Below are 72,089 nucleotides of genomic sequence, written 5' to 3'. Positions count from 1 at the left end.
AGGGAGCCGGCGGCTGTACGCGCACGGCGTCCCTGGTTGCTAGGCGCCGGGCCGCACCGACGAGCGGACCCCGGCGCCTAACACTATCCTCTCCTACCCTACTATAGGTTACCTGTTTGCCTATTTTTGCTGCCTCAGATTCCTCAACTTGGGAGAGATAAGTCTACAGAGCTAGCGGACACTCCATACTACTCCCCTGGAATACAGTCCCTCTCTTAGTGCAGCTGCAGCTTTCCCTCACACTCCTGTCTTGGTGTACACCTGGCGCGGAGCACCCCCGTTACTGGGTCACCAGGGGGCAATCTAGTTGTTCCAGCAAGGTTTCTTGAGGTTTTGCTGGTTCATCGACAGATGCTGGACACTGCCGAATAAGTCCATCAGCATGCCTTTAATCACCTCAATTATAAGCTGAACACCAATCTCCTTCACCCCGGTACATCTCCCACTGCTAATTTACTATATGTGCTCCCCCCGCCTTGCACTGTGATTTTTATTTATTTATTTATTAGCAGTTTCTTATATAGCGCAGCATATTCCGTTGCGCTTTACAATTAGAACAACAATTATAGAACAAAACTGGGCAAAGACAGACAGACAGAGGTAGGAAGGCCCTGCTCGCAAGCTTACAATCTATAGGGAAATAGGCATTGATACACAAGGATAGATGCTACCTGTCACATAATGGTTCCCCAGGTTGCTAGGTTCTTAATGGGTTGTATATGATATGATCACCCAGCAATGTTGGAAGACAAAATGTGAGTTTATGTGGACTGTACAGAGGGGATGTAACTTGATAGGGAAACTGTGAAGGTTATGTGTGTGGGTCTGAAATTTGGTAGGCTTGTCTGAAGAGATGAGTTTTCAGAGAACGTTTAAAGGTTTGGAGACTAGAGGAGAGTCTTATTGTGCGTGGGAGTGCATTCCACAGAGTGGGTGAAGCCCGGGTAAAGTCCTGTAATTTTGAGTGGGAACAGGTAATACATGTGGATGAGAGACGCAGATCTTGTGCAGAGCGGAGAGGTCTGGTAGGGAGATATTTTGAGATGAGTGAGGAGATGTATGATGGTGCAGTTTGGTTAATAGCCTTGTATGTAAGTAAAAGTATTTTATATTTGACACGGTAGAATACCGGTAACCAATGGAGGGACTGACAGAGCGGATCAGCAGATGAAGAACATCTGGCGAGGAAGATTAGCCTCGCAGCTGCATTTAAAATGGATTGAAGTGGTGATAGCCTATGTTTGGGAAGACCAGTAAGGAGACTATTACAATAATCAATGCGGGAGATGATGAGTGCATGGATTAGAGTTTTTGCAGTGTCTTGTGTAAGATAAGGGCGTATTTTGGATATGTTTTTAAGGTGCATGTAACATGATTTAGAGACAGATTGAATGTGTGGAACAAAGGACAGTTCAGAGTCAAGGGTGACACCTAGGCAACGAGCTTGTGGGGTGGGGTGGATAGTTGCATTGTCAATAGTTGTGATGCTCACTCCTTGACTCATGAGATGACCTGAGTCTGACCGAGGATCTAACACACACACGTTGCGGTCACTAATGTCTGTTTCTACTACAGTGTTTGTATACATGTAACTGTGACTACTCTATTATTAAGGGAAGCCCCATACTATTTGCTTTGTCTTACTACACTCTGACTTATCTGCTCTGGTGCGTGGTTTGCTTGCACGGTATGCAATAAAAGCGCCAAAATGCTCCTGCCCCATCCAAACCCAGTATCCTCAGAGCGTGGGAAAAAGCCGGTACTCTTCCGAAACAACTGCTTGCTGGCACAGGCACCCCAGATATGACTGGCGTGTCTTCTACCGATGCCCCACTGTCTGCTAACAATGTGATTTCTATAGTCTCCAAAACGATTCAATCAGAAATGAGGTTGGCCCTGGCAGATTTCAAATCCAAATTTGCTGATCTTGGCTCCTGAATGGACACCCTTGAGCAGAAGGTGGATAAAATCTGCCAATACCAGGGCGTCATGGACCAGCAATTTACAGATCTTAGAGCTGACCTGGAGTCCTATAAGGACCATCTTGAGGACATTGAAAATCACAACTGCCAGAACAATATCCGCATACGCCCTCCGTCCCAAACCACCAGCCAATCAGCCTCCACGGGATGTCATCCTCCACTTCCATTATTTTAAAGTAAAAGAGCAGATCATGGCCGCTGTTGGAGGACTTTGGTTACTAGAAATGGCATAACTCACGTTGTTAAGACCCTATCCCAAGGCTTTGAACTGCTGAAGCTGTTTGGTCTCCTGGACGAAATTCTGGAAATATGCCGACAACAAGCTGCTTCTACTCACACGCCTGTAGCACCACCATCTCGGGATTGGACCACGGCTTGACTGTTTTGTTGCTACGAAAAGTTATACCTTGATCTTTATTCAGCGATTCTGAAAGTTATAACTTGACCTTTAATCACTGTTCTATTTGTGAAGTTTTGACGTTCCATACTTTATCATTTTCTCACCACCATGTCTGCTATGTGAGTGTTACTTTTTCTCTTACTGTTAGGTCTTGCCTGACTGACTCCCCTTTTCTTTTCCTCTTTCTCTTTTCTAGTTATCTCATTATGGGATGCATTTAACTTTGTTTCTTCCACACCTGCAGTCGTTTCTGTCTGTCTTTCGCTTCCTCGCTCTGTTCTATTTTTCTAGCTTCCAGTGTATCCTGCAACTCTGATTTACATCTGATATTGCATATTCATTGTCCACACATGTGTATATGCTTCCGCCCTTTTCCTCAGGTCATCTCATCTCATGTCCACACCTACCTAGTATGTTTTTCATACTCCGTACCTTGTGTATTTTGTTGTTCTTTAGAACCCATGCCTCCAGAAGACGGACGTGTCTTAGTGACACTCCCTCTTTTCACTCCAGAGCTAGCCTTGCTATAGGAGCAGGTCGCCTTCCTCCTTTCTCTGCTCTTCCTTCCTCTCTCCATTTCTCTGGCCCCTTTATACCCCTTTCAGCTCTCCAATGCCGGATCCCACCTGGGAAATGAAAATGGGTCCTTCCCGGGTGGAATCCGGCATTGGAGACTCTCCTACCCCTTTCGCTGGATGTCCAACCCGGCAATATGCCGGGTCGGTTGCCATAGCAGCGGGGGCGGAGGCGGCGCTGGGAGATGAGCTCATTTCCGCGCCACCTCTCCCAATCTAGTAAATGGGTCCCGGGTCACATCGATCCGGGAATCCATTTACGCAGCCACTGACCCGGTATTCAACCCGTGAATAACACTGCTTATAACCCGGGTTGAATTACCGGGTCAAGCGGCCCGGGAATTTGGACTTGGCGCTTTCACACCGCACACTGACCCATGTCGACCCGGCATATTGCCGGGTCGATGCCAGGTTATTTGTGCGATGTGAAAGGGGTATTAGTGGCCTTTTCTTTTGTCTTTCTAGCCAGTCGAGGTGTTACTCTGTTTTACTGCTTTTCCCATTGACCCCCCCATAAAGCTATTGGTTTTAACTTAATATAAATGGCCTCAACTCGCCCACTAAACGATCCATGGCTATTCAATATTTCCACCGCCGTCAACCTCATATAATCATGATACAAGAGACCCACCTCAAAGCTCATCATCCTTCTCTATCATCCAAACAATATCCAACTGTATTCTACTCCTCTATGAATGCATAAAGACGTGGCACTGCGATTATGCTCCACCGAAACTCACCTATCACTATACACAATACTATCACAGATCCGCAGGGCTGTTTTCTTATTCTCACAGGGACGTATAACCAGGTCCCAATCACTTCAGCTTCAGTGTATGCCCCTAATGGACAACAGGGCTCCCTTTACGACACCTTTTTCAATCGCCGTGCCCATCTACCCCACGGACTTACTATAATAGGAGGAGATTTTAATACTATTTTAGATTCCAAACTTGATAGGTCTCACTCCCCCCATACTCCACCTAAACATGCTAAAACTTCTAAGCTGCTTCTCTCTCAACTTGCCCTTAATGATCTTTACGATGCATGGAGAGTTCAATACCCCACTGCTAGGGGATATAGGCGCTATTCCCCCCTCTTGATCTACACACTCGGATGGATTATTTTTTTAATTGATCGCGCCACTACCCAGATTCTTATTGGTGCTCATTCCCTTTACCCTGGTCCGATCGTTTAGCTATTGAATTTGAAATTTCCGTCCAACTCAGTCCCTGACCTACCCGCCAATATCGACTCAACTTATCCCTTCTTTTAAAACAGTCCAATGTTGTGGATCGCACAACGGCTCTTACAGATTTCTTTAGCACCAACGCCACCCCTGATATTCCCCCTCCCACCCTGTGGGAAGCCCATAAAGCTACCCTCCGAGGTACCCTTATCAGCTTGGCAGCCTCGCACAAAAAAAATGGAACGGGCTTGCATATTGGAACTCGAAACATCTTTAGCCTCCTTGACTGATCTCCATCACAGGTTTCCCAAACACCGCACTTATTTGAAGATCTTAGCTGTCAAAGGCCAGTTGTCACAAATTCTCTTGAAAAAAGCAGCTAAGACGCTATTGTGGGTTCATCAAACTTTTTACAAAAAATCCGCGCCAAACGCACCTGTAATCGTATTCACACACTAAAATGCCTCAACGGCAGTACCACTCATGACCCCCAGGTAATGACGCGACAGTTCTGGCAGTTTTATGCATCACTTTAAAACCTCTCCCATAACACCGCTACCGTGACTCTGGATCTGGCCTTTATCGCCCATTACTTAGACTCCTGATCTTTACCTAAACTATCTGCGACTCAGCTTCAGACTCTTAATTCAGTGATTACTGATGAGGAAATTAGAACAGCTATTAAATCACTATGCCGCTCTGCTGCGCTGGGTCCTGATGACTTCACTGCTCTTTACTATAACAAATTTACTGAACCTCTACTTCCCATGCTTCGCCCCCTTTTCAACTCGCTATTAGAGGGCGGTTCGCTCGATGATGCCACCACCAGGGCCAACATAATAGTCATCCCAAAACCCCAGAGAGACCCCACAGAGCTTGGAAACTATAGGCCAATCTCTCTCCTGAATGTTGATCTAAAACTTTTTGCTAAAATTCTTGCCATGCGACTCGACCCTATACTGCCATCCTAAGTCCATCCAGATCAGATAGCCCTTGATTCCCAATAGCCAAGCATCCGACAATACAAGACTGTTAATAAACCTCATCCACATAGCTACAAGCTGCTCGATGATGAAAAAGCCTTTGACAGAGTAGCTTGGCCTTTTTTGCAACAGACTCTACTATGGGATTTGAGGGAGCCTTCCTCCAAGGAGTTAATTCCCTTCATCATAACCCGACGGCATTGGTTTTGGTTAATGGCCTTTCAGCCGAACCCTTTCGAATTAAAATGGCACCCGTCAAGGCTGTCCCCTTTCTCCCGTATTGTTTGCCCTTGTCATGGAACTGTTGGCCCCCGAAGATCAGACTAAATGAAAATATCACGGGTATAGTGGTGGGACGCTCAGATCATAAGATTGCTTTATATGCGGACGACGTCATCTTGACACTGACTAATCCTACTATTTCCCTTCCAACTCTGTTTGATGAAGCTCGCACCTATGGCCATTACTCAAACTACAACAGTAACACAGATATAACTGCGTTTTTAGATATAAATGTACCGCATTCGGATCTCCTATTGTTACAGGCTCAATATCCCTTTTGATGGCAACCCAGCAAACTTAAATACTTGGGTATCTATCTCACGAAAGCTTATAGCCAGCTTTATGCTGCTAATAATTTCCCAAGATTGCTGGCTTCCATTAAATCGGATCTCTCAGCTTGGGACAAGCAGTTCATTTCGTGGTTCGCCCGCACTGCGGCTGTCAAAATGAACATTCTTCCCTGCTTATTATATCTCTGGCAAACACTCCCTATTCACATCCCCTCACCGACCCTCAATCACTTACAGCGTCAGATTTCAAATTTTATATGGGCGGGTAAGAAACCGAGGGTTAAAATGCTCATATTACAGAAACACCAAATCTCTGGGGGTGTGGGCATTCCTGATCTCCTTAAATACTTTTGAGCTGTCCATTTATCCTCCTGTGTACATTGGCATGCCCCTCCGTATCAGAAAGTGTGGACATATATTGAAGATCACACACTCTGTTATTCTCCTTCTGCCCTCTTATGGTACCCCCCCCCCCCCTCCCCTCTCACCGACTGACCTCTATCTCCCTTCTCCCTACAATATGGTTCTCATTATCTGTTTGGGATTTTTGCACACGTTTCTACAAACTTTGTTCGTTTCATCCACTTTTGGTCCCCCTGCCTTCACCCCAGGCATGGATCACCGTCAATTTTTGTCATGGACTAACCATAACCTCTTATTCCCTTTGGATATCTCCCTTCTACGAACTTTTCAGATTTTGCTAGTTTAAAATCCTGTTTTTCATTAATTTCTACAGATTCTACATTTTTATCACTCGCTCGAGCGCCCTCCCTCGACTATGTCAACTTCAGCCATTGAATCTCTTTGTCGTCACCATCAGTCTTCTAAGAGACTCATATCTTCTCTGTATCAACTACTACTATCTCACAACCAACCCCCCAAAGAAGCCCATGAATTGGCCTGGGAAAAAGATGTAGGTGAAGAACTCACTCCTGCAGAATGGTCTCAAATTAAGCAGGCAGTATCGAAATGCTCGATCTCTGTACGCATAAAAGAGAATGCATATAAGCTCTATTCTCGCTGGTATCTCGTTCCTACCTGCTCCAAACTATTTATCCCACCACGTCGGACCTTTGCTGGCATCAATGTGGCCAAAGAGGGACTTTCTTACATATATGGTGGTCATGCCCTTGTATAAGCCACTATTAGAAGGAAATTCATAAATTAATTAAAAATATTACTGCTTTTGATGTGCTGCCTTCACCTCTATATTCGCTTTTAGCTAGGCCTATCGCCCACCTACCACGCTCCACACATAAATTGATCACCCATTTACTCAGTACCGCTAAGTGCCAAATTGCAGCAAACTGGAAGTCAATCACTCCTCCCCCCTTACCCGCCACTATTAACGCTATCTGGTCATCCTACAGACTGGAATGAATCTCCTCCGTTACTCATGATACTCCTATTCAATTTGTCCGTGTCTGGTCACCTTGGACCACTTACTATGAGGCCGAACCCCCTTTAGCAACCATTTAATGTCACCTCACGCTACTGATGCGTAGATACCTCGACTGGCTACTACTTTACTTCTCTCCTCCTCTTTTCCTCCATTCCACTGTTCCTCTCTTCCTTTATTCCTATATTCCTTTGCTCCTCCATTTCTCTTTCCACCTTCCCTCTCTCCTTTTTCCTGCCTCTTTTCTTCCTTCTTGCCTTGTTCTATATTTTCTTCTATTCCTTTTATTGTAATTTGTAATGGTTTCATCTACAATTTCCCTTTCTTTATTATGCGCTTCTCTGATTATCAATCTGATTGTTTTTCCCCATATACTGTAGTAAAATTTGTTACAATCTTTTTCAATATTTTGATATGTTACACCTTTCTTGATCTCCCTTGTTGTCTTTGAAGCCCTCACCCCGATATCTTATTGTTTACATTATTGTATATGATATGATACTCTGTATATAGAGATACCGGGAGTGATTGGTGAAGTTTTTTCTGTTTTGCTCAATAAAATTTATAAAAAAGCAAAAAAACAACACAAATGAAAAACAAATATGGTATGTGTATGTGTGGTGTTGAGACCGAATTGGCAGGACTCCAGCTACGCTATGTGGTGGGTCAGCCCACGAAATTCAGCCGTCTGCAGCATGCAGAATCGGCTATCCCCGGCAGGTCCATCTCACAGTCGAGCAGCAGCAACGGGCATTGGGGAATTTCCCAATAGGCATGTGAGGCATGTGCCTAGGGGCGGCACTTGTTTGGGGGCGGCACTTGGATACTTGTGATGATACTGTCAGCCCAAAAAGTACCAATAACTGCAAAATAGTTCCACTGTACTGTACCATATGCCATCTTGAATGTAGTGTAAATGGGTAGGACATGCACATACTGCCCCTGTACTGCCCCTGTAAGCTGTCCTGCTTAATAAATACGTATGTATAATAATTTATTATTCTATTGAACTGGCTATCAGAGATGAGAGAGATAAAAGAAATGTCGATGACAGAAGGCAAGATTCATCCCATCACTGATTGCATGCATAGCGGCATTTATCAAAGCCATATGCATGTTGTATTACATGCTGTCCTTTGTGGTCTGGGCACTTCTGAGTTTAGGAACAGGGAGTCCTTCTGCACATGCGTGGCCGTTGGGTGACACTGGGAGGCCTCTTGGGGATTGTTGAGGAAATCTATTGGGTCCAAACTTGGGGCATATGAAGATTGCGGACAAACCTCCGAAAATGGCATTTTTGAGTTTTGACCATATTTTTGCCGTTGATGCATCCACCAGAGATAGCTGACTGGAGGACAGAGATGAGAGGCAGATGGGGAAAGGGGGACAGTGGTAAATGCCTATGACACCTGGCTAGATGCTGATAACTACCGTATATACTCGAGTATAAGCCGACTTTTTCAGCACTTTTTTTTGTGCTGAAAAAGCCACCTCGGCTTATACTCGAGTCAGTGGCAGTGCAGTGTGACAGGCAGAGCAGTGTGAAGGAGGGACACGGAGCGCACAGCGCGCGCCTCTCCTGTGTCTCTCCTGCATCTCCGGCGGCAGCGGCGGGTTTATTAAAGGAAGTACCCGTTCGTGACCTCTGATCACGAACCGGCACTTCCTTTAATAGACCCGCCGCGGCCGCCGGAGATGCAGGAGGGACACAGGAGAGGCGCGCGCTGTGCGCTCCGTGTCCCTCCTTCAGAAGACAGCGCGGGATCGACGGAGTGGTAAGTAACAGGCACTGGGGGAGCATATTTGGCACTTGGGGAGGGGGCATATGTGGCAGCATGGGGGGCATATGTGGCAACATGAGGGGCATATGTGGCAGCATGAGGGGCATATCTGGCAGCATGAGGGCATATCTGGCAGCATGAGGGGCATATCTGGCAGCATGAGGGCATATCTGGCAGCATGAGGGCATATCTGGCAGCATGAGGGCATACCTGGCACATCTGGCACTGTGGGGCATATGTGGCAGCATGAGGGCATATCTGGCAGCATGAGGGCATATCTAGCACATCTGGCACTGTGGGGCATATGTGGCAGCATGAGGGCATATCTGGCAGCATGAGGGCACATCTGGCACTGTGGGGCATATTTGGCAGCATGAGGGCATATCTGGCACTGTGGGGCATATTTGGCAGCATGAGGGCATATCAGGCACTGTGGGGCATATCTGGCAGTATGAGGGCATATCTGCCACTGTGGGGGCATATCTGGCAGTATGAGGGCATATCTGGCACTGAGGGCTGTGTACGGCTAGAGCTGCATTTCCCACCCTAGGCTTATACTCGAGTCAATAAGTTTTCCCAGGTTTTTGTGGTAGAATTAGGTGCCTCGGCTTATATTCGGGTCGACTTATACTCGAGTATATACGGGTATATCCTTAATAATAGCATTATTATGCAATACCCACCCACACCACCCTTCATTTCTTTGCTAATTTTTACTATAAAATATTTTAAACGTTTGTTTTACTTTTAGCACCATACAGTGCCTTGTTAAAGTATTCACCCCCCTTGGCTTTTTACCTATTTTGTTATATTACAACCTGTAATTTATTATTATTTTTTTTAATCTGAATTTTATGTGATGGATCTGCACAAAATAGTCTAAATTGGTGAAGTGAAAGTAGAGAAATTTATGTAAAAAAATAATTTTTATAAATAAAAATTTCAAAATTGGCATGTGCATATCTATTCACCCCCTCTGCTATGAAGCCCCTCAAAAGTTCTGGTGCAACCAATTACCTTCAGAAGTCACATAATTAGTGAAATGAAGTCCACATGTGTGCAATCTAAGTGTCACATGATCTGTCCGTATAAACACACCTTTTCTTTTTTTTTGTGTAAACTGTTTTTATTGGTTACAGCCAGGGCCGGCTCCAGGCCTACTAGCACCCTGAGCGAGAAAATGTAAAAGTGCCCCCCCCACCCCACCCATGCGCGCGCCGAAGGCGCGCGCGCTCTTGTAAAAGTGGGCGTGGCCTCTTGAAAAAGTGGGCGTGGTCTCGTCCCCCAGCAGTGCCAGCTACACATGACATGCCCTCCAGCAGTGCCAGCTACACGTGCTAGTGTTCACTTTTTAGGGCAGGTTGCTGATCACAGGGAGGGCACATTTTTAAGTTAGGTGGGCAAAATGATGTACATACTGTAATGCTTGTTGTTCCCATTTCCACACGCCTTCGGCGCGCAGCAAAAATTTAGGGGAGTTACTTCGTGGGGAAGGTGCGTAGCCACATTATAGTGGCAATTCACATTACACCACACAGTAGTGCAGCTAATACACATTGCACCAGGTAGAACCTCCTATAAGAGCACGTTAGACACATTGCGCCAGGTAGAGCACTGAGACACACTGCCCAGCCACAGACGCCTAGCGGGAACACTACATGATATGCCCCCCAGCAGTGCCAGCTACACATGACATGCCCCCCAGCAGTGCCAGCTACACGTGACATGCCCCCCAGCAGTGCCAGCTACATAAATGGCCACACAGTTCCAGATGGATAAATGCCCCCACAGCGCAGATATGCCCCCACAGCGCCACATACATTAATGCCCTCACAGTGCAAGATATGCCCCCACAGTGCAAGAAATGTCCCCACAGTGCAAGAAATGTCCCCACAGTGCAAGAAATGCCCCCACAGTGCAAGAAATGCCCCCACGGTGCCAGATACATAAATGCCCCCACGGTGCCAGATACATAAATGCCCCCACGGTGCCAGATACATAAATGCCCCCACGGTGCCTGATACATAAATGCCCCCACGGTGCCAGATACATAAATGCCCCCACGGTGCCAGATACATAAATGTCCCCACGGTGCCTGATACATAAATGCCCCCACGGTGCATGATACATAAATGCCCCCACGGTGCATGATACATAAATGCCCCCACGGTGCCTGATACATAAATGCCCCCACGGTGCCTGATACATAAATGCCCCCACAGAGCCAGATAAATGCCCCCACAGTGCCAGATATGTCCCCACAGTGCCAGATATGCCCCCACAGTGCCAGATATGCCCCCACGGTGCCAGAAATGCCCCCACAGTGCCAGATAAATGCCCCCACAGTGCCAGATAAATGCCCCCACAGTGCCAGAAATGCCCCCACAGTGCCAGAAATGCCCCCACAGTGCCAGATATGCCCCCACAGTGCCAGATATGCCCCCACAGTGCCAGATATGCCCCCACAGTGCCTGATATGTCCCCACAGTGCCAGAAATGCCCCCACAGTGCCAGAAATGCCCCCACAGTGCCAGAAATGCCCCCACAGTGCCAGATAAATGCCCCCACAGAGCCAGATATGCCCCCACAGTGCCAGATATGCCCCCACAGTGCCTGATATGTCCCCACAGTGCCAGAAATGCCCCCACAGTGCCAGAAATGCCCCCACAGTGCCAGAAATGCCCCCACAGTGCCAGATAAATGCCCCCACAGAGCCAGATAAATGCCCCCACAGAGCCAGATAAATGCCCCCACAGTGCCAGAAATGCCCCCACAGTGCCAGAAATGCCCACACAGTGCCAGAAATGTCCCCACAGTGCCTGATATGCCCCCACAGGGCCAGATATGTCCCCACAGGGCCAGATATGCCCCCACAGTGCCAAATATGCCCCCACAGAGCCAGTTATGCAATGCCCCCACAGTGCCAGAAATGCCCCCACAGTGCCAGAAATGCCCCCCACAGAGCCAGAAATGCCCCCCACAGAGTCAGAAATGCCCCCACAGTGCCAGAAATGCCCCCACATAACCAAAAATGCCCCCTGTGTGCCAGAAATGCCCCCACAGTGCGGATCTCCCCCCCCCCCCCAAAAAAAAAAATACCTGCGGCGCTGGGGAGGAGTACTGCTGTCCGCCTGTGTGGGAGCGCTGGCGGGCGGGCGGGAGGCCGGGCGAGTGAGCCTGAGCCTGGGTCCGGGCTGGCGGGCGGGTGGGCGGCCACTTGTGCAGGCGGGCTATGCGCGGCGCCGGCGTCTGACGTTAGATACCGGCGCCGCGCAGCGCGCATACACAGCGCGACCGCCAAATGCTGCAGCAGCACACACACAGGGCCGGCTCCAGCATCGAATATGGCGGCGCCAGCGCGTGGCGCCCATTAAGGGTGGCGCCCTGCGCGGCCGCTCTATTCGAACATGCCTAGAGCCGGCCCTGGTTACAGCAGCAGACAAAACATTACAGCAATACTTTTCAAAAAAGAAAAAAGGGAGGGGAACAAAAACATCACATAACAAATATATGTCAGTACGCTACACATAGAGCGCCCCTAGTAGAAAAACAATTTGTCTGCTTTACTGACAACATTAAAACTTATAAAGGAGGAACATTTTAACAAAACAGCTTAGGAAAATGGGAAAGAAGAGAAAGAAAGAGAAGAGAAGGAGGAGAGGGGAGAAGCGAGGGAAAATTAGGATGGGAAGAGTCAGGTGTGAGAGTCTGCGCAGTAGGTGCAGACTATTTAAAGGGCGGAGGGGCGTTCTCCACTAATTATGGGTCTGAGCCATGTTATAGAGACATCGTTGTTGGAATATGAGTATGGATATGAATATGAATATGGGTATAAATATGAGTATGTTTATGATTATGAGGGGGGTTATGTCGCCATGTAGGACCGATACAACGGTGTGTCCTTAAAGTCGTACCAGGGAAACCAAATAGCTATAAAATTAACTGTTTTCCCAGATGAGAAGGAGACTAGGTCTTCCATATCTAAAAAATAATCAACCTTTGTGTACCATAATTTAATCGAGGGTGGAGAGGTGGATCTCCAAAGGATTGGAACCACCGCTTTAGCTGCGTTGCTAAGATGTCTTAACAGGGAATGTTTGTAGTAGTGTGTTCCTGCGGGGGTGTGATTGAGGAGCCAAAAACCTGGGTCTTTCGGAATCTCATCTCCCACTATCTGTTCGGTGCATTTAAATACCTCTGCCCAAAATGGAGTTATAAGAGGGCAATCCCACCAAATATGTCTAAAACTCCCTAGGGCGTTTTTGCATCTCCAGCACAGGTTCGAGAGAGAGGGAAACATTTTATTGAGAACACTAGGAGTCCTATACCACCTATATATAAGTTTATAGAGGGTCTCTAATGTCGATAAGCATAGAGAGCTCGCCTGGGCGTTCTTAAATACGGAATCCCAGTTAATCTGCGTAGGTAGCCCCGACAACTCCTTCTCCCAGGAAGCCAGAAAGGTAGGAGGTTGAGGGAAAAAGTTTTCCATGATAATCGTATAGATTTGTGAGATAGTATGTGTGGGAGAACTGGGAGAGGTGCATAGTTTTTCAAACCTGGTGAGATCCCTAGTTATGTCAGAGAGGTTCTTAGAAGATGATATGAAATGATGAGCCTGCAGGAACCTCCAAAACTCAGTACTATGTAGGTTCCAAGAAGACTGAACATCTGAAAAGGAGCGCACCCTACCCGAGCTCACCAGCTGACCGACTCTAAGAATCCCGGCTTCCGCCCATGGAGCGAAAGCAGTCCCTTGAAAGCCCGGGGCAAACTCGGAGTTATGGCGAAGGGAGGTTAGGGGGGACCATTTTGAGGATATATGGCCCTGAGATCTCAGCGTGGCCCATAGTTTGAGCGTGGGGGAGACCGTGGGGTGTGAGACCTTCTGGAGGGTAGGAAGCCAAGGTGCAATTTCAATATAATGTGGGAGACAGCCCTCTTCCAGCAGGACCCATTGTTTGCGGTCTTTGGCACGTGTCCATTCCAGAATCATATTCAAGTGCACCGCGTGGTAGTAGTTAGGAATATGTGGGAGTTGTTGCCCCCCTTGATGTTTTCCCCTAAACAAAATGTCGTGTTTAAACCTGGGTGTCTTACAACCCCATACAAACGCGCAAATAAGATTCTGGACGTCTCGGAGCCAAAGCAAGGGGATGTGTATCGGAATGGTCTGGAGAAAGAATAGTATCCTAGGGAGGTGTCACGATCCGGGTATCTGGACGCCATTTCTTACCCATCAGATGCCTCCTAAGGCTGGCTCAGCGCTCCAGGACCGGATCCCATCTGTTATCCTGATGTGTACATTCCTGTATCCTCTCCTGTCACTCTGGGACGCTGTCACAGTAAACGCCATATTACACCTGACATGGCGTCTCCCGCGGCCTCCGCCGCCGTCCCTGAACTTCTGCATGCAGAGTGTCTGAGTGGCGATTACGTCAGCCGCGGCCTCCGCTGTGTCCGCGTGGTTGGATGTGCATCTGTCAGCCTGGCGCCTCCTGTCTCCGGTGGCCGGCGCCGCCATTACTGTTTTCATTACCACATGGATTACAAACCAAACTTCCCTCCAAGTGTCTGCATGGGCGCAGCCATCTTGGATTCTGTCAGCTGATCATTTCCACCAATCTGTTCTCAGTATTGATAATCTGCATAATTGCCTAGCCAATCCCTTCCTTGCTGCAGGTATAAATACACTGTGCCTGAGCAAGGAAGGCGTCAGTGCTTTGGTTGTCAAACCTAGTTCCTGTTTGTCTCTCTCCTGTGATTGTCTTCCAGGTTCCAGCTCCTGTCTCAAGACTTCCACCATAGAGACCCGCACCAGCATTCCACCTGCGGTGTAGCCTGACTCTCCAATCCATTGTGGATTCATCTGTTTCCAGCTACAACATTACCTGCTTCCAGCTCAGCTTCCAGCAGAGTACAGCTTCCCTTAAAGGGCCGGTGTCCTTTCTACACTTTACCACTCTCCACCGGTATTATTATTTCTCCGCTCTCAAGTTCTACATTTCAGTTCATATTTCATCGCTCCCAAGTTCATTTATTATTTAACTGGTTCCAGCCAGTATCCACTCCGTGCTAACAACAGTCTGGTTCCAGCCAGTATCCACAGCAGCTGTTTTATCTTCAGCAACCCAGCTTTTCCTGGAACACCAGCTGGCACAATCCTGGGTTATCTCCATTGCTACAGTCGGGCCTGGTAAGGACTTTCCATCTAGAAGATCATAAGAACTATCTCACACTACCAGTGCCCTGTGGCTCCTGCCATCCTGTAGTACCCAGGAACTGTATTTATTCTTTGCTGACTTTTTACGTTTTCTTTTACTGCTGCTGTGTTGCGGAGTTGTCATAATAAACATCATTGACTTTTATCCAAGTTGTCGTGGTCACGCCTTCGGGCAGTTATTATTCATGTTACTTACATGTCCAGGGGTCTGATACAACCTCCCAGGTTTCGGTACATCTCAGCCCCTACAACTGAGGCTGCCTCCCGTCAGCTCAGGCCCTCAGTTGTGACAGTAAGCACTGACCTAATGAATCCAGCCGGAGACCAGGATCAAGCGGCCAGGCCGATGCAAGAACTGGCAGCCCGACTAGAACATCAGGAGGCTGCACAGGGCCACATCATCCGCTGTCTCCAGGATCTCTCTACTCGGCTGGATGGGATTCAGACAACTCTCCGTGGATCAGGCGCGTCTGGTGCGTCAACCACAGTGACTCCAGCTATAACCCCACCCACCTTACCCATTTTTGCTCCACGTCTTCATCTTCCAACGCCAGCAAAATTTGACGGATCTCCAAGATTCTGCAGGGGATTTCTCAACCAGTGTGAGATTCAGTTTGAGCTACAACCTGGCAATTTTCCCAGTGACCGTACAAAAATTGCCTACATTATTTCTCTTCTCAGTGGCTCAGCCCTTGATTGGGCATCACCGTTATGGGAGAGGTCCGACACCCTGCTATCTTCCTACACTGCCTTCGTGTCAACATTCAGGCGCATCTTCGACGAGCCAGGCCGGGTAACCTCAGCTTCATCCGAGATTCTCCGTTTACGCCAGGGGTCACGTACTGTAGGACAATATCTGATACAGTTCCAGATCCTGGCATCCGAACTGGCATGGAACGACGAGGCCCTGTATGCTGCATTCTGGCATGGCTTATCTGAGCGTATTAAAGATGAGTTAGCTACCAGAGACTTACCTTCTAAGTTAGATGAGCTAATCTCACTCTGCACGAAAGTTGATTTACGTTTCAGAGAGAGAGCAACTGAGCGTGGAAGATCATCTGCTCCAAAATCTTCTGCTCCTCCTCCTCGTCAACTGTCACCATCTAAAGATGAGCCCATGCAACTTGGCCGTTCCCGTTTAACTCCTGCTGAGCGCCGAAGACGTCTCTCCGAGTTTCTCTGTCTCTATTGTGCAGCTCCGTCTCACACCATTAATGCCTGTCCCAAACGTCCGGGAAACTCCAAATCCTAGCTCGCCAAGGAGAGGGCCGGCTAAGAGTAATGATCTCCTCTCCATCTCCTCAAGATTGTAATCTCCCAGTCTCGCTTCAAGTTGCTCAACGTTACCGGAACGTCATTGCCCTCCTTGATTCCGGAGCAGCTGGGAACTTTATTACCGAAGCCTATGTTAAACGGTGGTCCCTACCCACCGAGAGACTTCCTTCGTCCATTTCTTTAACTGCCGTGGATGGCAGCAAAATTTTTGATGCAGTTATTTCTTTAAGGACTCTACCAGTTCGTCTGAGAGTGGGAGTTCTTCATTCCGAACTTATTTCTTTTTTAGTGATTCCAAGAGCCACACATCCTGTGGTCCTGGGCCTTCCATGGCTCCGTCTTCACAATCCTACAATTGATTGGACGACTACGCAGATCCTGGCATGGGGTTCCTCCTGTGCTGAGACATGTTTGTTTAAAGTATTGCCTGTCTGTTCTTCCTCCCCCAGGTCGTCTGATGTTCCACCTCCTCCATATCAAGATTTCACGGATGTGTTCAGTAAAGCTTCTGCTGATATCCTTCCTCCTCATAGAGAATGGGACTGTCCGATTGATCTCGTTCCAGGGAAGGTTCCACCTCGAGGCCGAACTTATCCGTTGTCTCTGCCTGAGACGCATTCTATGGAGGAATATATTAAAGAGAACCTAGCAAAGGGGTTCATTCGACCTTCTTCTTCTCCAGCCGGCGCAGGCTTCTTTTTTGTAAAAACGAAAGATGGTGGTCTGCGGCCGTGCATCGACTACAGAGGTTTGAACGACATTACCATCAAGAACCGTTATCCTTTACCCCTGATTACTGAGCTCTTTGACAGAGTTAGCGGAGCTACCATCTTTACAAAGCTGGACTTGCGAGGTGCATACAATCTCATCCGGATCCGTGAGGGTGACGAGTGGAAGACCGCCTTTAACACCCGTGACGGACATTATGAGTACCTCGTCATGCCCTTCGGATTGAGCAATGCTCCAGCTGTCTTCCAGCATTTTGTCAATGAGATCTTCAGAGACATTCTATACCGTCATGTCGTGGTCTATCTAGACGATATCCTCATTTTTGCCAACGATTTAGAGGAACATCGTTTTTGGGTTAAAGAGGTTCTGTCCCGTCTCCGTGTCAATCATCTCTATTGCAAATTAGAAAAATGCGTCTTTGAAGTCAAGTCCATTCCGTTTTTAGGGTACATTGTGTCCGGTTCCGGACTAGAGATGGATCCTGAGAAACTACAAGCAATCCAAAATTGGCCGGTACCCTTAACCCTCAAAGGGGTCCAGAGGTTCTTAGGGTTCGCCAACTATTACCGAAAGTTTATACAAGACTTTTCCACAATTGTGGCGCCTATTACTGCTTTCACTAAGAAGGGTGCTAACCCGTCCAAGTGGTCTGAAGAAGCCATGCAAGCATTTCATCTTTTAAAACAAAGGTTCATCTCTGCGCCTGTTCTGAAACAGCCTGACATCGACTCTCCTTTCATCTTAGAGGTGGATGCCTCCTCCGTTGGAGTAGGAGCGGTGTTATCTCAGAGGGCTAAAGATGGCCATTTACACCCTTGCAGTTTCTTCTCCCGGAAGTTCTCCCCAGCTGAGCGCAACTATGCCATTGGCGACCAGGAGTTGCTAGCCATCAAGCTCGCTCTAGAAGAGTGGAGGTATCTGTTGGAGGGAGCTTCTCATTCAATCACCATACTTACAGACCACAAGAACCTTTTATACCTGAAGGGCGCACAATGTCTCAACCCTCGTCAGGCCAGATGGGCACTTTTCTTTTCCAGGTTCGACTTTAAACTCCAGTTCTGTCCGGGCTCTCAGAATCGCAAGGCCGATGCCCTTTCCCGCTCATGGGAGCAAGAAAATGAGTCAGAGTCTTCAGACAAGCATCCTATTATAAATCCGTTGGCATTCTCCACGGTAGGGATGGACTCTACGCCCCCATCAGGGAAAAGTTTTGTGAAGCCGATGCTAAGGAAGAAGCTCATGCATTGGGCCCATGCTTCCCGTTTTGCCGGACATACAGGTATCCAAAAAACCCTGGAGTTTATCTCTAGGTCCTATTGGTGGCCAACTCTGAAAAAGGACGTCTTGGAGTTTATTGCATCTTGCCCAAAGTGTGCCCAACATAAAGTATCCCGCCAGTCGCCTGCGGGGCAACTGGTTCCACTATCCGTTCCCCGTCAACCATGGACCCACTTGTCGATGGATTTCATTACAGACTTACCCATGTGCAACAAGTTCAATACCATCTGGGTGGTAGTTGACCGGTTCACCAAGATGGCACACTTCATTCCTCTCACCGGTCTTCCGTCAGCTTCCAAGTTGGCTCAAGTATTCATACAAGAGATCTTCCGACTCCACGGTCTTCCTGAAGAAATTATCTCAGATCGAGGAGTTCAATTCACAGCCAAATTCTGGCGAAGTTTATGTCAAGTCCTCCAAGTCAAGCTAAAGTTTTCCACGGCTTACCATCCTCAGACCAATGGTCAAACCGAGAGGGTGAATCAGGACTTGGAGGCCTTCCTCCGCATCCATGTGTCCTCCTCTCAAGATGACTGGGTTCAATTACTTCCCTGGGCCGAGTTCTGTCATAACAACCAGTATCATTCTTCATCTGCTTCAACACCATTCTTCACTAACTTTGGATTCCACCCTAAAGTCCCTGAGTTCCAACCGCTTCCAGCAACTTCTGTCCCCGCAGTGGATATCACCTTGCATCAGTTTGCCAATATCTGGAAGAGCGTACGATCAGCTCTGCTCAAGGCATCGTTCAGGTACAAGAAGTTTGCGGATAAGAAGCGTCGAGCAGTTCCTGCTCTCAAGGTGGGTGATCGGGTATGGTTATCCACGAAGAATTTGAGGTTAAGAGTTCCCAGTATGAAGTTTGCACCTCGCTATATCGGTCCTTTCAAGATTGAACAAGTCATCAATCCTGTTGCTTACAGACTCCAGTTGCCTCCCTTCTTAAAAATACCCAGGACATTCCATGTTTCCCTGTTGAAACCGCTGGTCTTGAATCGGTTTCATTCCTCACTTCCTCCAACTCCGAAAGTCCAAACTCAACGAGGCGTTGAGTATGAAGTGGCCAAGATCCTGGACTCACGTCACCGTTACGGTCAACTACAATATCTTATTGACTGGAAGGGTTATGGTCCTGAGGAACGTTCATGGACCAATGCTTCTGATGTCCATGCTCCTGCCTTGGTCCGGAGATTCCATTCCAAGTTTCCTCAAAAGCCAAAGAAGTGTCCTGGGGCCACTCCTAAAGGGGGGGGTGCTGTCACGATCCGGGTATCTGGACGCCATTTCTTACCCATCAGATGCCTCCTAAGGCTGGCTCAGCGCTCCAGGACCGGATCCCATCTGTTATCCTGATGTGTACATTCCTGTATCCTCTCCTGTCACTCTGGGACGCTGTCACAGTAAACGCCATATTACACCTGACATGGCGTCTCCCGCGGCCTCCGCCGCCGTCCCTGAACTTCTGCATGCAGAGTGTCTGAGTGGCGATTACGTCAGCCGCGGCCTCCGCTGTGTCCGCGTGGTTGGATGTGCATCTGTCAGCCTGGCGCCTCCTGTCTCCGGTGGCCGGCGCCGCCATTACTGTTTTCATTACCACATGGATTACAAACCAAACTTCCCTCCAAGTGTCTGCATGGGCGCAGCCATCTTGGATTCTGTCAGCTGATCATTTCCACCAATCTGTTCTCAGTATTGATAATCTGCATAATTGCCTAGCCAATCCCTTCCTTGCTGCAGGTATAAATACACTGTGCCTGAGCAAGGAAGGCGTCAGTGCTTTGGTTGTCAAACCTAGTTCCTGTTTGTCTCTCTCCTGTGATTGTCTTCCAGGTTCCAGCTCCTGTCTCAAGACTTCCACCATAGAGACCCGCACCAGCATTCCACCTGCGGTGTAGCCTGACTCTCCAATCCATTGTGGATTCATCTGTTTCCAGCTACAACATTACCTGCTTCCAGCTCAGCTTCCAGCAGAGTACAGCTTCCCTTAAAGGGCCGGTGTCCTTTCTACACTTTACCACTCTCCACCGGTATTATTATTTCTCCGCTCTCAAGTTCTACATTTCAGTTCATATTTCATCGCTCCCAAGTTCATTTATTATTTAACTGGTTCCAGCCAGTATCCACTCCGTGCTAACAACAGTCTGGTTCCAGCCAGTATCCACAGCAGCTGTTTTATCTTCAGCAACCCAGCTTTTCCTGGAACACCAGCTGGCACAATCCTGGGTTATCTCCATTGCTACAGTCGGGCCTGGTAAGGACTTTCCATCTAGAAGATCATAAGAACTATCTCACACTACCAGTGCCCTGTAGCTCCTGCCATCCTGTAGTACCCAGGAACTGTATTTATTCTTTGCTGACTTTTTACGTTTTCTTTTACTGCTGCTGTGTTGCGGAGTTGTCATAATAAACATCATTGACTTTTATCCAAGTTGTCGTGGTCACGCCTTCGGGCAGTTATTATTCATGTTACTTACATGTCCAGGGGTCTGATACAACCTCCCAGGTTTCGGTACATCTCAGCCCCTACAACTGAGGCTGCCTCCCGTCAGCTCAGGCCCTCAGTTGTGACAGTAGGGCATTCATTTTGACAACATTAATCCTGCCGAACCAGGACAGTCTTAGTTTCTTCCATTTCAGGAAGTCTAGGCGAAGCCTAGCCAATAAGGGGTTAAAATTTAGGGAGAACAATTTGGATAAATCGTTGGTCAGTAACACCCACAAATATTTTAATTTATGATCATGCCAGGTGAAAGGGAAGGCATGTTTCAGGTTTTCTACTATAGCAGGAGGAGTAGTTAGATTCATAGCAATAGATTTGGAATAATTTATTTTGAAGTTAGAGAGGGCTCCAAACTTCTCAAATTCTGCCATCAAGTTTGGCAACGAGGTGACCGGTTTTGTGATTATAACTAGTAGATCGTCGGCATATAAAGCCAGTTTGTATTCGGTCCCCTTTACCAACAATCCCGAAATACTCGGGTTAGCCCTAATGCTCCGGGCTAACGTTTCCATGCAAAGGACAAAGAGCAATGGGGATAATGGGCAGCCCTGTCGCGTGCCATTGGAAATCGGAAAGGAATCAGAAAGGGAGCCATTAATCCTAATTTTGGCGGATGGGGAGGTATAGAGGGATAGAATTCTGTGAAGACAGGCGTTACCAAGTCCCAGATGTTTCAGTATACCAGTCATAAAGTCCCAGTCCACTCTGTCAAATGCTTTTTCGGCATCGGTCGACAGTAGGATTGATGGGGATGAAAGCTGGCCGGCATAGTGAATCATGTTGAGCACTTTAGAGGTATTATCCCTAGCTTCTCGGCCTAAAACAAATCCAGCTTGATCTCCATGTATCAGACCAGGTAATAATAGTTTAAGGCGGTTTGCGATCAGTTTGGTGAAAAGTTTTATGTCTATATTTAATAGTGAGATTGGCCGGTAACTGGAGCAAAGACTGGGGTCTTTACCCTCCTTGGGTAGAACTGCAATATGGGCTTCGAGAGATTGTGAGGAGAAAAGTGATTGTTCTGATATGGTGTTAAAGGCTCTCGCGAGTATAGGGATTAATTTCTCTTTAAAAGCTTTGTAATAGGCAATAGTATATCCATCAGGGCCGGGACTCTTGCCATTGGGAGAGGATTCGATGACTTTCTGAACCTCCTCAGTAGAAAACGGGGCATCTAGATCTTCTACTTCGTCTGCAGTTAGCGTGGGGAAATCTAAGGCCCGTAAGTAGTCAGCTATGGCTGTTTGATGGGACAACCTGTCAATTCTTCCGGTCGGGCCAGAGAGGTTATACAGAGTGGAATAATATGTCCTAAAGGCCCTAGCTATGTGGGGTGTCTGGTGTTGGGATTGGCCGTGACTATTTTTAATTGTATGAATAAAAGTAAGAGCACGTTGTTCTCTAAGTGCTTTGGCTAGTAATTTCCCGGGCTTATTGCCCCACTGATAGTATCTGCTACGGCACTTCTGATAAGAAAACTTGACTCTATCAGAGAGTAACTTATTCAGATCTGCCCTAGCAGTTTCGAGATCGGCATAATGTTGTGGGGTTTGGGATTTTTTGTGTAGAAGCTCGAGAGATTGTATCTTAGACAGTAAATCACCCCGAAGTTTCTCTCTCTGCTTCTTACGGAAGGATCCTATTTGAACACAAACCCCCCTAATGACACATTTGTGAGCTTCCCAGACTGAGACTTTGGAAATGTCATCTAAGTCGTTGGTACAAATGTAAGAATCTAAAGCTTTGTCGATTCGGGACTTACAGTCTGCGTCCTGCAGGAAGGTGTCGTTAAAACGCCAGGACCACTGGCGATGTGTATTGGGAGGCAAGCGTAGAGTGAGGTTAACTGGGGCATGATCTGTCCACACAATCTGTCCTATAGAGGCATCAGAAAGAAGGTGTAAATGCCGGTGGCTCAGAAATAAGTAATCAATTCTGGAATATGTCTGATGTGGGTGCGAGAAAAAGGAATAATCTATCTCAGTAGGATGTGTCAGTCTCCATGTATCAATCAGCTGATGGTCGAGCAGGGCGCGCCTCATTCCCCTATGCTCCTTCTCTGGCCTACAGGAAATCTTTTTAGAATTGTCCTGACGGGGGTCTAGGGCCCAATTTAGATCACCTCCCATCACGACCACCCCTTCTAAAAGAGGTTCCGCGTCATCTAGAACCGAGGATATAAAGGAAGGTTGTTTAGCGTTAGGAGCGTATATGTTCAAGAAAGAGAAACGTTGGCCATGTATGTCGCATTTCACCAGCAACCCCCTACCCTCAGCTATTCTGTGGGAGGCAACATTGAGGACAGGCAGATGGCGAGCTAATAATATAGCCACGCCGAGTGTCTTACCAGCAGAGTTATTAGACAGGAAAACATGCGGATAATAGTGACATTTTAGGGACGGCACGTGTCCCATCTTGAAGTGTGTTTCCTGAATAAAAGCAACGTCAATTTTCTCATCTCTAAGCCATTTGAGAAGTTTAGACCTTTTTTCAGGAACATTCAGCCCTTTGACGTTAAGGGTAGTTACGTGTAGATCATTCACCCCCATTATCAGATAAATCTAATCGCTTCATATTAGTCATCCCTACGGCAGACCCAGGGGAAGGTAAGGGAAGAGCAGTAAGAGGAGGAGATAGGGAAAAAGGGAAAGCGAGGAAAAGAAGAGAGAAAGATGTAGCGTGGGAGACCACGCCGAAAGGTACTTTGACAGTTAACAGAAATGGTACTACTACAAAAAGGACTGCTGCAAAAAGGACAGGAGCGGAATCCTGCCGACTCCCAGTCCAAAAAAACAGGGGATGCAGCATAGTGGGGTCCTGCGGGATGCCCAGGACAGCGACTATCCTCAAGATAGTATCTAGATAAATGTGTGGTATTACCGAGGTGTGCACAAGGCACAAGTGAAACAAGAGAAAAAATATAACAATATAAAAGTATACATGCTTATATAAGAGCGTACAGATAATCCTTAAACTATCAAACCAGGCTTCATGAAACTGTGGCATCTGCACACTATTACCCAAGTACAAAAACCGATCTCACGTGTGAGCAACACATAGCACTTATTTAAGATAGAAAAAACTCAGTGTATAATATAGGTAGCAAGTAAATTCACGTCCACTCGGGACGAGGCTTCTCATTCAGGGAGGCTTTGAAGGACGTGGACCAGGAGTGGCTCCCCGCATCCGTGGGGAACGAACTTGCTGCCACGCGTCGTCTGGAGGGAGTACAACAGGCAAGTCCGGCAGGTGGTGAAAAGCGTCCCAGTCTGGTACCGGAACCGGAGGGATTCCCAAGATCGTGAAGAAGGCCTGTAAATCCGAAGGTCTAGAGAGACTTGCGATTTTGCCACCGTGAGAAACCTGGAGGGAGAAAGGGAAGCCCCATCTGTATTTCAGCTCGAGTTTCCTGAGAGAGTCTGTAAGAGGTTTCAAGGCTCGACGTTGGTGTAAGGTCGACCAGGCAAGGTCAGGAAATATCTGAATCTTGTCGCCTTGAAAGTCAATGCTGTCTAGCTGACGGGCCGACCTCATTATTTCCTCTTTTTGGACATAATAATGGAGCCTGCAGATCACGTCTCGTGGCTTGTCGGAGGGTAAGCCCCGAGGACGGAGGGCTCTGTGAGCTCTATCGAATATAATGTCCTTGTTCGGATCCAGGTCAATAAGTTCTCCGAATATCTTAGATAAGGCGGCTACCAGGTCCGCCTGCTGGACACTCTCAGGTAGGCCCCTGACTCTAATATTATTTCGCCGGCCGCGATTATCCATATCCTCAATTCGTGATTTTAGAAAGGAGATATCGTCCCGTTGGTGAGATAGCACTTCCCGAAATTTAGTCAGAGAGTCCACATTAGACGATTCATGGCGTTCCAGGATATCAACTCGAGCCGCGATTTGGGACATATCTTGTCGGAGCGCTGTCACTTCCTGAGTGATGGTGGAAAGTAGGCGAGTCTCCAAGGCCGAGAAATCTTGTTTCGTGGGAAGTGTCCTTACATGAGACAATATCTCGCTTATCTCCGCAGACAGAGAGAGGGCCTGTGGGGGCAACGGAGTCCCAGGGGATGCCATGTCGTCCACCGGGTCGTGTAGACTCGTGGAGGTCTGGACAGTAGAAGAAGCAGCGGGGGTTGAGGTTGGAGAAGTTAAGAACTGACGTAGGTCTGACGAGTGTCGGTTCGCGGGAGATGGGATCGCGTCCGGCTTGGTCTTGGCCTTTTTTTCTTTTCTTTATCCCTCTCACCATGAGATCGGTCTTTAAATAAAGCGGTTTAGAATTACCCTTTCACATATCCTCGGCACTGTAAAGCATAAGGGTCGTCGCCGTGCAAAGGCCCCCATGTGGTCTTAGGGTGACATCAGGCAGGCATGCATATGGCTAGGGACCCATACACCAACTCACAATGGCAGTGCATCCGATATGGCCTGATGGGGGTTTAACTGCGGGACCCCGGGCCAGTAAGCTGGAAACCGGCCGACGCAGACACCTGAACGGATGTATAGATGAATGGATGGATGGATGAGTGGGGGGGGGCACTCTGACGGGTTTTATATTGCACAAAGGCCTGTGTGGCCCAGCCTTATGTGTATTCCTCCCCTCCCCACCACTCCACTCAGGCACCACAGGATACTGAGCCAGGGATCGCAATCCCACTTAAGAGCCCAGCAGGAGTGAGATCTGCAGCACTTTTCACTGAATCCAAGATGGCCGCCGGGCGCCTGCCGGCGCTGTCTCGTGCGCCGTGTTGCCGGGTCCCCGCCGGTCAGGTATGTGTAGGATGGAGCTGGGGGCAGGGAGACCCTTCTAGTCGCGGCCAGCGGCTAGCGGCAGCAGGAAGGACGGAGCTCCGGAGGAGGTCCGCGGCCCGAGCAGCGGGTCCCGGAGCCGTCCCCGGCCCGCAGCCAAACTCGAGGTCCCGGCCTCCCCAAGCCCCGCAGGCCGCAACCCGCAGGAGCAGTTAAAACTGCTCCCCGATTCCGCGGCACTGCAGGGGGCTCAGCAGGGGGTACAGGAAGGGTAGTAGAGGAAGTAGGGTAATCGAGGAGGTGCAGGAGGGAGGGAAATAGTTAGTATGAGCTGTGGATCCCGGGAGCTCTCACAAAACACGTCTGCCTCCTACTGTATCCAGACCACGCCCCCCAACACACCTTTTCTGAAAGGCCCCAGAGGCTGCAACACCACTAAGCAAGAGGCGTCACACCATGAAGACCAAGGAGCTCTCCAAACAAGTTAGGGACAAAGTTGTTGAGAAGAACAAGTCAGGGTTGGGTTATAAAAAAGATATCCAAATCTTTGATGATCCCCGGGAGCACCATAAAATCCATCATCTTCAAATGGAAAGAACATGGTACCACAACAAACCTACCAAGAGAGGGCCGGCCACCAAAACTCACAGACCAGGCAAGGAGGGCATTAATCAGAGAGGCAGCACAGAGACCAAAAGGTAACCCTGAAAGAGCTGCAAAGTTCCAAAGCAGAGACTGTATCTGTGCATGTGACCGCAATAAGCCGTACACTCCATAGAGCTGGGTTTTCTCCGGCAGGGTTCACAGGTTATCCACAGGATAACATTGGAATATGATGGAGCGACAGCGGATTGTCACCAAACGATCACAAGCTTTCTGGCCTCCCAGGATGCAACGGGCTCGACCATATATTCCCGCCCACTGGCTCAGTCAAATCAGTTTTTTGCTTGGTGCGGCAGGAGCAGGACCATGGTCACAGGGCTGCTGTGTTTGGCAGCCCTAAGCTTTATTATTTTATTTTTATAGTCTTACTACATTGTTTTGAGTGATCTTTCCTAGCAGCGTCTTACACGCATATTGGAAAGAGTCGCTCCAACAACTCTCCGCCGGGTCATAACAACGCTTACCCACGGTACAAATGCTGTCTCGACGGGCGTATGTGTCGGATATACTAGCAGGTCCAGCAGACGTTACTAGGCTGTGGCCGGAGCACGGGGAGAAGGTAAGGCATCGGTTACGCTTAGATGGGGAATACGGACACAGCCACACTGTTTTGGGAGGAAACTACCAAACAGTAGCTGGCGCGCCGCCACCACGGGTGCTCCAGCGCTAGGCCTTAGGGTTCATAAGTTCATTAGTTTAAGGCTGCAATTCCTAGGGTTGATGTCAGCAGTGGGGAGTCAGATGCTCTCCTGGTCACCCCTCCCCCCAGTTCATGATCAGTTTCCGTGCGTCTCCCGCCATGAACTGATTGACTCACTTCCATCTCAGACGCCACCACGAGGAGGTCTCGGTCACAGCATAGGCCACTGTGTCTGTATACACTAAGGTTTACTGCTAAGAGACCGGGTCGCAGACATGAGCGTCTGCATGCACTAGCGTTCACTGAGCATCTGTGTCCACTAAAAGTTACCGAAGCGGCAGTGTACACTAGTAGCGTCTGGATCCACTCAGCGTTCGCTAACGTATTGATTGATCCTGGAAGTGGGGTGAATCTCCCTGTATCCCACTCTACGGAGTACGGGTTATACAGCACTAAATTTCTATCTACTTCTTGTCAGTATGAATAGTTAAGTTTAGTGCCTATTGCATATGAGTTTGTGTACATTACTGTGGTTTTCTTCGCAATGCGTCTGAATACATTAAATAACTGTATAGGACAGAATTCAGTAAATGTACTCCTACATACTTGAAATGTGTTCGTAGTTGATAATATGCTCATATGACTAATATATGACTAATATATAACATGTGACTCACTGCTAGTGTGATTGCTGACTTTATGTATGTTTGTCAGTGGTTCCTTCTGAGCCTCAATGCTGGTGCTTGGGTTGGGGTCATATTGATATCACTTTTATACAAGTAAAGTGATTACGGTCACAGATTGTGTAGTATACTGTGAAAAGCTGATTGTTTATCATGTCTAAGAGTGGCAAAGGTGACGAGGTTACATTAACAGTAACACCAACACTCATAACATGTTTATCCTGCAAGGTGGGGTTATCAACTCAGCATCTGGCACATGATGGGTTACGTGCAAATTGTTTTGCATTTCAGCAGATTGCAAGGCAGATCCCTGTTCAACGACAAATAGATCCACCTTGGGCTATGTTTGCACAAACCTTATCCAGTATAGCTGACAGGTTGGTCCCTACAGCTTCAACTTCAGGAATAGGGTACACTATTAACCCATACATGCAGCTCCCATCTTATGGTATAGCCCCAACAGCTTCTACAAATCAACAAGCTGATAAACCAAGGGTAAATATATCATCAAATTCACAGGCTACACAGGATGATACATCAGATGAGGATAGCTCCATATACTCTACTTCACCATATGAATAATAAGTGGAAGGTTTCAGCTCAGAGGATATAGCTGAGTTAATTGGAGCAATGAAGGCTATTCTGTCTCTACAGGATTCAGCTGAGCCACTAATAAAAACTAAGGCACCTGTGTTTACACGTCCCAAAACAGTTAGGGTTGAGTTTCCAGGGTCAGAGGAACTGACGGAAATTATGGAGGAAGCTTGGGGTACACCCAATAGGAAATATAGAATTCCAAAAAAATGGGATTCTTATTACCCTTTTCCAACTGGGGACTGTTTAAAAAGAGAAGTGCCTCCTAGGATACGCACGTCATTCGATTAGTGCGAAAATCTATTTTTCCTTTACCATTTACATCATTAAATGATGTCACAGACAGAAGAGTGGATGGTTTTTTGAAAACTATATTTTGTCTGTCAGGGGCAGTCATAAGGCCGGCTATGGCCTCAGCCTGGATGGCAAAAGCAGTATTTGAGTGGGCTGACGAACTGGAAAACGGGCTCTCAGCACCTACTAGGGAGCAGGAGTCCCATATAGCTCATATGAAACAGGCTGCGCTATTCTTAGAAGAAACAATGGATATGGGTACGATTGCTTCTAAAGCATCAGTCTTAATGGCAGCTGCTCGCAGAGCAATTTGGCTACGTACATGGAAAGCTGTTTCAGAATTCAAGAAGGTTCTGGAAGCTTTGCCTTTTGTTGGGAACATTCTTTTTGGTAAGGAATTGACAGATATTCTGGAGTCAGAAGGGTCAGGTTTCCTGCCAGTTATAACCCTAAGCCTAATGGCTCGGGGTTTCGGCCAATTCGGTGGCAAGGTAAAACAAAAGGTAAAAATGAATCGAAGCAAACCCAGTACAATAAGTCTGGTAAAGCAGAGAAGTAATGGGCCACCAGAGGTCCAGCTTCCAAATCAGAACAGAAACCATCAGCCTGATGGTGCGGGCCTCCACCTGGGGGACTCCAAGGTAGAGGGCCGACTTCTTCAGTTTGCACACATATGGCAGCAGTCGACAACAGATGCTTGGGTGCAAGAAGTGGTATCTCTGGGTTATGTTTTCCCTTTCAAGAAGCAGCCTCCTCGAAGGTTTTTTTGCACCAGCCCGTCTCACATAGAGGCGAAGGCCAGGGCCCTGCAAGAAGCAGTTCAGAAATTGCTTCAGTCCGGGGTAATTATTCCAGTACCCCCGGCACAACGGGGGCAAGGTTTTTACGCCAACCTATTTTTGGTCCAGAAGCCAAATGGGTCATTTCAGCCCATTCTCAATCTTAAGATGTTAAACAAATACATTTGGGTCCCAAGGTTCCACATGGAGACGTTATGCTCCATAGTTTTGGCCATGGAACCGGGGGATTACACGGTATCTCTGGATATACAGGATGCTTACCTGCATGTGCCTATAGCATTGTCCCATCAGTGTTACCTCAGGTTTGCTATCCTCCAGCAACATTTTAAATTCCAGGCCTTACCCTTTGGGTTTGCTACAGCCCCCAGAGTATTTACCAAGATCATGGTGGTTATGGCAGCTTATCTCCGCAAGCAGGGGATAAGGATATTTCCATACCTCGATGATCTTTTAATCCTGGCACAATCCCAGGAATTGCTATTGAGCCATCTCCAACAGACAATAAGTTGTCTACAGAAACACGGATGGATCATAAATTGGGCAAAGTCGTCTCTGATTCCGTTACAACGGATGATTCACTTGAGGGCTGTATTGGATTCAAGTCTGCAGAAAATATTTTTACCTCTGGAAAAGATATCCAAGGTGCAGTTAATGACTCCGGAATTGTTGCACAGTCAAACAATATCAATTCACACAGCTATGCGAGTGATGGGGTTGATGGTGTCAACATTCGACATGGTGGAATATGCACAATTCCACTCAAGACCTCTGCAGCATCTGATTCTGGCCAGATGGAATGGAGTACATCAGACAATAAAGAAACAGATCATGATACTTCCGGTAAAGGTAAAAAGGATGTCTGTAGCCTGGTGGCTACAGACATCCCATCTAGACAAGGGGAGACTCTTTTGGATATCAGATTGGGAGATCCTGACAACGGATGCCAGTCTACAGGGCTGGGTAGCAGTGTCTAGAAAATTATGGTTCCAGGGACAATGGACCACAGAAGAAAGTTGCCTGCCAATAAACCTGTTAGAACTTTGGGCCATATACATGGCACTGATTCAGGCAAAGGACATTCTGCAAGGAAAACCAGTCCAGATCCGCTCGGACAATGCAATGGCAGTAGCATACCTCAACCATCAGGGAGGAACTCGCAGCCAAAAAGCAATGAAGGAGGTAAGTCACATACTAAAGTGGGCAGAACTCCATCTTCCAGCATTGTTCGCAGTGTTCGTTCCAGGAGTCCTAAACTGGGAAGCGGACTTTCTCAGTCGACACTACATTCGTGCAACCGAATGAGCTCTACACCCGGAAGTATTTCAGACTCTAGTAGACAAGTGGGGTTGCCAAAGGTAGATCTCATGGCGTCCCGTCTGAACAACAACGTTCCGGCATACGGGTCAAGAACAAAGCACCCCGGAGCGATCCTTGTGGACGCACTGTCAGTAAAATGGGACTTTCAACTGGCATATCTGTTTCCTCCGATCACCCTGTTTCCCAGAGTGGTGAGGAAAATAAAGCAAGCAAGGGGTGCCGTGATTCTAATAGCTCTGGCTTGGCCCAGAAGGTATTGGTACATAGATCTGCAGAGAATGTTGATGGATGCTCCAATTCTGCTCCCTCAACGTCCAGATCTACTAATGAAGGGTCCTTGTTATCACAGGCATCTGGATCGGCTGTCTTTGACTGCGTCGCTGTTGAAACCTCTATCCTGAAGTCAAGAGGTTTCTCACAACAGGTAATTCAAACTATGCTCAGAGCAAGGAAACCCTCCTCAGCTCGCATTTATCACCGAATATGGCAAGCCTATATTCATTGGTGCAGTGAAAGAAGTATGGATCCAAGATCTTTCAGAGTATCCAGAATCTTAGACTTCCTTCAGGCAGGAATGGATAAGGGTTTGAAGGTGGCTTCCTTGAGAGTTCAAGTTTCAGCATTTACTGTATGGTTTCAAAAGAAAATTGCCACTTTACAGGATGTGCGTACTTTTTTCCAGGGAATGCTGCGCTTTCAACCACCCTTTGTTCCTCCTGCAGTACCTTGGGATTTAAGTCTGGTCCTCAAAGCCCTTCAATGGGCTCCGTTTGAACCACTTAATAAAGTGGATCTTAAATGGTTGACAGCTAAAGTACTCTTTCTACTGACTATGACATCAGCTAGAAGAGTATCAGATTTAGGAGCGCTGTCATGTAAGTCTCCTTTTCGGATTTTTTATCCAGATAAAGCAGTTCTCAGAACTAAGTCTGGTTATCTTCCGAAGGTGTCTCGAAGTTTCACCTTAACGAAGAAATTGTAGTCCCGGCTTTTCAGGTATTTGGACTTTCTGCGGGAGAAGCGTCGCTGCACGTAGTCTGTACATTAAGAATCTACGTAGATCGTACCAGTGCCATCAGACAGATTCTCTCTTCATTCTCTGCAGATTTCACAAGAGGAGATGGCCTGCTACTAAACAGACGCTAGCAAGATGGCTTCGAATGACGATTTCAGAAGCATATTCTCGAGCTGATCTCCCTGTTCCGGCTAATGTCTCTGCTCACTCTACACGTAAGGTAGGTCCTTCATGGACAGCACAACATGGTGCTTCAGCAGAACAGATATGTAAGGCAGCCACATGGTCTTCCATTAACACATTCATTAGACATTATGCCTTGGATACTTTTGCCTGTCATGACGCTGAATTCGGGCGAAAGGTTCTCCTGTCTAATCAGGAGTGTCCTTACCACTAAAAATTGCTTTGGGAAGTCCCAATGTTATCCTGTGGATAACTTGTGGACCCTGCCGGAGAAATATACATTATGGTAAGAACTTACCGTTGATAACTGTATTTCTCCTATGTCCACAAGTTTCCACAGGGATCCCACTCTGACGCACCTGATTTGAGAATCTGTATACTCACTAACCTCTTCCCTCTTGCATGGAAGGGTGTGCATGTGTGTTCTTCTTGCCTGAATAGGGTTCTACATAATGCTCCTGCCTAAATGCTTTGGACGAGCCCATTACATCCTGGGAGGCCAGAAAGCTTGTGATCATTTGGTGCCAATCCGCTGTCGCTCCATCAAATCCCAATGTTATCCTGTGGAAACCTGTGGACATAGGAGAAATCATGTTATCAACGGTAAATTCTTACCATAATGTATATTTATGGAAGAGTGGCCAGAAAAAAGCCATTACTTAGTGTAAAAAATAAGAAGGCACGTTTTGAGTTTGCTGAATGGCATGTGGACGATTCCCCAAATGTATGGAGGAAGGTGCTTTGGTCAGATGAGACAAAAATTTTACTTTTCGGCCACCAAGGGAAGCGCAAACCCAACACATCCCATCACCCCAAGAACACTATCCCCACAGTGAAACATGGTGATGGCAGCATCATGCTGTGGGGAAGTTTTTTAGCAGCAGGGACTGGGAAACTGTTTTGAGTTGAGGGAAAGATGGATGGTGCTAAATATAGGGATATTCTTGAGCAAAACCTGTTTCAGCCTGCCTGTGATTTGAGACTGGGGCGGAGGTTCACTTCCAGCAGGACAATGACCCGAAGCATACTGCTAAAGCAACACTCGAGTGGATTAAGAGGAAACATTTGAATGGCCTAGTCAAAGCCCAGATCTCAATCCAATTGAGAATCTGTGGTCAGACTTGAAGATTGCTGTTCACTAGCGGAATCCATCCAACATGAAGGAGCTGGAGCAGTTTTGCCTTGAGGAATGGGCAAAAATCCCAGTAGCAAGATATGGCAAGCTCATAGAGACTTATCCAAAGCGACTTGCAGCTGTAATTGCTGCAAAAGGTGGCTCTACAACAGGGGTGGAGAGCCTCCGGCCCGCGAAGCCGTTTGGTCCGGCCCACCCGCTCCTCTCAGTGAGACACGCCACCGCACAGTCCGGCGGCAGCGTGTCTCAGCTGTCACCACACGGAGGAGAGCGCGGCTATTGTCGGGCGGCGGCGTGTAGGACTTGAAACCAAGCGCCGGTTCGTGAGCCAATCAGAGCTCGCGGACCGGCAGCCAATCAGGAGCCGCGGCTGCCGGTCCGCGAGCTTTGATTGGCTCTCGAACCGGCAGCTGGTTTCAAGTCTTACACGCCGCCGCCCAACATAGCCGCGCTCTCCTCCGTGTCCGCGCCGAAAAGAGCGGTAAGCGGGCCGGGGGGGCATCTGTATACCTGGCACTGTGGGGGGCATCTGTATACCTGGCACTGTGAGGGGCATTTGTATACCTGGCACTGTGAGGGGCATTTGTGTACCTGGCACTGTGGGGACATCTGTATACCTGGCACTGTGAGGGGCATCTGTATACCTGGCACTGTGGGGGAATCTGTATACCTGGCACTGTGGGAACATCTGTATACCTGGCACTGTGAGGGGCATTTGTATACCTGGCACTGTGGGGGCATCTGTATACCTGGCACTGTGGGGACATCTGTATACCTGGCACTGTGGGGGCATCTGTATACCTGGCACTGTGAGGGGCATTTGTATACCTGGCACTGTGGGGGCATCTGTATACCTGGCACTGTGGGGGACATCTGTATACCTGGCACTGTGGGGGCATCTGTATACCTGGCACTGTGAGGGGCATTTGTATACCTGGCACTGTGGGGGCATCTGTATACCTGGCACTGTGGGGGCATTTGTATACCTGGCACTGTGGGGGCATTTGTATACCTGGCACTGTGGTGGCATCTGTATACCTGGCACTGTGAGGGGCATTTGTATACCTGGCACTGTGGGGGCATTTGTATACCTGGCACTGTGGGGGCAATTGTGGATCTGGCACTGCACTATTGGGGGCATATATGTATCACGTCCCATTTTAACTGGCCAAACCCATTTTTTTGGCGCGCGCGGGGGCAGACTTGTATGGCCCCGAAGGATTTTATAAATATCCAAATGGCCCTCGGTAGAAAAAAGGTTCCCCACCCCTGCTCTACAAAGTATTGACTTTAGGGGGGTGAACAGTTATGCACGCTGAAGTTTTCTGTTACTGTGTCCTATTTGTTGTTTGCGTCACAATAAAAAAAAAATCTTCAAAGTTGTAGGCATGTTCTGTGAATTAAATGATGCAAACCTTTAAACAATCCATTTTAATTCCAGGTTGTGAGGCAACAAAACATGAAAAATGCAAAGGGGGTGAATACTTTAGCAAGGCACTGTACATCCAGAAGCAAAGTAGTTAAAATAACACTGTAAGAAAAGGTCTGATAACGTCACTACTGAGGATCCTTCCGCACAGACCGGATATAGAATGAAAGAAAATAATAAAATCACTTTAATTAAAAGAACTTAAATGTAGCGTGCAAGAATGGAGCACGTGTGTAACAATAGCGGCCTGGGCCCTGTCACATGTGTGTGAGTAACACTGTGCCCGCATCAGTCATTCATGTCACAGAGCACGGTCGGGAACACGGTGTCCCTGGCCCCTGGCTGTCAGCCTCCCCTGGAAGATTCCATGTGCAGTCCTATCCTCTGTACAGCACAGTGCACAGTGACAGCAGCAGCGCCCCGGCAACACTCAAAGCGCGCCACCTATGGGCCAGTAGTGTAACACACACATCACACCAGACATTATACTCATTTCCCGGCCATAAATGTATCCCTCAGTCATGTTTCTATGGGAGGAGAGCACAGCCGGGAGCTAGGCACTGCCGCCATGAGAGCTGACACTGTGCACACCGCGCTCCTCTCTCTCCTTATTAGTACACTGTGACTGTGTGACTTCTCCTTTCATGAATTAGGCCAGCGCTGATGAATGGATAGTGGGCGGTGCTAGGCTGCCAGCCTATCAAAGCCCGGGGGAAGTGGGGGCGGAGGAGGAAATCTTATGCTGCTGCTGGACTTTAAACAAAAGGTGGAGGTGCTGCAGCAGCTGCGAGAGAGATCGCTGTGTGCCTGCGACTGGAGTGCAGCGCGAGAGCAAGGGGACTGTGCGTGTGTGACCCGGAGCAGCAGTAACAGTGACAGCTCCGTGCACGGATAACAGGAGCACGCACACTACAGCCCGCAGGGAGAGTACAGCCTGCCACTAGCCAGGGGGCAGCAGCAGCAGCGTGCTGGTGGTGGTGGTGGTGGGAGTGGTTCCTCGCAGTTGTTATATGGAGTGACCTCGTCCTCTGGCTTCACATTTACTATGTCTGATCAGCGGCTCCTGGAGGAGACCATCGGCCTGTTGGAGGATTACCTCCGGCGCCGCCTGTGCAAGGAAACCCGACCGCAGCAGACGCCCGTGGCGGAGACCCTGTGGAGAGTGTCGGAGGAGCTGCTGAATGTGAACCGCGCGTTCTACTCGGAGTCGTGCGAGAAGGTCCCGGGCGAGTGCGACCCGCGGGTGATCCTGCAGCGCGTGGCTGCCCACATGTCCGAGGAGGGAGGGCTGAACTGGGGGCGGGTGGTCGTGCTCATCGTCTTCGCTGGGACCTTGCTCCAGAGACGGGGAGACCACAAAGCGGGGACCCCACGGGAACTGGCCGCGGTGCTGAGCCAATTCCTGCTCGGGGATCACAGAGACTGGTTCCAGGAGAACGGAGGCTGGGTAATAACCTATTATATCCTATTACTACTGCTGTACTGCCCCTCATACCATTACCGCTGCTCCCTTAGCCCCCTGACCCGCCTGCACAAGCCTTAGCAATATCTGATATAGAGATTATCTATCTATATATATATCTATCTATATGTGTTTGTGTATATTCCTGAATACATGATGCACTCGCTGCCTGAACAATACAGGATTCTTTCCCACGTTAAAGCACCTATGACTGCATGAGCTGGTGGGTGGATGTGCGAGTTTCCAGGCCAATCACTGCCCAACCCTGTGCAATAGCTCCACTGACTCATATGTAAAATATTTAATGTGGAAATTGCTCATCTTTTGGTGCACTGCACTGTGGAAGCTTAACCCTCTGTTTCTTTTGAGTAAATGGACAATGAGATTAGTAACTAGTTTAATGCAGGGAATTGACTTGTTCATAAAGTGACACGTATTGAATATGCCAAATAAGTGTCCAATATACAGTATAAAAGGCTCTTTTAATTTGGGTTCTCACCTGCTGTTAGTTTAGGTCTGATAAGATAGTTGTGATCTCAGGGGTAATGTCCTTACATGTTATAAGATAATTTTTACATGGTCCAGCTGTTTATAGTTCAGTCACACCAGCACTCACTTGGAGTGTGGTCTTTTCACATTTTGTATATAAGTTAGATGTTTGTTTATATTATTAATATATACACAGACACTGTTTGTAACTTAAACATTCTCATTGTACACACAGATATGTTTATGGTGCGTTTTCTATATTCCATAATGAGGGTGCTTTTGTTTTAAATACAAATAAGTTATGTTGCCAGCTAAAACAAACAATACAAAGTACAGCAAATTAAATTTCTATTTTTATCTTATTAATTTTGACATGTTATCAAGATTCCCTATGAATAATGATTGGCTTTAATTATTTTACAGGGAAGTCAGCTTTACAGTTAAAAAAATAAAAATAAAATCCCCTCTACTCCAGCCACCTGTGTGCACTGAGAGGATCCCAATGTAGAGTTGTCCAATCAGGACTGTGCTATTGATGGCCCATCAGCCAGACTTTGCCAGTTGTATTGCAGACTGGTTGTGAGTGTTGAAGTGTGTAGCACTTACTGTATCTGTATGTATGCTAGCAATGTAGAGTTACATGTAGATCTGGGGTCCTTTTTTTATAGACCTTTTATAAGACTTATTTGCATAATAGGTGAGGTAAAAAAAAAAATCATTACAAAAGCTGGTTTACTTCTAACGCAGTATTTGGCTACACAGTGCTTTATGGGGCTACAGAGGAGGCTGCTGGGAACAAAGGCTTTATGACAGGTTACAAATGTACTACATAAACAATTTTGGGTTTCTTTAAAATGAGGTAACTGGAAAGCTATGCAGAATGCTTCTAGAACATTTGCTAACTAACAGTGTGTATTTTCCAGAAAAATAAACCCATTCTATACCATTTAGGTCTGCTAATTTGTATTGGTAGTTTGTAATAAAGGCTGTGTGTGATAGATGAAGTTTCCATTCTAAAACCATTTTAACCACCTATACCATGCACAAGCGATTCCCAAACTTTCTTGAATCACTGTGCCCTAGACTCATAGATTTTCAACCTGTGACCCTTCAGCTGCTGTGGAACTGCACATCCCAGCATACCCTGCTTCGTTTTAGCAGGCCTTAATAGCAAAACTAGCATGGCATGCTGGGATGTGTTGTTCCACAGCAGCTGCAGGACCACAGGTTGAAGACCCATGCGGGTATCTGCATATTTTAATGGTACCTCTAGGCCAAAAGTTTGTTATGGAGCAGTACAGCAAAACTAAGTGCTTACTGTGTGTCCTTCTAAGGTTCAGTTACGTGGTGATGGACAGGGTTACGCTGCTTCTGTTTGTCCACATCATATTTGATTGGCAGCCACTAACATTGGCTTTGCCTATAATAATGACCATACATTTGATTTGGTCCTGGACCACCAACCCGTGGCACCTTTTCAAGTGTGCCCGCGGCACCCAGTTTGGGAAACGCTGCCTTATGCTTTCAAAGGGGACTTTCCATGCTTCTTGTATATGAGGAAAGGAAAAAATCACCCACATAAATTCTTGTTTCTTTGACATAAAGTATAAACTCCCTTACTGAGTTTTGAATATGTAGGTTGGTATAAAAGGTTTTTTCCATGTATAGAATATTCCACTCATTGTGTGACATGATCACATTAATAGCCACAAGTATACAGTTTTATTTTTCTTGTGTCTTGCACACTATACCGTACAGTGCTGTAGTAATTATCATTACAGCCTAGATGTGCAGTCCAGCTGTTCTCCAGCTACGCCCCAGCAGCTCCTCCTAGTTGCTACCTAGCAGCTGCGTGACAGACCAGTAGTTGAGCTTGAACACTGCTTACTACACTAAAACTGGATACACCCTTTAAGATTCTGTCCAATTTTTCTAGTTGGAACAAAACTCTGGTAATATATGAGCGCAAATGACAATTGACCATTTGCTCCCAAACACTGGAAAAGGGACAAAAATGGAACTCCAGACAAATTGGTTTAACCAGTTTATCAGAATGATCATTTTAGTCCATTTTTGGGCTTTTGGGAGCAAATGGTTGATTGTCATTTGCTCCCATACATTACCAGATTTTCTTTCTGACCAGAAACATTGAATCATAGCGTGTATCCAGCTTAAGATATATTGGACAATGCAGTAGGGGGATGATGCTATTATAGGACTTTGGGAATAAAAGTTAGAAGACCCTTTGTTCAATTGGGGTTGGTACAGGATACCGGCAATCGGGATGCTGGCGGTCAGAATACCAACACCGGCAGCCTGACTGCTAGAAATCATGACGGGCGCAGGATGCAGCCTAACCCTAAACCTCCCTTTCCGGGATACGTATGTTCGGGATCCCAGTGTCTGCGTTCTGACTGCCGGGTTCCCAACTACATCCCGTACAATTAGACCCTTCCAGCTCACTACATCACATTTATATATGATCATGCTGCTGGACTGAAGAGACTGGCAGGAAATATGAAGATGGCAGTTGGAGATTTAGCATATGGCAGCAATGTGTGTCTGGATTTTGAAGTTAAAAATTGGCAAAACTGACGTTTTCAACAAATGAGATTCTATTTTGTTTTAGTCCCTTCACTTTTTAAAGGTGCAGACGTGTGAGAATGTATTGTACAAGGTCATTTAAGATCTGTTTCCTGGAACATACCATTCAGGGTAACTGAGACAACAGCTACTGGACACAATAGTAAATGTGGGTTAATACTGGCACAGACTAAAAAAGGCAGAGAAATGGATTGCTGAATGAATAGGCATATTAGAGGTTAATGGAAATCACAAGGCAGAAAAGTTATGTTTGCACAAATTAATTGTAAAGAGCAAAGTTCCGGAAGGTATTGAGGGTATAACTTGTTTACACGTTCATCTGCCAAGCAGCGTTCAAACATAACCATCTGGATGCTATTGCTTCCATACTTGATTATGTAGAATAAGGATCCGGTAAGCAGCTGCTGTTTTCTCTCAATCAGTGGTTCTTTAACTGGAGTCTCTGATGTGCTCATCTGGAGGAGGCTGCATGGTGTAGAGATAAAAGTGGATGCTTGTAAGGTCATGTTAGATCAACACTGTTGGTAGGGGAAACTAGTTTTGCTGTTTTTGCTATGTATGTCACATAAGGTTTGGTGAATACAGAATGACATATTCCCAGCATCCTGACCTTAAATACAATTCTGTTCATGTGCTTATGGCAGTAGTCACATCATATGAGTTGCTGTAAGCAGTTAATGGAAATATGTAGGTTGTGTGACAGTAGATTAGATTAAGTGTGGTGTTTCCTCTTCCGCTATTACCGGTAGAGGGTGGACTAAAACCTTACGTAGAGGGGTAGTAATGTATAGCCAATTTAAGACCTTAGAGCCCATGGTAAATATAATTTTAATGCACCCTAAATCCCTTCACAAATTTTAGGTGAAACGCGTGACTATATACTAAATGTAGAATGTTTTCCGGAGAGCAGTGGCACATGCTTAGCACTTTCAAGTGTCTGGAGATGGTTTTTGGTACAAATTCTTAACCAACACTCCAGTTTTCCCAGTAATAATAATGGAGTATGGCGTAGTGGCCATGGAAGTGTACACACCTGTGGATCTATAAAATCGGTGAAATTCTGCCAGACTACTTGGGGCAATTACTGAAAAAGAAAGAGGCTCTCGATTCAGCATATGTATCGGATCAGTAAGACTAATAATTTTAATTATAATATCATTTATTATATAAAACTGATTTTTGTGTTGGACATACAATCAGATCAATAGCAGACATGATATATAGCTCATCAATAAAAAAAAATAATACATAACGAATTTCCTCCAAGGAAATTCACTAAATATCTTTGTGGTCCCATTAATGTTAATATGCATGCAATTAAGTTAACAGTAATTTTATTGATAGTGTTCTTTCTCTGATAGGTCTCGAGGTGCTTTACAGATAGTATGAGCATAATACAGTACAGAAACTATTGACATAATAAAGAGAATTTGCTTTGCGTGAAATACAGAGACAGTGGAGATAATTTAGCCATTTGGGTCATCAGTTGCAAGGATGACCCATCCTACACACGAAGGATCCAGGTGACCCAGCAATTTTAGATGCCCTACCTAGGATTACACTGGGCTGAGTAAGCCATTCTTGGAACAATTGGGGTATATTCAGTTGAAGTCGAAAACTGCCGTCTGTCGAAAAGACGTCAGTTTTCGACTTTTTAAGGTCGAATCCTGATTCGACCTATTCAATATATCCCTAAATTTTGCGACAAGTAGATGAATTCGACTTGTCGAAAAGCACGTGGATCGTCGGAATAGCTACCGATCCACGTGCTTGTGGTGAAAACGGGGCCCCCCTTTCGACCATCTCAGTCCGACATCTTTTGTCTGACTGAGATGCGGGACCTTAGTGGAAGACGGGAGGGGGGGGGGGGGGGGAGGAGAGCAGTGCTGGAGGATGTATCGCAGCCGCCGCTCCCGGCAGCGTCCACCCTGCTCCAGCAAGCAAGGTCTCGCTTGCTGGAGCCGGGTGGACGCTGCCGGGAGCGACAGCTGTGATGTGGGGACGGGAGCGGGGCTGCGGGCTGCAGAGCAATACCATTGATGGGCGCCCCCGGCCGCTGCTGACTGGTCCCCCGGCCGCCGCTGACTGGTCCCCCGGCCTGGCAGGTCTCCCGGCCGCTGCAGCTACCTCTCCCTGGGTGCCGCTGACAGGGAGAGACAAAGAGCCGTGGAGGGGGGGAGGGGGTTGGAGAGCTCTCCCCAATCTCCCACCCCCCCACATCTCAATTCGACTTTTTTAAAAGTCGAATTGAAATGTCATTTGTATAGCCCAGGTCGGATCCATTCCGACGAATGTCGGAGTGGATCCAATTTAAATTGAATATACCCCATAGGGGTGTATTCAGTTAGTGCCGGATTTTTTGGACAGTCAGAGGAAAATCAGCACTAATTCGACCTATGTGTATTCAATAGCGGGCATTTTCACCTGTGGTTTGTTTGTTTTTTGTTTTTTTTGTTTAAATCCATTTTCACCCATGCCTTTTTCCTTTTTTGTTTTTTTCTTTGTTGAATCGGCATGGGCGACAACGGACCCAAAATGTCAAACGGCCGCAAATTTGACAAAACACGAAGATCGGCAGGCAAATTCGCTGACCCACGTGGCTTTCGCCCATGCAGATTTTTCGACCAGTCGAAAAAATGGCACGGGCATTGAATACGAAAAGTGCCATTTTTTCGAGTGGTTGAAAAAACGGCACTAATTGAATACCCCCTATAAAGGGAGAGATGGAAATATTAGGTAAAGTCCTTGCAAGTTCATCAGAATGGATTGCTCATTCTGTCCTTGATAGTTTAATGTGGAGTAAGTCTTGTTGAAAGCAAGTTAGGAAGGTGTAAATATTGGTGCTTTATTGAGTGATTGATTTAATGATAATCCAAATACAGGTTGAGTATCCCTTATCCAAAATGCTTGGGACTGGAAGTATTTTGGATATCGTATTTTTCCGTATTTTGGAATAATTGCATACCATAATGAGATATCATGGTGATGGGACCTAAATTTAAGTACAGAATGCATTTATGTTACATATACACCTTATACACACAGCCTGAAGGTAATTTTAGCCATTTTTTTTTATAACTTTGTGCATTAAACAAAGTGTGTCTACATTCACACAATTCATTTATGTTTCATATACACCTTATACACACAGCCTGAAGGTCATTTAATACAATATTTTTAATAACCTTGTGTGTATTAAACAAAGTTTGTATACATTGAGCCATCAAAAAACAAAGGTTTCACTATCTCACTCAAAAAAGCCCGTATTTCGGAATATTCCGTATTTCGGAAAATTTGGATATGGGATACTCAACCTGTATAAGGTTGCCCCATAGATGAGTGCTTTCAGTGGTAAATTCTGGAATTATTGTGGCATTTTATGTATTCATAAATAACTGATTAAATCATAACTTGTAACACACTTTTTTTTTTTTTTTACCTCTTAAATTTCAGGATGGTTTCCACAAATTTTGCAACAAAAATAGGAATGGCCGGGTACAAGAGAATGGTACTTTTTCTAATGCCCTGATTGCAGCGGCTGGCTTTGGGATTGCTGGATTAGTCTTTCTCCTGGCAGTAAGATAAATTGTGGACTATGGAAAAATCAAACTGCAAAAAATTTGGCCGAAAGTGTCTTCACGGACCATCACACTCTTATGAGCCAAAGACCTTATACTAAAGGACTGAATTTTTCAATAAATAGATAAGAACAATTGTACACTGCCATTTTCCTTTTTTTTTTTTAAATTGTATTTTTGTATTTTATTTCTTATGGCGTTTATGAATATTTTTGATATGTTTTAAATGCACATACAAATGGGAAAACCATATACCATTGATGTTACTGAAATTGAAATGTTTGCTATGCATCCATCTTAGTGGATTGACTGATTTTAAAATTTGATTGAAGTGGCAAGTCACAAAGTCCAAAGCAATTAAAAAAAAAAAAAAAAAAGTTAAGTGTTACTCAATATTGTATGTCATAGAGTTGTTTTTTTAATTATTTCTTTTAGAATATACAAGTAATGTCTAAACTTTAAAATATTTGTATAATGTGGCCTAGTGGAGAGCCTCCCTTGGGTTCGTTCATTTGTGCAGTTATAGCACTAGAAAAAGATTATTGACCACCATTTTAAATGTGAGTATAAGAACCAATTAGAAGCTACACGCTCGTCACCCAGATTTTCATTTTCAGCCTGGGTGTGAGATGACTGGTGGGGCCTCATGGAAAAATGCTGCATGTACAGTGCCAGCCTAGAGACTTCATTGAATGAAGTGAATGTTAGGCTGATTTTTACTTTTAATTTTTATGTATATATTTGTATATATTTTTTTTCCCTCTACCCAGGAATTAAGCTTTTCTAGATTACATTATTCAGTATTCTTTAGGCCCACTGTTACAATAAAATAAATACCTATAATTTATATAACATGCTCTGTATGAAAGCATTCTGCCTGCAGTATAAATTACAGTATGTGGTCATTTACTGACCAAACTCCTTTTGTGATGATAACCAATAGCTATCTGAAACTGTAGAACTGATGTATACCTACCAACATTTCAGATCAGTGAATGGTGACGGGCTAAGTGGCCATGCTGCAATAGGGGTGAGGCAGTTCGATGCTGGGGGTGTATCTAGCATTTCAGACACATTAGCCTACCCATTAGCCACCTACCTTCCCTGCAAGCGCCGGTTCATTGTACCCATTCATTGCTATGCTGAGCAGAGTGCGGAATGGGAGGCACCTCCCAACTTCCTCTAATGGTAAGAAAGAGCCCTCAAACTGGGACTGTTCTGTCTTAGGACATTAAGGAAATGTGTACGTATGTTCAATACTCTAGATGTGGCCCTTCAGCTACTGTGGAACTACTCATTCCAGCAAGCCCTGCCACAGTTTTCCTGTTTGGGCGTGCTGTGCTGGGATGTGTAGTTCCACAGCAGCTGGAGGGCTGCCAATTGCATACCCCTGCTCTGCATAATTACATTTGGTTTTCTTCGCCTTATGCATAGCAGACTTCTGGTCAGTCATTTTAATGGAGACTGCAAACAATAGCTGACTAAAATTAACACTCGTTGCTCTTTGCTGCGCAGTGACTATGAAAGCAAGATCCTACATTTGGGACTTATTAAGTTATAGAGACTTGTACTTATAAAGTTGTGAATGTTTACATATAGATTTCATTTCTTTTATCGCAACAACTGCTTTCATTAGTTCTGTGGTCCATTTTGGACTTGTGTAATCTGATACGTTGGTTGGTTGTCCATATTATAGATTTGTAAATATCTTATTGTTTCTCTCCCACTGGCTATTTTGGCAAAAAAAAACAAAAAAACAATATGCAGTCTTCACCCCGGAGCCTGATTGAAACAGTAATGAACTTTAGCCATTTTTGGCAGTATCTTAGCGGAGAAAGGTAAAATTAATTTAAATACCAGCAGATTTTGGTTTGTAAATTCCTGGAAAATGTGGAAACTTTTGATAAATATTTCATGTTTATTGTTATAATTTTAACGAAACTGGGTAAAGGACATATTTATGCTAAAATACACACCAGAGATCTGGCATCTCTGTAAGCGTTTTATTATAATAATATATTCTGTTATGCTTGATTTATACCTAGGATATATAATATTTTTCTTATGTGCCCTTGTTTAATAAATGCATTTACATTTGAGACTTGCAGGTCTAATTGTTAACTTGACTTTATTTTATTTTTACTGAAATGATTGGTTATGGCTGAGAGGGTGCATGAGAAGCTAGTGCTTCAAAGTTGTATTGGAGACCGCATGGTCTAATTTATAGAAGAAGAATTTATTGTCATTACAACATGAAACATGTATAGCTACATGACATACAGTTCCCTCATGTCATATAAAAATACACCAATTAATAAAATTAGCAAAGCTGAGAATGCAAGCCAATAATCACAGAAGGGCAGAAGCTATTCCTCAGCCTGCTAGTTCGACATACCAAACACCTATAACATCTCCCTGACGGCAAAAGGGAAAAAAGCACATTACGTGGGTGGCTACTATCTGCAATCCTCTTATTTGGCTTGTACAGACTCCTTGCAGTGAGTACATCCGCCAGTCTAGGCAAAGATTGACCGATGGTCCTCTCTGCAGATTTAATCACTCTATCCAAGGTAACAAGATCAGAACACTTGGCATTACCATACCACACCGTGATTGGATAGGTCGGCAAGTTCTCAATTATGCAGATGTAAAAATTAACAAGAGTCGATTGCTGCAGACTTGTTGCTCGGAGCTTACGCAGAAAGAAGAGGCGTTGCTGGGCCTTTCCAACCACTGATGTGATATGCAAAAACCATGATCAGTCCTCTGTAAATTTAATCTCTAAAAATTTCACAGCGGTAACCTTATCCACCTACTCACCTTTCAATATCAGCAGCCGAATTCTAGATTTCTTAGATTTCCAGAAGTTTTATCACCACCTCCTTGGTTTTCTTACCGTTGAACAGGTTATTTTTTACCCCCCACTCAGCGAGTCTTCTCACTTCCTCTCCATAACTTTCCTCATCTCCTCTAGTTCTCAAATTCACTAAAGTGGTATCATCCGCAAACTTATCACAGAGGTCGTTTCCGAATTGAACTCGCAGTCGGAGGTATAAAAAAGGGCTTAAGACACAACCCTGCGGAACTCCTACGTTTAATACTAATTCCGAACATAAGTCAAAGCCCAGTCTGTCTGGGGACGATCCAACAGGAAATCCAACAGCCAATTACATATGGCCATGTCATAGCTGATCTCTAAAAGCTTGTTAATTAACACCACTGGTACTACCGTATTGAAATCAGAGCTATAGTCCACACATAACAGTCTAACATAGGAGTCTCTATTTTTATTTATACCCCCTTTCACACTGCACAAATAACCTGGTATATTGCCGGGTCAATGTGTGGTGTGAAAGGGGTAAGTCCTGAATTCCTGGGTCACCTAACCTGGTATTTCAAACCGGGAATAAAGCCGGATTATTACTGGGTCAGGTGCGATGTGAACTGGTTACCCAGGTCGATGCAGTCCAGGACACGTTCACACTATGGAGGCGGCGGCGGCATGGAGATGTTCTCATCTCCAAGCACTGTCTCTGTCCCCGCCTCTGATGGCAACCCGACTCGGCATATTGACGGGTAGCGCTGCAAGTCTGAATGGGGTCTCATGGCGGCCAGGTGCGACATGCACTAGCGGTGTGAAAGCGGTATGAATGACTGGTAATTACAGCACAAGCATTCATTGCATCCTGAAGAAAATGGAGTGATACTGGAAGGCTATACTGAAGTGATCATTGATTCCAATATCTATCCGATTATACTGGTAATACAACACCTATTGAGGGCAGCACTGACCACAGCTGATTAGACGTGCCTCGTACTGTATATTATGCAAGATGCCAGTTTGGTTCCCAGAAAGACATTCCTTAGTTTTCTATAATCACATGGAAGCATTGAGCCCTGTGGGTTTACCAGCGAGGTCCATATAAACAGTACGGTATCCGTTCACATGGTCGACCATGTTATGGTTGACAGTCATTAGGTCGACCACTATTGGTCGACATGGACATGGTCGACACATGAAAATGGACGACACATTAAAAGGTCGACATGAGTTTTTTAACTTTTTTTTTTTCTTTTGGGGAACTTTTCCATACTTTACGATCCACGTGGACTACGATTGGAACGGTAATCTGTGCCGAGCGAAGGCACCATGCCCGAAGCATGGCGAGCGAAGCGGTGCACTAATTGGGGTTCCCAGTCACTTTACGCAAAAAACGACACCAAAAAAAGTAAAAAAAACTCATGTCGACCCTTTTCATGTGTCGACCCTTTTCATGTGTCGACCATGTGTCCATGTCGACCAATAGTGGTCGACCATTCATACCGGAACGAAACAGTACTGCCTGTAAAGTGCTAAGATGTGCCGATAAAGTGAAGTAAACAAAACAAAGGATAAAAGGAAATAGGGAGGAGTTTCCAGTCTTTTAATGGGTGCAAAAGCAATAAATTGGGTTTTGTTATTTTAAAATATAATTTAATTGTAGCAATAAGCATAACTAACTATAAATGGGCAATTAATGTCGAGCTGCCAAGTTAAGAGAACACAGGCAGACCCCTGCTCATAAAATGATGCAAGATCGAGAAGTATGAATTACTGGATTTTGGGTACAGTATAAGAGGAATGTTATATATAACTACAGCTGCACAGGTTTGGTGGTTTGATCATGTGCAATGCTACGCAAAATATGCTTTTCAAACCTGATGATCCAGGTTTGGAACGTTATGTTAGAAGCCTGTAATACCTCTGGGCCCCTGAAAGCTGCATCTGCGTTTTTAAGTGGCACATTTATTAAAGTGATTTTGCAGAAAACTTGCCATTTTAAGAGGATTTCCATGTTGTATTCCATGAATTGAAGTCTGTACCCGATCTTTCTGCTATACCTCTATTTTTGTTTGCAAAAGCAGGACCAGTACTATGTGAATTGCCAAACTGCCAAATCTAAGTAAATATTAAAAGCTTATCTTTTCAGGGACTGGCCCCCCAAAATCTTCATGATAACTTTAGAAGGTGTTAGCCATTATAGCCTCTCTGCTACATCAATGCATTCTTCAGATCCCTCTATTATAATATACTGTACACACGAGTGGTCACATGACTATGCATTTTGAAAGCTGGGTCTGAATCCGGAAGTAAAGCGATAATTCTAGCGTTGCACCTTCCATTAAGTTGAGACATGTAAAATATATACACAGGATCTGTAAATGCTGTGAGGGTTGGGGTTTGCTTTGTCACCGTGAGAATGGCAAGACGGTCGTAATGTGTACATACTTTACTTATCACGGCTATCTAATCCAAAGTGCCAGTGGTCATCTGATCCAGCTGCGTTCAGTACAGTACCCCTATCCTAACCCTGACCCTCTAACCCTCTTACAGATTAACGCTAAAGCTACACACTATACAATTATTGGGCCAATTTGGCAAAATCAAATGACCGACCTGTTTTATTGGTTACTGTGTAGGCATGAGCGTTATGGCTCAAATGCTGATTGAATAGTCTAGAGACACTCTGCCTTGATTATCCATTCGGTCAGTCTTGACAAAAGATATTGCTCAAAAGGTCCCATTATCATAGAATGTGTGTCGTTCTTAATAACCTGCCCATATTTCCTACTGTTTATCCAGATTTCCTCATCCTCCTTGTTGGTAGACATATGCAAATTTAGTGTGATGTGGCAGAAAATCTGTAATTTTAAAAATAAAAATTGCTTAGTTTGTGCTGCTGATGTCAGAGCCTTACAGCTGCCGATTGTAAGGGGTGACCAAAAAAAAAAAAAAAAATCAGTGTGTTGCTAGCTTAACCCCCTGCTCCCACAGCCTAACCCTAATGTCTGCATTCTGCAGAATGTCCACATTTCACCTGTTGATGTGGTGACTGCGTCCATTTTTGTGATGTCAGAATGGTATATGTTGATCCATTTGCTGCATGTTGTCTTCACGAATTACCATCTTGGGGGACATTTACTAATAAGCGATTTGAAATACCGGAGCACTCGGGGTTTACAAACCAATGGAGGTGAACAGCGAGTACTGTTTAGAAGGTCAAATGTAACTTTATTGTCACCGGTGAATCTGCAATGGGTGCAGCGCTCATTGGTTGATTCAAATGTTAACGTGCCCCCTATCTCCCGTCTAAAGTAATGGGAGATAGAGGGGCGATATTCAGATGTCCCGTTTTTGCCCCATATCATGCCCAGTATAGTCGGGTTTAGGCGCACAAAGCACCTAAACACGACTAAACTAATGGTTGCGATTGTAAAAAGACCCGCTTGGGTGCCCAAACTGGTCTCTTTACACGCATATCAGCTCGCTACCTCCAGGGGTAGAGAGCTGAAATGATCTTGTCGCGCCCATCGGCAGTAACATTAGAATACTGGCGGCGGGCGTGTTCACGACCGGGATGGGGGAGAGCATATTTGAATCTGGCCCATTGAATCTACCACTGAATAAATCAGCAGGAAATGGTGCCACCATCATTTTTCCAGAGATATGTGCAGTGGATATTTTATTCCCCATGTACTTATGCTACACTGGCCTGAATGCACACATTTAAATTAACAAAACAGTCTTTGACATACAGTACATTAACATAAAATGTAGGTTTAGTTTTTTTTATCTAAGGATACAGTAAATGTTAGTTCCATTGTTCAATCAGTCTATTTCTGAATGCAAAGATTGCTTTCTTGCATTCAAATGGAAAAAGGAAGTGCCGTGTGAAAGTACCTATAATTTACTGAAGAAACAAATAAATAAAATGTGTGTATATGTATATATTTTCTTTTCCGGTTATGCATTTTTCCTGTTAATATAATGGTTTACTGGTGAGAAATACAGCTAACTGGCTACTGTTCATGGACAGTGAATAGTATAGTAACCACACACCCCACCTGCTGTGTCACTTTTTGTGTAAAGCTTTGTTCAGTGTATGATTTACTAGTATTTGCAACTTGTTTCTACAGTAGTTTAATTGATGATCTATATGTATTTTCTCCCTTCAGCTATGCTACCCAACATGCACATAGAAGTAGGGCATTGTGGGAAAAAAAGGTCTCATTACCATTTCTGGAGAATGATGTGGGTTTTTAAAGAGCTTATCCTCACAAAAGTTATTCCTGTCCTGCCTGTGGGCAGTATATAGTTACATAATAGTACTAACACCGGGCACCTAGTTTCCTCATCCGGGCAACCGAGTGCTCTGTGTACCTTGGTGTGTAGGAGGGGTGTGGTGTATAAGATCTACAGTGGTTAGGTAGACAGCCGTTAGATAGACAGGTAAAAGGTAGACAGTGGGTAAGATCGACAGGGTCCTTGGAAGCAGCAGTGAGAGCGCTGTATGGTAATGCAGCAGGAGGTGTCTATTACAAGCAGACGCCTCCTGCTGCAGTAGTGATCTGAGCTGCATCCTAGGATGCAGACATCGGATCACTGACTTGCCATTGGGCATGTGCAAAGTACAGATAATCAGTACTTTGCTGCATGAGAAGCATCAGTGACTGGACCTGAATGAGGTCCACTGTGCATTTTGGGAGTCTGGCAGGGGGTACTATTGATTTACTTTGTACTTACCGTGAGCAGTGTGTATTTTGAGAGGCTAGTATTTAATACTACAACTTTACAATGTGAATTTCAGGAAGCCGGAAGTGAGTACTATTGCTTTACTATGTACTGACCATGAGCAGTGTCTTTTGGGTGCAATGTTTAAAAACAGAATAGCTAATAAGTGGTATTTCTATTATGTCTTTGAGGATGTTGGGGACACCAAAAAAACCATGGGATATAGACGGATCCGCAGGAGACATGGGCACGTTAAGACTTTCAAAGGGGGCGTGACCTGGCTCCTCCCTCTATATCCCTCCCCAGACTCAGTTTAGAAAATGTGCCCTGCGAGATGGAGGCACTCGGGGGAGCTCTTAGAGTTTCTCTGAAAAGACTTAATGTTAGGTTTTTTATTTTGGGGATATCTGCTGGCTACAGACTCCCTGCTTCGTGGGAAAGAGGGGAGAGCAGTCTAGACCCACTTCTAGTGAGTTTCAGGGCTCTGCTGCTGCTGACAGGATGCCTTCAGCTCCTGAGGGGAGATGAACGCCGGGCTCTCCTGGATGCTCGCTCCCACAGCTTGCCGTCCCCCCTCTTCAAGCCAGAAGTCAGGTGAGTATGTGAGGAAAAGACATCTTCTCTTCAACAAAGATGGCATATAGAGGTACCACGCAGCATGATTTGCTCAGTGCGCGCCAGGCTCCCGGACTGTACACACCGCTGGGTGCAGGACGCTGGGGGGGGCACCCTGGGGAGCTAAAAATACCTCATAAATAAGGCTGGCATATCTGTACAGTACCCTGGCACTGCCCGCAAACCCCCGCCAGGATAAACATGTAAAAATAAGTGGGAAGAAGCGTGCCATGTTGGGGGCGGGGCTTCTTCTTCCTGGCTCACTAGGCGCCATTTCCTCCTCCAAGCAGCAGCGCTGGTCCTTCCTCACAGCAGATAAGTACCAGGGGCTATAAAAACAAAGGGGGGGCAGATTATTTCTATACAGATATATAGCGCTGCAGCTCTGTGACACTTGAGGGTGTTTTCAGACCTGCACTTTGGCGCTGGGGTGTGAGCTGGCTCCTTTCCTTTTGTTCCCTCACAGGCTTTTCTTTGGGTGCTGTTAGGGAGACAACATGTCTGAGGCAGAATTTTCCTCTCAAGGGGATAATTTATTGGGGACACCAAATGTTTTGGGGGTCCTGTCGGCACCGCCGACGGCTGATTGGTTAACTGTTTTAAATGCTAATGTTACACTGTTAAATCAAAAGTTTACCGAATCTGACTCTCAACTGCAGATTTAGAAGAAATCAGTAGATGACGCTTTATTTCAAGGGTCACTGAAACGTAGTGTTGACCAATTAGATGACACAGATACCGACACGGACTCTGATACCGGTGCCGATTATGCTGATTCTAGGTTAGATCCTAAATTGACTAAGAGTATTCAATATATGATTGTGGCTGTCAAAGACATATTACGTATTCACGAGGACCCCTTTACACCAGAAACGAGGGTCCTTATTTACAAAGAAAAGAGACGCTCGGTTTCTTTTCCTCCTTGTTTTGAACTAAATGACCTTTTTGATGGCATTTGGAATACACCTGATAAGAAATTTCTCATTCCTAATAGGATCAAGGTGGCATACCCCTTTCCCGCAGCGGATAGGGATAAGTGGGAAATACCACCCACAGTAGACAAAGCCCTAGCACGCTTGTCTAAACAGGTAGCGCTCCCTGTGGCTCAGTTGACGACTCTTAAGGAGCCGGCTGATCGTAAGCAGGAGGCTACTTTAAAAGCTATTTTTACTACCACGGGGACGCAGCTTAGACCGCTTATTGCTTCAGCGTGGGTTAGTAGCGCCATTGAAAAATGGGCTGAAAGTTTATCTGCGGATTTAGATACTCTGGATAGGGATAGCATCCTAGTGACGCTTGGTTATATCAGGGACGCGGCTGCGTACTTGAAAGAGGCTGCAAGAGATGCTGGCCTCCTGGGGGCTAAGGCTAATGCTATGTCAATTGCGGCTAGGCGTGCGCTATGGACTCATCAATGGAATGCTGACGCTGATTGCAAGAAAAATATGGAGTCCCTTCCCTTTAAGGGTGGGGAACTGTTTGGTGACGGCCTTGCTGATTTAGTATCAGCGGCCACAGCGGATAAATCTACTTATTTACCTAATGATCCTGCGCAACAGAAGAAACCGCACTATCAAATGCAGTCCTTTCGGCCCAGTAAATATAGAAAAGGCAGAGGTAACTTCTTCCTCGCTACCAGAGGTAGAGGAAGGGGCAAGAGAACTCCCGCCTCCTCGAGTTCACAAGAGCAGAAGTCCTCCCCGGCTTCCGCCAAATCCACCGCATGACGCCGAGTCTCCCTTACAGGAGACCGCACCGGTGGGGGCACGTCTAAGGCTTTTCAGTCAGGTTTGGGTTTGCTCGGACCTGGACCCTTGAATGTTACAAATGGTGACCCAAGGGTACAAACTGGAATTTCAAGACGTTCCCTCTTGCTGTTTTTTCAAATCACCCTTACCAGTTTCGCTTCCAGACAGAGTTCTAGTCTGTGGAGCAATACAAAAGTTATGTCAAAATCAGGTTGTGATCCCGGTCCCCCGGGTGCAACAAGGGGAAGGGTTTTATTCAAGCCTATTTGTAGTGCCGAAGCCGGATGGCTCGGTACGACCAATCCTCAACCTAAAATCTCTAATAATTTTCCTGAAAAAAATTCAAATTCAAGATGGAGTCTCTTCCGAGCGGTGATCTCCAGCCTGGAGGAGGGGGAATTCATGGTGTCTTTGGACATAAAGGATGCCTACCTTCATGTTCCCATTTATCCCCCTCATAAGAGTTATCTCCGGTTTGCAATCCAGGATAATCATTACCAATTTCAGACGTTGCCGTTTGGCCTGGCCACGGCTCCGAGGATTTTCACAAAAGTCATGGTAGAAATGATGGTTCTCCTCAGAAAAAGAGGAGTTACAATTATCCCGTACTTGGACGATCTCCTGATAAAGGTGAGGTCCAAGGAAAAACTGGTACAGGACATTGCACTGTCGCTGTCGCTTCTACAACAGCACGGCTGGCTCTTGAACCTACCAAAATCACACTTAATTCCAACAACCCGGTTGGCATTTTTGGGTATGATTCTGGACACGGTCCAGCTGAGAGTGTTCCTCCCTCCGGAGAAAGCACTGGAAATTCAGAGTTTGGTAAAACTCATTCTGAAACCACCAACATTCTCCATTCATCAATGCATTCGATTGCTGGGGAAGATGGTGGCGGCATACGAGGCCCTCCAATTTGGGAGGTTCCATGCCAGAGTGTTTCAGTGGGACCTGTTGGACAAATGGTCCGGATCCCACCTTCATATGCATCGGAGGATAGTTCTATCCCCCAACACCAGAATCTCACTCCTGTGGTGGCTACACAGCTCTCACCTCTTAGAAGAACACAGATTCGGGATCCAAGACTGGATCCTAGTGACCACGGATGCAAGTCTCCGGGGTTGGGGAGCAGTCACACATGGGGTGACCTACCAAGGAAGATGGTCAAGTCAGGAAACTCTTCTTCACATAAACGTTCTGGAGTTGAGGGCCATTTACAACGGCCTCCTACAAGCAGAGCATCTTCTTCGAAACCGGCCTGTCCTGATCCAATCGGACAATGTGACAGCAGTAGCGTACATAAACTGCCAAGGCGGCACAAAGAGCAGAACAGCAATGGCAGAAGCCACAAAGATTCTTCGCTGGACAGAGACTCGGGTAAGCGCTCTGTCTGCAATTTTCCTTCCGGGAGTGGACAACTGGGAAGCAGACTTCCTCAGCAGACACGATCTACATCCAGGAGAGTGGAGCCTACATCAGGAGGTGTTCTCCCTACTAACGAATCTATGGGGGGTTTCCCCACATAGACATGATGGCGTCCCACCACAACAAAAAACTACTAAAGTATTGTTCCCGGTCCAGGGACCCTCAGGCGGCGGCAGTGGATGCATTGACGTGACCTTGGGTGTATCCGTCGGTGTACGTTTTCCCTCCGCTTCCTCTCATTCCAAAGGTTCTGAGAATCCTAAGAAAATCACAGATTCCAGCGCTCCTTGTAGTTCCAGACTGACCAAGGAGAATTTGGTACCCAGATCTTCAGGAGTTGTTAGTCGAAGATCCATGGCCTCTTCCTCTTCGCGAGGATCTGCTGCGGCAGGGTCCGTTCGTCTATCAAGACTTACAGCGGCTACGTTTGACGGCATGGTGGTTGAACGCCAGATTTCTCCTTCATCCACTAGGGGCCACTGGAGTGTAGTTACAATGGGGAGATAGTAGGTGGTATTGGTAGCTGGCACTTTAAAAATTCTCACACTGTGGCTAGCTCCTCCCCTACTATCTCCCCTCCAAGCCAGTCTTAGTTAAGTGCCCGAGGTAGCTGGTTCACTTGGGTTTAGCTGAAGAATTTTCTTCTTTTTTCTTTATTATTTTATTTTTCTTACACACACTCACAGACTGGCAGCTCTGCCACTGCCAGTCTGCACCGTGGGAGCTGCCGGCGGGGTCCCATCGCAGCTGCGTGCGGCTAGGGATGGGCCCCGGCTGAGGGAGACACTGAGCTCTCCTGAGTTGGCGGACACCGCTGCGTGCGGCGCGTGTCGCGGCCACTCCATCCAGCAGAAGATTCCGGCAGCATGGCAGCGGTGAGTATCAAAAAATGGTCGGACACCGCTGCGTGCGGCTTGTGTCGGGACCACCCCACCACAGAAGATTCCGGCTGGACGCCGCTGCGTGCGGCGTGTGTCGGGGCCGATCCACCAAGAACACAGTGGTGAGTGAAGTATACTTTATTTGTGGTGGCTATGTATGTTTTTAGAGCAATGCACTGTTTATTGTTGTACAACCCACTCCAGAAGGGCTCTCTGGGGCTGTAATGTACTTTATTGTATCCTTACCTGTCCTCCTCATGGAGAAACAGACAGGATGATTGGGGGAGGCTGAGTATGTGTTTATACAACCCTGACTGAAAAACGGGTGTGTGTCATTCTGATAACCCTCTGCTCCCCCAGCTCCCCGCACCCCCCGCACAGATCCCCACTCAGCGCGACTCACAGAGCCGGCACAGGGATCCCGCTCGAGCGCAAAGCAATGTTTAAATTTGGCGCCTTGTACGGAGGGGGCGGAGCTAAGTCCCGCTCTGTAGAGCGAGCTCAGCGCTCCCTGCTCCCAGGCGGCGACTCGCGCTCTGTTCAGCGCAACACTCCCCGGCGGCGGCTAGCAGATACAGGGCTCTACTAGCGCTGTATAGCGGGCTCAGCGCTCAGCGCTCCCCGGCGGTGACTCGCAGGCCCAGCGGAGGGTACAGCTCGCTTCCCGCTTAGTTTTGCAATAAGGCGCCATAGCCGGGGGGCGGAGCTAACTCCCGCTCTGTACAGCGGGCTCAGCATTCTCCGCTCCCCGGCCACTGTTATAGTGTAATAGGCATTTATGTGAGTTTAATGCACATGGTGCTGAGGAGAATGTGATATAGTCAGAGTGGCTCAGCACTAATCCAGTTATCCACTATATAGATTTTATCGCATAGCCCAGAGGAGTTTCACTCTGGCGGCCATTTCCTCCATGCACAGACCTGGCTTCATATTTGCAGTGTCTCCTATAGCCCAGTGGGCTAATCTTGCATACTCAGAGACAAATACAAATAAAGTCCCAGGTATATTAACAGTTAACCTGCTTTACTCAGCGGGCTCCCAGGTCTCCCCGTCGCTAGGCAACAGCTCTGGGATTTGTAACTTTTCGATACTTCAGGCTGCTGAAATATAGATACATTCCTCCTGCAGTAGAGTCCTCTACCCAGCATTTTCCTACTTGCAAATCAGGGAACCTGCTCTATTACAGTAGCTGGGACTCAGCTCAATAATAATTAAAAGGATCTACTGTGCAGTATTTATTTACCTACGGTGTGTGTGTATATATACATATATAGTTATGTTTGTGCATGTATATATATAGATATATATATTTAAGTGCGTGTAGGTATGTATATAGATAAATCCATAAAATACCAGATATAGGGGATAAAAGCCTATGGCCACACCACCCTGAACACGCCCGATCTCGTCTGATCTCGGAAACTAAGCAGGGTCAGGCCCGGTTAGTACTTGGATGGGAGACCGCCTGGGAATACCAGGTGCTGTAGGCTACTTCCGCAATGTTTTCTAATAACAACATCTTGCACATAACATTTTCCCCCATCTTTCTCACAGGCTGGTCACCATTTTGAAAAGCCAGCGGAACCTCAGAGAAACATCTGGTGCACCTTAATTAGCGGTACACTAAATACAGGGCGGGGTGTTGCCTTCCCTTTATTATTCCTTGTTGTCACTAGTTACTAATGCTATTTGTAATTGTGGAATGCGTGTAAGGCATAAGACAAATAGCGCTGCGGCTCAGTACGCTAGTAGCGGGTATCTGAACAGGGGTTTGAATCCAAACAAAACTTTAAGGAGAACTCCTATAGCCTAGGGCTAAGACTCCTGTCCCACAGCGCAGCGTTGCTGGTTCAGGTCTCCGCTGCTCCAGAAAGTTTATTTTAATCGTATCGGTCACTACACATTATAGTGCACACCTTACGTAGGGCTCTGTTTATTTAACCCACCTTTTCTCCTTTCGTTTGTCTCTCCTGGGATAGTCGAAGAATTCCCTCTTAGGTGTGAAGTATGCGGCGGAGCCATCTGCTTCGCCCTCCACGCACCTGCACACCCCTGTTTGATCAATGATGCAGGTAATGTCACTATTAACCAGACAATAACTCATCAGGTAAGCCCTTGGACTTTGGTTTCCAAGGTCACAGGATCAAATCACAGCGGGACCAAACACACCTTTCCAAAAAGAAACTTTGCTAACATTCCATGCATTACTGATGTCTGTTTTCTGTGGATCTGAACCAGTGTCTCAGAATATACAGGTACATAATACAGCAGTTCATCTGATACTGCAGGTAAAGGAGGAGGACACGTCAAGTCCATCAGGGTTCCACGCCATTGACGAAAATGACAGCGACTGGTTCAGTTTCGGATGAGCTGGGCAGGCTCCGGTAGGCGGCCGACAGACACCCGAATACACAATATCAGGTATCAAACAAGGTTTGTTTTCCTATCTTTTCCCCGCAGATGGCAGGAGATGGTATCAGAACCTCTCTAGGGTATACACCTCGGTGTATCGCCGGTCCATCAAGCCGCCGTTTTCCTGAGGCAACCTTGCTCAGGGATCCATCGACATATGCGGCAGCATGGTTCTACCGTATCCGGAGCAGGTAGGTTGGGGAACAATTGTCCTCTAGGTTACAGGATGCTTCGCATCAGGATCAATTGATACTTTGATACAGGTCAGAATCACGATTCTGCTTTATGTTCCTTGGAGGTCTCCATGTCTACAGACTCGGACCCTGCATCTTCGCTTGGGCTGTCTTAACCCGACGACCTCTGGGGCTGCGACAGTGACAAGTAAACATGAAATCCTACGGGGCAGATGGTTCTGGGGAAGGAACTTTCTGCAGGATTTCTTGAACCAATGGAGGTAGGTCCACTTTGATTTCTCCTACTACTGCCCCAGCTCCAAGACAGACCTTTACTGGTCTTCCCTTTAGATCTTTTCGTGCCCTTTCAGGTTTTTGACTCCACACGGGTGATATCTTCGTCGCCAGGGGTTCTCAGGGTAAAAAGGCTGAAGCAGAGGTTCAACATCCTCAGTCCAGTCTGATTTTATGTCATCCTATACACCCATTACACCTGCAGGGTCCCAGGGTAGGCGCAGGTCGATGGGAGAAGGCTTGGGCGGTTACAACCGTCTCAGGAGTCCCTCGGCATAGGTCGGCTGATTTACGATGACAAGAGAGTCATACTGCAGGCTGCGCTCCATAGGTTTCTAACCGCAAAGGGTGTTGATCCCTGTTTTTCACATATCATTTGAATTAGGACAGTTCTCAGGCCTTTGTTTTCTTTTCACGTTCCGAAGCCAAGTGGCTCGGACAGGCCTATTCTGGCCTTACAATCCTTTTAGTCTGTGATTGCTAGTTTAAACAAGAAAGGGAGTTTTACGTGTCCCTTGTCTTCAGAGATGCCTGTTTACTGATTTCCGTTGGACAGGCTTTTCTCAGATTCCCCCTTAACAGGATTCTCATTTTCACTGTAAGTCCTTTACTCTTCTCTCTTCCGCTCCCACAGAGTTTAGAAAGATAACAGAATAACTCTTTTTCAGGGGCAGTGGGTGACGTTGGTTCCCTAATGGGACAATTTACTGCTACTATCCCACTCTGTACATTAGGTGGCTTCTGAATATCCGGAGGATCCACGAGCTTCTGATTCGACACAGATCCAATTTATGCTCCGCATAGACGTTTCTCAACACGGTCCGTCAGAGGTTTTTTCATTCCTCGGCACCAGAGACTCTATTTCTTCAGTCAAGTTGCGACGTAATGAGTGGTCGCCTCCATTCCTCTCGGAACGGGGGACAACAATCTTGTTTCCAGATCAAGCCACCAGGTCAGACTCCTGGGTGAGGGAACATGCCCCGGAGTTTTGTCAGCTGGTCCGCTGTGGGCGGAGATTTCGGATCGACCTCAGGGCGTTCTGACTGACTCGTTAACCCTTTATTACTCTCGGACGGCAGTAGCCGTGGAGGCCCTCAGGGCTCCGGGGAGTTTTCTGGTTATTCTATCCTGCCTCCTTTTTCTATTTCTACTTCATGTTCAGTAACACAGGAGGGGATTATGCGTGCTAGTCCTCTCGGTGGCGCTGGTTGGGCCACGCATGACTTGAAGATACAGATACGCCTGTTGTCAGTAGAGGAGCCTTGGCTCCTACCTCGACTGGACTGTCTACTTCAACAGGCTCCTTTTTTCTCCTTGTTCAATTTTACACTGGTTTCGGTTACCCGTGTGACTGTTCACGAGACCTCAGAAGGGAGGAGTTCCCTAGTTCGGTTAGGCCTACTGGGCTCCGATTTCAGAAGTCTATTACCTCTTCTCGCTTTTGCCACTTTGGGAAAACTTTATGGAACATAATGAAGATAAAAGGGGTTTTTTCCCCCTTCTTCCAGTTACCATTCATCTTTGGTTTCTCTGGGAGGTTTTTTGCTCCGCTGCGCTTCAAACCACACTGACCGGAATTTTAGGTCTCTGCCTTTTTCGCTTTTCTTCCAAATGAGATTAGCCTAGCGGCCGTAAGTTCGGCCTCTTGTTCAGGGAGTACTCTATTGGCAACTCCCCGGGCTCGGCTTCGGCCTCAGCGGTCGTTTCTTCCAGAGGGGAGGTCCATTTTTCATATAAATCTGACACTAGTGGTTTTCAATCCTCTCTGAATGTTGTCAGGGCTCGTCAACTCTCTCTACAGAGGTCTCAGGCTATTCGATGAAGTGTTTTTTCTTCTTTGCTCTGGATGATGCTCCCGTACTAAATAGCCGGGGCCCCAGCATATGCTGGACAGTTGGATACATCTGATCATCAGACAGTCTTCTTGGCGGTTACTAGGGAACCTCCGTTTTCCATTTCAGCGCGCTTTACGCGCATTGTAAGACTTTCGTGGGCAGCCGCCCGCGGGGTCTCCATGAATATTTTGTCGGGCGGCTACTTGGTCAAACCGACATTCGTTTTGTCAAATTCTACAAGTTTGACACTTTTACGGCCTCTGCATCACTGTTTGGCCGAGCAGTTTTTACAGGACTCTCAGCGCTTTCCCACCCGTTTTTTGGGAGCTCTGGGACGTCCCCATTGTAACTACACTCCAGTGGCCCCTAGTGGATGAAGGAGAAATCAGGATTTTGGTACTTACCGATAAATCCCTTTCTCCGATTCCACAGGGGCCACTGGACGCCCGCCCAGCGCTGTTTCTCCTGATTTTTGTTTGATTAACGATTGCAGATCACCATATGACTGCTTGTTGGGTTCAGGCTAGCCTGGTTTTTTGTCAGGTTCTGTTCCAGGTTTAGTTTGTGTTCGCCTGGTTTACAGGGCGTCGTTAACCTCCTCTACCTTACGGTTTGTTTATTACAGCTCTCCTCGGGCACAGTTTAACGTAGACTGGCTTGGAGGGGAGATAGTAGGGGAGGAGCTAGCCACAGTGTGAGAATTTTTAAAGTGCCAGCTACCAATACCACCTACTATCTCCCCATTGTAACTACACTCCAGTGGCCCCTGTGGAATCGGAGAAAGGGATTTATCGGTAAGTACCAAAATCCTGATTTTAGCCCGTAAGGGTATCCCCGATGAAGTCATCCCCACTCTTATCCTTGCTAGGAAGGGTGTGACGTCGAAACACTATCACCGTATTTGGAGGAAATATATTTCCTGGTGCGAGTCCAAGAAAGCTCCAGTGGAGAAGTTTGACCTTGGACGTTTTCTCCATTTTCTACAAAATGGAGTGGATGCGGGCCTTAAATTAGGCTCCATAAAAGTGCAGATTTCTGCTTTGTCAATTTTCTTTCAGAAACAATTTGCCTCACTTCCTGAGGTGCAGACCATTGTAAATGGGGTCCTGCACATCCAACCTCCTTTTGTGATACCTGTGGCACCTTGGGACCTTAATGTGGTTTTGACATTCTTAAAATCACATTGGTTTGAACCTTTAAGTAAAGTGGAGTTGAAATTCCTCACTTGGAAGGTTGTCATTTTGTTAGCATTGGCATCCGCAAGGCGGGTGTCTGAATTGGCGGCCTTGTCTCACAAGAGCCCTTATTTGATCTTCCATGAAGATAGGGCAGAATTGAGAACTCAGCAACAATTTCTGCCAAAGGTGGTTTCCTCTTTTCATATTAACCAACCTATTGTGGTGCCAGTGGCTACTGGCACTTTGGCTGAGGAAAAGTCTCTGGATGTCGTCAGAGCTTTGAAAATGTACGTTGCCAGAACTGCTCCAGTTAGAAAAACAGAGTCTCTGTTTGTGCTATATGCTCCCAATAAACTTGGGTATCCTGCTTCCAAGCAGACCATTGCCCGCTGGATATGTCACAAGATTCAGCAGGCTCATTCCACGGCAAGTTTGCCATTACCTAAATCAGTAAAAGCCCATTCCACTAGGAAGGTGGGCTCGTCCTGGGCGGCTGCCCGGGGTGTCTCGGCATTACAACTTTGCCGAGCGGCTACTTGGTCGGGTTCAAACACGTTTGCTAAGTTTTACAAGTTTGATACCATGGCTGATGAAGACCTAAAGTTTGGTCAATCGGTGCTGCAGAGTCATCCGCACTTTACCGCCCGGTATCGAGCTTTGGTATAAACCCATGGTTCTTTTGGTGTCCCCAACATCCTCAAGGACGTAATAGAAAACAGGATTTTAATACCTACCGGTAAATCCTTTTCTATAAGTCCGTAGAGGATGTTAGTTGCCCGTCCCAGTGCGTACTGTATCTGCAGTTTAGTTCTGGTTACACACAGGTTGTGTTTTGGTTTCTTCACCTTGTTGCTGAATTTTGTTCATGTCCGTTGGCATGTGTTCAGTTGAATGCCATGTTATTTGGCATGTTTATAGCGTGAGCTGGTATGATGCTCACCTTGTTGTTACTTCCTTTCCTCAAAATGTCCATCTCTCCGGGCACAGTTTCAAACTGAGTCTGGGGACGGATATAGAGGGAGGAGCCAGGTCACGCCCCCTTTGAAAGTCTTAAAGTGCCCATGTCTCTTGCGGATCCGTCTATATCCCATGATTCTTTTGGTGTCCCCAACATCCTCTACGGACTTATAGAAAAGGATTTACCGGTAGGTATTAAAATCCTGTTTTCTACGCAGTCTATTCTACAGAGCTTTGTACAAGGTTATAAATATATATATATTGTCCAGTAAATTCTCGAATAATGGGAGTCATTACGACCCGATCGCAGCGTGCATTTTTTCGCACAGCTGCGATCGGGTACCTACTGCGCACGCTCGGGGGCCGTAATGCGCACGCGCAGCATTGTCCGGCGACGATCGTCACTGGGCAATGACGCTGACAGCGGAAAAAGCGGTCGCAGAGGCGATCGCCCGAAGATTGACTGCAGGAAGGCGTTCCGGGGCGCCAACTGACCGTTGGAGACCGTTTTCAGGGAGTGGTAAGAAAAATGCAGGCGTGCCCAGGCGAACAGAGGGCGGATGTCTGACGTCAAAGCCGAGCCCATCATCGCTGGATCCGTCGCACAGGGTAAGTATGTCCAGGGCTGGTCTTGTTTTGCAGGAAACTTTTTTAGCATAGCAGGGCTGCACAAGCAATCATAGCCCTGCTATGCTAAAATACACTCCCCCATAGGCGGAGATTAGTTGATCGCATCAGCAGCAAAAAGTTGCTTGGTGCGATCAACTCGGAATGAGGGCCAATATTCATAACCTAACACAGCAAGTATCATTCCCTTTGCTTGGGTTTGAAACTCAGAATTTTGCTTAGAGTGCACCAGTGACACAGTATCCATAACAGGATGAAGCCTATAGTGCAGGGGTGTGCTATAAGTGCCCTCCAGCTACTGTGGGACCACACATCCAAGCATGCCTTGCCACAGTTTTACTATCCAGGATCTTAATACGTGGTAGGCATGCCGGGATGAGTAGTTCAACAGCAGCAGAAGGGGCCGCTTATTTCCCACCCCTGATATAATGTCACTAGAGAACAGTGACATCACTGAGACACTCTATGGCCAAATGTTTAGGAGTCAAATTTACAAACATGTCTTTTTTTGGTATTTGTAAAAAACAGTTGCTCCATTGGGTTTTCATATTAAGAACTACATGTCCCACGGGTCATTGGCCTATGTAGTTACTTATGACACGAAAATAACTTACATATTTCCCTCAATATGTAAGCTTAATTTACATATGAATACTATAAGATACAGTATATTTTCACCTATATAGAAAAGTCCTCCTTTTTGGTGTTGTAAGAGATGAATTTGATAAATCTTTAAGGGACTACTTTCCAGATAAAAACCCTATCTTCTATTTACTTCTTTGCTAGATACTCAAGTATATCTAGTACATACCTTTCCTACAGATTCTTATGTCCATGTTTCTCTTTTCTGTCTGTCACCACAGCATGTATAATAATGACATTGCTAAGGTCTGCATATTGGTGGTCATTCCGAGTTGGTCGCTAGCTGTTTTCGTTCGCAGCGCAGCGATTAGGTAAAAATGCGTCACTTCTGCGCATGCATATGTGGCGCAATGCACACGCGCAACGTACTTTCACAACAGCCGATGCAGTTTCACACAAGGTCTAGCGACGCTTTTCAATCGCACTGCTGGCCGCAGAGTGATTGACAGGAAGTGGGTGTTTCTGGGTGGTAACTGACCGTTTTCGGGGAGTGTGTGTAAAAACGCAGGCGTGTCAGATACAAACGCAGGCGTGGCTGGCCGAATGCAGGGCGTGTTCGTGACGTCAAAACAGGAACTAAACAGTCTGAAGTGATGGCAAGCTAGGAGTAGGTCCCAAGCTGCTCAGAAACTGCACAATCTTTTTTTGTAGCAGCGCTGCGATCCTTTAGTTCGCACTTCTGCTAAGCTAAGATACACTTCCAGAGGGCGGCGGCTCAGCATTTGCACGGCTGCTAAAAGCAGCTAGTGAGCGAACAACTCGGAATGAGGGCCATAGTGTACTGTACGCATCTCCTCACCCAGGAGTCTGTAGAAAACACCTCTACTGGAGAGTTATAATATTGGTTATTTATTTTTATTTCTCTGACGTCCTAGTGGATGCTGGGAACTCCGTAAGGACCTTGGGGAATAGACGGGCTCCGCAGGAGACTGGGCACTCTAAAGAAAAGATTAGGTACTATCTGGTGTGCACTGGCTCCTCCCTCTATGCCCCTCCTCCAGACCTCAGTTAGAATCTGTGCCCGGCCAGAGCTGGGTGCTCCTAGTGGGCTCTCCTGAGCTTACTAGTAAAGAAAGTATTTATTAGGTTTTTTTATTTTCAGTGAGCTTCTGCTGGCAACAGACTCACTGCTACGTGGGACTAAGGGGAGAGAAGCAAACCTACCTGCTTGCAGCTAGCTTGTGCTTCTTAGACAACATTAGCTCCAGAGGGTTCGAACACAGGCACCTGTCCTCGATCATCCGTTCCCGGAGCCGCGCCGCCGTCCCCCTCGCAGAGCCAGAAGAACAGAAGCTTGAAGACGACGAAATCGGCGGCTGAAGACTCCTGTCTTCATTAAGGTAGCGCACAGCACCGCAGCTGTGCGCCATTGCTCCCAGCACACTTACACACTCCGGTCACTGTAGGGTGCAGGGCGCTGGGGGGGGGGGGGGGCGCCCTGGGCTGCAATTGAAGTACCTTTTGGCATAAAAATACATATATACAGTCTGGCACTGTATATATGTAAAAAACCCCGCCATTTTTTCACACAGAAAGCGGGACAGAAGCCCGCCGCTGAGGGGGCGGGGCCTTCTTCCTCAGCACACCAGCGCCATTTTCTCTTCACAGCTCCGCTGGAAGCAGCTCCCCAGGCTCTCCCCTGCAGTATCCAGGTACAAGACGGGTTAAAAAGAGAGGGGGGGCACATAAATTTAGGCGCAAATAAGACATATAAAGCAGCTATTGGGTAAATCGCTTATTATCAGTGAGAATCCCTGTGTTATATAGCGCTGTGGTGTGTGCTGGCATACTCTCTCTCTGTCTCCCCAAAAGACTTTGTGGGGTCCTGTCCTCAGTCTGAGCATTCCCTGTGTGTGTGCGGTGTGTCGGTACGGCTGTGTCGACATGTTTGATGAGGAAGGTTACGTGGAGGCGGAGCAAGGGCAGATAAGTGTGGTGTCGCCCCCGTCGGGGCCGACACCTGATTGGATGGATATGTGGAAGGTCTTAAATGACAATGTAAACTCCTTACATAAAAGGTTTGATGACGCTGCAGCCTTGGGACAGCCGGGGTCTCAGCCCGCGCCTGCCCAGGCGACTCAGAAACCGTCAGGGGCTCATAAACGCCCTCTATCTCAGATGGTTGACACAGATGTCGACACGGAGTCCGACTCCAGTGTCGACGATGATGAGGCACATTTACTGTCTAAAATGACCAAGGCCATCCGATACATGATTATTGCAATGAAAGATGTATTACACATTTCTGAGATTAACCCTGTTAATACCGAGAGGGTTTATATGTTTTGGGAGAAAAAGCAGCCAGTGACTTTTCCCCCATCTGATGAATTAAATGAATTGTGTGAAGAAGCGTGGAGTTCCCCTGATAAGAAATTAGTGATTTCTAAGAGGTAACCTGTCCGCCAACGGACAGGTTACGTTGGGAAACATCCCCTAGGGTGGACAAGGCACTGACACGCTTATCTAAAAAGGTGGCCCTGCCGTCTCAGGATACGGCCGCCCTAAAGGAGCCTGCGGATAGAATGCAGGAAGCTATCCTGAAGTCAGTGTATACACACTCTGGTACTCTACTGAGACCTGCTATTGCTTCAGCCTGGATGTGTAGTGCTGTAGCAGCGTGGACAGATACTCTGTTAGACGACATAGATTCCCTCGACAGAGATACTGTTTTGCTAACCCTGGGCCATATCAAAGACGTCGTCTTATATAGGCGGGATGCTCAGAGGGACATTTGCCTGCTGGGCTCAAGAATTAATGCTATGTCCATTTCTGCCAGGAGGGTCTTATGGACTCGGCAATGGACAGGAGATGCTGATTCTAAAAAACACATGGAGGTTTTGCCTTATAAGGGTGAGGAATTGTTTGGGGACGGTCTGTCGGACCTCGTGTCTACAGCGACAGCTGGAAAGTCGACTTTCTTGCCTCAGGTTTCCTCACAGCCTAAGAAAGCACCGTATTATCAAATGCAGTCCTTTCGTTCCCAAAAAGGCAAGAGGGTCAGGGGCGCATCCTTTCTTGCCAGAGGCAGGGGTAGAGGTAAGAAGCTGCACCATGCAGCCAGTTCCCAGGAACAAAAGTCCTCCCCTGCTTCCACTAAGTCCACCGCATGATGTTGGGGCTCCACAGGCGGAGCCAGGTGCGGTGGGGGCGCGTCTCCAAAACTTCAGCAACCAGTGGGTTCGCTCACAGGTGGATCTCTGGGCTATACAAATTGTATCTCAGGGATACAAGCTGGAATTCGAAGCGACTCCCCCCCGCCGTTACCTCAAATCAGCCTTGCCAGCTTCCCCCACGGAAAGGGAGCAGGTACTGGTGGCAATTCACAAGCTGTACCTCCAGCAAGTGATTGTCAGGGTTCCCCTCCTTCAACAGGGAAGGGGTTACTATTCCACAATGTTTGTGGTACCGAAACCGGACGGTTCGGTGAGACCCATACTGAATTTAAAATCCTTGAACACTTATATAAAGAAATTCAAGTTCAAAATGGAATCGCTCAGAGCGGTTATTGCAAGCCTGGAAGAGGGGGATTTTATGGTGTCGCTGGACATCAAAGATGCTTACTTGCATGTCCCCATTTACCCACCTCACCAGAAGTACCTCAGGTTTGTGGTACAGGACTGTCATTACCAGTTCCAGGCGTTGCCGTTTGGCCTGTCCACGGCACCGAGAATATTTACCAAGGTAATGGCCGAAATGATGATACTCCTTCGGAAGAAGGGAGTTATAATTATCCCGTACTTGGACGATCTCCTCATAAAGGCGAGGTCCAGGGAGCAGTTGTTGATCAGCGTAGCACTCTCTCAGGAAGTGTTGCAACAGCACGGCTGGATTCTGAATGTTCCAAAGTCGCAGCTGATTCCTACGACGTGTCTGCGTTTCCTGGGCATGATTCTGGACACAGAACAGAAGAAGGTGTTTCTCCCGGTGGAGAAGGCCCAGGAATTAGCATCTCTGGTCAGGGACCTCCTGAAACCAAAACAAGTATCGGTGCATCACTGCACGCGAGTCCTGGGAAAGATGGTGGCTTCATACTAAGCCATGCCCTTCGGAAGGTTCCATGCGAGGATCTTTCAGTGGGATCTGTTGGACAAGTGGTCCGGATCGCATCTTCAGATGCATCGGCTGATCACCCTGTCCCCAAGGGCCAGGGTGTCTCTTCTGTGGTGGCTGCAGAGTGCTCACCTTCTCGAGGGCCGCAGGTTCGGCATACAGGACTGGGTCCTGGTGACCACGGATGCAAGCCTCCGAGGATGGGGGGCAGTCACTCAGGGAAGAAACTTCCAAGGGCTGTGGTCAAGTCTGGAGACTTCTCTACACATAAATATACTGGAACTAAGGGCCATTTACAACGCCCAGAGTCAAGCAGAGCCCCTGCTTCGAAACCGGCCAGTACTGATTCAGTCAGACAACATCACTGCGGTCGCCCATGTAAACCGCCAGGGCGGCACAAGAAGCAGGATGGCAATGGCGGAAGCCACAAAGATTCTTCGGTGGGCAGAGAATCACGTGCAAGCACTGTCAGCAGTGTTCATTCCGGGAGTGGACAACTGGGAAGCAGACTTCCTCAGCAGACACGACCTCCACCCGGGAGAGTGGGGACTTCATCAAGAAGTCTTCACACAGATCGCAAAGCGATGGGAACTGCCACAGGTGGACATGATGGCGTCCCGCCTCAACAAAAAGCTAAAAAGATATTGCGCCAGGTCAAGGGACCCTCAGGCGATAGCTGTGGACGCCCTAGTGACACCGTGGGTGTACCAGTCGGTATATGTGTTTCCTCCTCTTCCTCTCATACCCAAGGTACTGAGAATAGTAAGAAAGAGAGGAATAAGAACAATACTCATTGTTCCGGATTGGCCAAGAAGGACTTGGTACCCGGAACTGTAAGAAATGCGCACAGAGGACCCATGGCCTCTGCCTCGAAGACAGGACCTGCTGCAACAAGGGCCCTGTCTGTTCCAAGACTTACCGCGGCTGCGTTTGACGGCATGGCGATTGAACGCCGGATCCTAGCTGAAAAAGGCATTCCGGATGAAGTTATTCCTACGCTGATAAAGGCTAGGAAAGACGTGACAGCAAAGCATTATCACCGTATATGGTGAAAATATGTTGCTTGGTGTGAGGCCAGGAAGGCCCCTACAGAGGAATTCCAGCTGGGTCGTTTCCTGCACTTCCTACAGTCAGGGGTGACTATGGGCCTAAAATTGGGGTCCATAAAGGTCCAGATTTCGGCCCTATCCATTTTCTTTCAAAAAGAACTGGCTTCACTGCCTGAGGTTCAGACGTTTGTTAAGGGAGTGCTGCATACTCAGCCCCCTTTTGTGCCACCAGTGGCACCCTGGGATCTTAACGTTGTGTTGGATTTCCTGAAATCCCACTGGTTTGAGCCACTTAGGACCGTGGAACTAAAGTATCTCACGTGGAAAGTGGTCATGCTGTTGGCCTTAGCATCGGCTAGTCGGAATTGGCGGCTTTGTCATGTAAAAGCCCATATCTGATCTTCCATATGGACAGGGCAGAATTGAGGACTCGTCCCCAATTTCTCCCAAAGGTGGTATCATCGTTTCATTTGAACCAACCTATTGTGGTGCCTGCGGCTACTCGGGACTTGGAGGACTCCAAGTTACTGGACGTAGTCAGGGCTTTGAAAATATATGTTTCCAGAACGGCTGGAGTCAGGAAGACTGACTCGCTGTTTATCCTGCATGCACCCAACAAGCTGGGTGCTCCTGCTTCAAAGCAAACTATTGCGCGCTGGATCTGTAGCACGATTCAGCTAGCTCATTCTGCGGCTGGATTGCCGCATCCAAAATCAGTAAAAGCCCATTCCACAAGGAAGGTGGGCTCTTCTTGGGCGGCTGCCCGAGGGGTCTCGGCTTTACAGCTTTGCCGAGCGGCTACTTGGTCGGGTTCAAACACATTTGCAAAGTTCTACAAGTTTGATACCCTGGCTGAGGAGGACCTTGTGTTTGCTCATTCGGTGCTGCAGAGTCATCCGCACTCTCCCGCCCGTTTGGGAGCTTTGGTATAATCCCCATGGTCCTTACGGAGTTCCCAGCATCCACTAGGACGTCAGAGAAAATAAGAATTTACTCACCGGTAATTCTATTTCTCGTAGTCCGTAGTGGATGCTGGGCGCCCGTCCCAAGTGCGGACTTTCTGCAATACGTGTATATAGTTATTGCTTAAATAAGGGTTATTGTTATGAGCCATCCGTTGAGTGAGGCTCAGTTGTTGTTCATACTGTTAACTGGGTAAGGTTATCACAAGTTGTACGGTGTGATTGGTGTGGCTGGTATGAGTCTTACCCTGGATTCAAATTTCCTTTCCTTGTAATGTCAGCTCGTCCGGGCACAGTTTCCCTAACTGAGGTCTGGAGGAGGGGCATAGAGGGAGGAGCCAGTGCACACCAGATAGTACCTAATCTTTTCTTTAGAGTGCCCAGTCTCCTGCGGAGCCCGTCTATTCCCCATGGTCCTTACGGAGTTCCCAGCATCCACTACGGACTACGAGAAATAGAATTACCGGTGAGTAAATTCTTATTTTTTTTTACAAACTCTTATGGTCCTTTAACCCTTCAACAGATTGCTTAGGGCCATCAACTATAAGGATTATAGAATGAAAACCTGTTATTCTTTCTATTCACTACTTGAGGGCCGTATTCACGGACCAATTTGGGGAGAGATGTGTGCTGAGCGAATCGCTCAGCACACATCTCTCCCCCCGCTAAGCACAGCGCGGTGTGCTGAGCATGCGGGGGGAGAGACGGAGGGGCCGCTCATTTCACCCGCATGCAGGCCAATCTAGCACCAGCGATAGCGATGCACGGGGCCGCGCTTCGCTATCGCTGTGGGGGTACACACGGAGAGATCACTGCTTAAAATGTAAGCAATCTAGTCAGATTGCTTAGATTTTAAGTAGCGATGATATATTCAGAAATGACACAGCACTTTGCTTAGACTCTGAGAATTTGCTGAATCATACACAGCAGAATCCTTAGATCACACTAATGAGAGCTAATAAGTTTTAAGTATTGATCTGCACATTAACTTACATTTACTGTATGCTAAAATTGTTATTTTTCTGCATAGATACTGTATAGTGCAAACCAATAAACAGGTTTTGCTTTGTTTTGATGACTTGTTACAAATTTCCAATGTACAAAGGACAAAATAAAGCATTAACATGATAACCAAACTCCTAAAGATATATCAAATATACATATTATATAATATAAACAGACGTTTAATTAGACCAAAAGAAAGCTAAAGAAAGTGTCTCTCTTTTTCTTGTGTATTTTTCTTTTTTGACAGGTTCTTTCGTGCTATTTTCATAGTTATAACTAGACATTTGGTGCCCAGTGCCAGAAAAATAATTGGTGTCCCCTCTCCTCCAATATATAAAATAGGGACAGTTTGCACCAAAGACGCGTGCCAAAAATATAGGGGTATGGCTTTATGGGGAAGGGCCATCGCCACTGAATAGTACCAAGTCACATTACACCGCATAGTAGTGTACGTTATTAATATTACTCCACACAGTAGTACCCCTTACACTACACAGTGGTGACCCTTGCCTTATACATGATACACCACAGAAGAGCACCTTATACACTTTACTCCACAGTAGAGCCCCTACACATTATGCAAGGTAGAATCCCTATTCCTCATCATCATTCCTCTCCCCACACTGGGAGGGGTGTATGCGCGTTGCATGTATGTCTTTTCTTTCGCTTGTTCGTTCATTCGTTTACCAGAGAAACTATTCTTGCATTTGGTTGTCTTGTCCCGCGCATCCAGCATCCGGTTCTTATACCCAGAAGCCCCTCCGCACGCACAGCAGGAGAGGAGGGAGGGGAGGTGCAGTGCATACTACAGGAGACAAAGAAGGGGGGTGACCCATATGGGGGGGTGGGCGGGGGACGGATGACACACTCTCAGACTCTGTGTGCACAGTGCTGCTATACAGTATCCACACAGCAGCAGACAATCAGGCACATGACGGCAAATGTCAAATGTCAGGCACCATCTGCACCACCCTAGTTATGGCCTTGGCTGTTTTAGTAATATAAGGCCCTTTAGAACCAATCTTTCAATGATAATACCTCAAAATAATATTATGTAAAAGAATTCATATTTCCTTAGACAAGGAAGAAAAAGTCCCACACCAATATTTCTGTGTGAGGGTGCGTAGTGTTGATCTCCAAGACCCATTGAAAGTGAAAATGTGACTTTCACTGGGAGTAGTTCAATTATTTGCCCTGCCAAATATGCGAGGCAGCTGCCGGGCTTTATAGCTGTGGGATCTCAATCAAAAGTGTTTGCTACGGCATAGGGTAGTGAGCACTTTTGAGCATATTGGCTGTGTGAAGGCTGCCTTTGCTGGCCTTTAAATGCCGTAGGAACGGCAATTTGTACCTTTCACCCACAATTGAATTCCTCTAAGTGGTAAACCAGCACTTGCACAATAAACAGACTTATGTTCTTCCTCCAGATATGGGACCTTATTCAGTAAGGACTGCAAAATTAGCAAATCGCAATCTGCTTGATTATCGAATGACTGCACATGTGCAGCATTCACATTGCACATGCGCAAGTAATAATAGTGAAATAAAATGCGTACACATCGTGATCACAATGCAGCTGCTGTTTGACTGACAGGAAGCCAGCGTTTCTGGGCATAAACCTACCGTGACCACTCCCAGCCTCTTGCATTGCAAGAATTGTGGATGTCCTTGCATGGCGCAGATAGGAAAAATCTTCGATGTTCCAGTAATTGTGTAAGGTTTTGCGATCAGCCCGCATATTGCGATGCATTCGCAATTTCTGCAATGGCCGTTTTTTTCTCTATTTCTGGGAGGCAACTGCTTTTTAGCAGAAACTGCAATCCTTACTGAATAAGATCCGTGTAATGTAAAAAAAATAGAAGATATATTATAATACCCCCTTTAATGTAAAAAAGGGACAAATCAGACAGGTATCTCACTCACACTTTTAAGGGTTTAATTTTTGCATATAAAAAGTGTCACAGGATTTAACTAGGTCACAGGCCATCTAGATAGAATGTTCTTCCAATAAAACTAGCAAGAAGGTATTTTGTGTTTCAAATGCTACATTATTCTTTTCATAGATGTTTCTCAGAGAAACGAACTGGTGATACCACCATAGTGTAATACTACCCACCTTAGAACATAAATTATGTTAAATTATAAATTGTCAGATGCTTACTC

At 46.7% G+C, this 72,089-nt stretch overlaps 1 protein-coding gene and 1 non-coding gene across 2 annotated transcripts; both read left to right on the top strand.

Annotated features, from left to right (window-relative positions):
• The first annotated feature begins 35,017 nt into the window (after positions 1–35,017).
• BCL2L10 (BCL2 like 10) lies at positions 35,018–44,620 on the top strand. Its single transcript, XM_063926095.1, has 2 exons — positions 35,018–35,835; positions 42,397–44,620. Exons 1-2 carry the CDS (start codon positions 35,434–35,436, stop codon positions 42,526–42,528), a joined length of 534 nt encoding a protein of 177 aa, XP_063782165.1. The 5' UTR covers positions 35,018–35,433; the 3' UTR covers positions 42,529–44,620.
• An 11,493-nt stretch (positions 44,621–56,113) lies between these two features.
• Positions 56,114–56,232, top strand: LOC134937771 (5S ribosomal RNA). The gene has a single exon (XR_010180580.1). It is a non-coding gene; the product is annotated as a 5S ribosomal RNA (ribosomal RNA).
• Positions 56,233–72,089: the final 15,857 nt, after the last annotated feature.

Source organism: Pseudophryne corroboree, chromosome 6 (assembly GCF_028390025.1).
Source record: "Pseudophryne corroboree isolate aPseCor3 chromosome 6, aPseCor3.hap2, whole genome shotgun sequence".
Taxonomy (NCBI): domain Eukaryota; kingdom Metazoa; phylum Chordata; class Amphibia; order Anura; family Myobatrachidae; genus Pseudophryne; species Pseudophryne corroboree.
The sequence above is the reverse complement of the archived record's forward strand: the minus strand, read 5'-3'. Positions and strand labels throughout refer to the sequence as shown.

Coding starts and splice junctions, on each gene's coding strand:
- BCL2L10 (XM_063926095.1), top strand. CDS start 35,434: ATGTCTGATCAGCGGCTCCTGGAGGAGACCATCGGCCTGTTGGAGGAT. Junction 35,836..42,396: donor TCCAGGAGAACGGAGGCTGG/GTAATAACCTAT, acceptor CTTAAATTTCAG/GATGGTTTCCACAAATTTTG.